Source organism: Microcaecilia unicolor, chromosome 6 (assembly GCF_901765095.1).
Source record: "Microcaecilia unicolor chromosome 6, aMicUni1.1, whole genome shotgun sequence".
NCBI lineage: Eukaryota > Metazoa > Chordata > Amphibia > Gymnophiona > Siphonopidae > Microcaecilia > Microcaecilia unicolor.
Window position 1 is genome coordinate 112,583,731 of NC_044036.1, and position 72,089 is coordinate 112,655,819.

At 42.9% G+C, this 72,089-nt stretch overlaps 2 protein-coding genes across 2 annotated transcripts in view; both read right to left on the minus strand.

The window, feature by feature from the left end:
* Positions 1 to 4,755: 4,755 nt before the first annotated feature.
* Positions 4,756 to 55,628, minus strand: UHMK1 (U2AF homology motif kinase 1). Its single transcript, XM_030207445.1, has 8 exons — positions 54,807 to 55,628; positions 51,113 to 51,405; positions 45,151 to 45,342; positions 43,436 to 43,530; positions 22,871 to 22,947; positions 19,131 to 19,229; positions 15,404 to 15,492; positions 4,756 to 5,687 (listed from the first exon to the last, which is right to left on the minus strand). Exons 1-8 carry the CDS (start codon positions 55,153 to 55,155, stop codon positions 5,541 to 5,543), a joined length of 1,341 nt encoding a protein of 446 aa, XP_030063305.1. The 5' UTR covers positions 55,156 to 55,628; the 3' UTR covers positions 4,756 to 5,540.
* A 14,662-nt stretch (positions 55,629 to 70,290) lies between these two features.
* The window catches only part of C6H1orf226 (chromosome 6 C1orf226 homolog), a 15,419-nt gene continuing 13,620 nt past the window's right edge, over positions 70,291 to 72,089 (minus strand). Inside the window, exon 3 of the mRNA XM_030206750.1 lies at positions 70,291 to 70,795. Within this exon, the coding sequence (XP_030062610.1) occupies positions 70,291 to 70,795 (505 nt within the window). The remainder of the gene's footprint in view (positions 70,796 to 72,089) is intronic.

Below are 72,089 nucleotides of genomic sequence, written 5' to 3' on the forward strand. Positions count from 1 at the left end.
TTTTGCTATGATACTGAACCTTACTTAACTGGTAGAATTTCCATGCACAGCACTGTTATACTTCCTAAGTCTTCATAAATACAATGTCTTGTAGATGTCTTCATACCCTTGTACATTTTACATATTCTGCTACAAAAAAATACAATTCGGAATGTATTAAAGCAGAAGTTTGTTAACTGATCTATACAACATACTCTAAAACTTTCAACATGAAAGAACAATTATAGACATGGTCAGTTAAGTCAAAGAAGACACCAAAAAACCTTGATCACACAAGATGTTACACTGACTCAGTACTTGGTAGAAGCCCCTTTTGCAGTGTTAACAGTCATTTAGGATGAGCGTCACCAATTTTGCACAGCAGGCTGGTGTAGTTTTTGTCCGTGTACCTTGGCAGAAACTCATTGCTAGGGAAAGTCTGTGGGACAACAGGTCTTGCCACACATTTTCTGCTGGATTCGGGTCTGGGCTTTGAATGGGCCACTAAGGACATTCACTTTCTTGTTGCTTTTGTTTTGTGCTTAGATCATTATCCTGCTGAAAGGTGAATCTTTTTTCAACAATGACAGACTGAGCCAGGTTTTCCTGCAGGATCCCACCATAATTTGCACTATCCATTTTCCCCTTCATCTTCACAAGTCTCTCTGCCCTTATTGCTGTAGAACATCCCCACAACAGAATGCTGCAACCACCATGCTTTACTACAGGGTGATACACCAGGGCCCTTTCACCAAACAGCACTAAAATGTGGCCTTACAGGTCATTCCCACATGCTAAGACCATTTTTACTGCTAGGGTAAAATGGTTGATTTTTTTCCCCATTAATGACCATGTGCTAATTTTCCAATAACGCGCGAGCCCCCTACTGCCACCTATTTTGTAGGCGGTAGGGACTAGCACGCTAAACCTACGCTAATTGTTAGTGTGCAGCAATGCCCACGTGCTAATCAATTAGCGCAGAACACCCTCAGACCCGCTCCCAGTGCTAAAAAATACATTTTATTTAATTTAAGGGGGGGGGGGGGGTAGTGCAAACACATCCCCAAATTACCATGGGATGCCTCAATGCGCCCCGAGATAAGGCATATTTTGCTTCAGTAAGCATGCGTTAATGTTTGCCACAGCTCTGTAAAAGGACCCCATTATCACTTAGCACCAAACAGTTTCTCCAGACCACAAAACCTTCTTTCACATACATGCAGTGCCTCCAAGTGTTCAAGCACTATGGGGATAATTTTATAAAGGATTTTTTGCACTTAAATGATGTTTTATACATGTTAAAGGCCTCATAAAATTACAAGGGATTTATCTGTAAGAAGTACAAGCTATGACAAGAAGGTACACCCTTACATGCAAGCCACATGTAGGCATGTTCAGGGGAGGGTTCTGAGCACAGCATGGATGGGGTCACAAAGCACATGTGTAGCTTCTTAAAGCATGTAAGCATTTACATTTATACCAACTCCCAAGCAATGCTAGAGGGCTGACCAAATATATCAGTAGTAAATTTTGTTTTGTTGGGTATTTCCTTCAATATTTTGTTTTTGACCCTGATATGCACCAATTGTTAAATTCCAAATGTTGATTACATTTTACATTACTTTTATTCAGCAGTGCTTGCTTTTTTTTTTTTTCCGGCTATCCTCCCATGTAGGCCATGATTGTGGAAAAATGTGGAAATGATTGAATAGTCAACATTTTCCTCAGCGAGACACCTTTATAGTTCTTTTAAAATAGTCTTAGGCCTCTTTACAAGTTTAATTAACCTATGGCTAGACTTTGAAGGATTGGCCAGATCAATGCAGTGGCTTAGTGGCTGCCAAACTGTTTCTAGTGATGGACCTCACAGTGCCTCAAGGGATATTCAAACTACATTTTAATTTTCTTACAATCTTCCCCCAATCTTTGCCTTTCAGTAACTTTATCCCAGAGTTCTTTTGGCTGTTCCTTGACAAGTTTAGACTTTTGCTTCAAATTCTCTTCACACAGCACAAACAGCTTGTTCCTCCTCTAGGAATACTCAAGTTGGTCCAATTACTGGACTGGCAGATGGGCTCCTGCTATAGCACCTGCTAAGGTAGGTTTTGGAAATAGAGCTAATCTGGATTTGATATGGTAACAACCATGCAGACTAAAGCATCAAGATTTTTGGCTTCTTATTCTCAATAACATTTTGGTTTATAGTTGTTCTCTCTCATCCAAAGTGTACAATATGTTCTACCAGGTGATTAGTGAAACAAACTTTTACTGTAATGCATTTTGAATTGTATTTGTAAAAAAAAACAAATGTATGTGTACAAGGCATGTAAAATATTATTTGGAGCAGGCAGTGGGCAGAAAGATCAGTCTAGAGGAAACGTCAAGCACTGAACCCAGGATAATCTGTTAAAACTTACTGTCCTTACTAGTAACAAAAAAATATTTTCACTCTGGATTTAAAAGCTCTTCTGAAGCCAATTTTCAGACCAGGCTGAGAATTTAATCTAGGCAGCCAATTCTGCCTACCTAGAATTAGGATGCTAAATTTTGGCTTGAAAATGACAAGTATTGCAGTACAAGAGGGAATTTAATGAAACTTTAACCACATAGCCAACGTCTCGCTTCTTTCCAGAGCCTGATATGTTATTTAGATTTAGTTCACACCTTTTCAATAGTAAATCAATGCAAGTTACAATCAGGTACAGTAACATACTAAGTGAAATCTTGGTTATTCTATAAATATCTTGCAGAATTAAAATCCATTAAATGATTAGTTACATGTTAATTTTATTTTGTACTGTTTACAGTATCAATCCATTTTAGAAGATTTATGGTGTTTTTATTTGTGATTTATTGCTGTATTATCTTGATGCTCGTATGTATTTTCATATTGTTTTTGTTCTCTGTTTCAAACTGCTGGTTAAACAGAATATAAATATAAAGATTAAATTAAATTTACCTGTCCCCAGAGGGTTTAGAATCTAAATTTGTATCTGACACAGTAGTGAAGTGATTTGTTCAAGGCCACAAGATGCATCATTAGGCATCTACTGGTTTTTTCCATTCTCAGCCTGCTCCTGTAACCATTAGGTTGTTACTCCACCTTAAAACAATCCACTCTACCCCATACCCTGGGTAAAATGATTCTCTGGCAGCCCTCCCCCTTCACCAAAACTAAGTGCAGGTTCTAGTAGGACAGATTTTATTTTTCCTGCCTGTGAAGATCCTCGGGAATTGTCAGGTTAGATTAGAGAGAGATCAGGAACCTATGTTGACGCTGCATAAACACCAGGTATCTAAATTTTCTCCCTGTGTCGAACTCTCCCTAGCTGCCCTCCCACTTATATAGGCTCTTAAAAATTTAGGAATTCAGTTGGGGAGGTGGGAAATTTTACTTAGGCAGATCTAAGCACCTTACCTATCAAAACGCGCTAACATGCTCACATTAACACATTGTCATGCATATTAAAGGCCCCACTAAGATTTATGAGGCCTGCTTGCTAACGTGTTCTTACATTTTGGCAAACAGGTGCCACAGTGTGTCAAGTGATGTAATTTCTTCTGTTAATAGAACTCTTCCACCATGCTGTTATAGTTAACTTTTCAATTGTTACATTACAAAACTTTTTCATTACAGAGAAGATCCCTCAAGCTGCCATGCAGCATAAGTTAATGGGTTTAATTGAAAATCAAAGCATAGCAGAAATCAGGATTGCTCTGAGAACAAATTTAAAAAGTCATTTGCCATTTACCTGGGTAAATAGCAATTTTTGATTGTAAATTGTTTTAAAATTTCTCTCCTTGCTGCCTCTGAATATGGCACTGTTCCACATTGGGTGTGCTTCCAGCTGCATTTTGGGCATGAACTGAAAATAAGTATAGATTGTATTCAAGGCTTATGTATATTACTTTCCTTGAAAAATGTACCTCCACAAAGGCAAGTGCAAATGTTTGTGGGCACTTGTACCTCCAGCAAGTTTCAAAGAGAAAAGTGTGTGTATTATTTTCTCTGAAATCTGGTGTAAAGTCAACATGCAAAAAGTGCCTGTGGATTCCCCCCCCCCCCCCCCCAAATGTGGACAGTTTGAAAGCTTATTATTTTATCTAACTCTGTGCCCAATCCCACATCAAATACCAAAACTCTTAAGTACCATCACACTTATTGCAGAGCAATATTAATACAGTGTCATGCTGCATCTGCAGACTTCAGGCATTGCACTGTTTTGCTAATGCTTAGCTACAAGTAACTAATAAATCACATTACTTCTACAAGCAGCACAGAACAAGGCGTGTTCCAGTGTGTGGATGAAGGACATCCTTGCATGTACTTTCTTTCTAAAGCTGATGAGACCTTATGCAGGTAAATATATAACTGGGGGGAAAAAAACCCTAGAGAGTATCAGACAATGCCAAGAAGCTGCCTTTTCCAAAGGCACAGCTGCACCTCTTGATCTGTACCAAGGACAGCTCTCCAGCTACCATATGCAGAACCCGGAGATCAACCCACAGGGAGCTCAGAATGGATAACTGCCTTAGAGATAGCTACATTCCAGATTCAGTAGCTGAAGAACAAGGCCAGTGCTGGGCAGATTTCTATGGTCTGTGCCCTGATCATGGCTGAACAGATTTGGATGGGCTGGAGTGGGGCTTCGATGACAACTTCAGTAGTTGGAGAATAAGGCTAGGGCTGGGCAGACGTTTACGGTCTATGCCCTGAAATTCGCAAGGACAAATCAAGATCAAGTGTACATATGTAGTATCACATCATACCTTATGCTATGAGTTTATCTTGGGTAGACTGGATGGACCATACAGAACTATCTGCTGTCATCTACTATGTTACAGTAACAAACTGTCTAAGTTCAAGAAAATAGATGAGAATCATCTATGCAAAGTAGTAAACTGCAACAGATGCTGTATCTGTAAGGTAAGTTTGCACTGTACTAATGAGAATTCAGACTGGGGAAGACAGATCCTTGTCACACATTTTTATCACCAACAAATTCCTGAGATATTAGATCAAGTTGCTATAAAAGGTCAAAAGCCAAGATACACCAACTCCATCGAGCAGGACTGAAGCATACTGCAAGGCAGAACCAAATCACTTCTGAAAACACTAGGCTATAAACCATGCTGGTGGGTAATGTTAGCTATGTAGTCCTTCCTTTAAAAATGTATCACTCTCATATTAAGTAAGGTGCTGCATATCACAAAGCTATCTGCTATGTGCAAGAGTCAAGACCCAATCATAAGTTTTATTCCAGCTCTAACTTACCCGTAAATACACTACACATTTCTGTGACAGATGTGCGCGTCTAACAATGAAAACTGTGTGCCTGTTGCAGGGAGCCAGGGCCCCCCAGAAATGCCATGCAAGTGCTATAAATGTGAGCACAGACTTCCGGGTAGACATCACAAACTGCTGCAATTCTTCAGCAGTGCAGTTTGCAAAGAGCATGTTTACTCCATGGTGATCATTGAAGCACCTTCTAGAGTCCTACAAAAGTCATGTTAGCCCACACAGTAAAAGCAGGAGGATATCACAGGATAGCAGTCACTGGCTAAAGCAAGGTTTGGTACAGATACCCCTTCTTGTAGGCACTCAGTGGGTAAAAAGTAGCTATCACCAATTTGCCAGCCAGCATCTTTCCAGTCAACATTTTCTGAGCAGCTTTGGCATCACCAGCATTTGCATATTCAATAAAGACCTGTAAAGACAAACAGGAGTTTCAGTGAGATACATTCAGACAAGTCATCCCAACATCCTGATTTACCACAATACTTCAACGGGAGAACATGGAGCAGAACTAACAAAAACGCCCCACAATGCATTCTGCTTTTCTACAATGACTTTGTAACATACTAAGTGAATGGGCATGTTTTGGGAATACCGTGTATATTCAACTATAAGTCAATCTCATGTATAAATCGAGAGCAGTTTTAGGACTAAATATAGCCAAAAATGTTGTGACCCATATATAAGTCGAGGTTGGGTTTCACGCCATTCCCTCTCTATCCCCCCCCACTTCCATCTCCATGTCCAACATTTCTCCCTCTCTCCCCTCCAGCATGTCCCCTGCCTTTTCCAACCCCCCCCCCCCCCCCCCTTCCTATAGCCCACAGCTTCACAGATTTCAACAGGGGTCAGAACAGATAGTTTTCTTTTGGCTTTAAGCTAAATCAGATTTCAGTATGTGAGGGTGACATATATTTACATCCCTCACTGCTAAGTTTTCGATTCAATTTTATTCACCACTCTCTCTCTTTAAACTTTGGCAAGTTCACTAAAGCAAAATGTTCTAGGAAAATATTTTCACAAATCAGACACCCTTCCTATCCAAGGAGAATGCTTTATTCAGGAATCCATATTTCTCAGCACTTACACTCCTGTTTGCTTTTTGGTTGGTTGATTTTTAGTAAAAGAAAATCAGAATTCACTTATCAACTCTATGCACACCAACAACTCAACTTCTTCTTTAAGCCTACTGCTTGAGGCATCAGCCAATCAAATAGCTTTTAGCTGTCTCCAGGACTCCAGGTAATTGTCATGCAAATTTTTTGTAGACGTCTCCTTCTCTCAATGAACATGCTGAGAACAAACTTTTAATCAGCTAGAACCTTTACAGATTTTAAGCAATCACTACTATTTATTTTTATCAGTTCCCACTTCCTCCAAACCTTTTCTCTTTAAATTTTAAGCACTGTATAAACTCACCCTGAATTAAGAGTTCTTCCCACACCAAGGATATATATACATACACACACAGAGCACTAATGTAACTTCAGCACAGCAAGCTAACAATAGCAAGAGTGCTATAGCACTGATAAGTCAATGAGCCATTGATAAGACCATGGGATTTTTATAGACAAGTATATATAGTAGTCCTTTTGGTCCACATCTCAAAAAATTAAGCTTCTGGCTTCTAAGATTTAAAATGTAAACTATGTATAGTTTCATAAATATGGGTCTTGCAGTAACATACATTTTTGCAAGTACAGATTAAGAAAATAATCAAAAGTGTTTAAATGACAAAATACATTTACTCATGTAAATACACAAGTTTTATTATAGATATCGTTGCTACTATTTGGGTTTCTGCTAGGTATTTGTGACCTGGATTGGCCACTGTTGGAAACAGGATACTGGTCTAGATGGACCATTGGTCTGACCCAGTATGGCTTTCTTATGTTCTTAAGTAGTAGATATGAGGTATTTCTGAATTATTTTTTCCTCCTTTCACTTTATGTCTATTTTTTGTGTAATAAGTAAACCTTCACATCTGGAAGGGCCACAATACTGGTGAGACCACACTTGGAATAATGTGTTCAGATTGGAGGTTGTATCTTGCCAAAGACATAAAAAGACTTGAAACAGTTCAGAGAAAAGTGGCCAAAATGGTATGGGATCTCCGCCAAAAGGCATATACCTGGAGGAGAGGAAGGAGAGGGGAGATGCGATACAGATGTTTAAATACTTGAAAGATATAAATGAACAAGCAAACCTTTTCCAAAATCAGAGAGAATACAGAACTAGAGGTCATGAAATCAAGCTGCAAATGGGGCCACTGAAGGAAATACTTTTTCATGGAACATGATAGATGCCTGGAATATTCTTCTTTGGGAAGTAGCGAGGATGAAAATGGTGACAGCAATCAAAAAAGTGTGGGAAATAGAGAAGATACTTACCTGTAGCAGGTATTCTCAGAGGCCAGCAGGCTGATTATTTTCACAAGTGGGTCGGCAATCTGCGCCGGCCCGGGAACCGGCATTCCATATAGCAAAAACTTTGCTTCAGCCTTCTGAGTGCGACGCACATCCATGTGAGTGCCTTCACGGTCGCCGCGTTACCGCGCTCCTCAGTTCAGTGAAAAGCATAAGAAAGAAAGATAGAAAACAACTCCAAGGGGAGTGATTATTGTGAGATTAATCAGTCTGCTGTCCTCAGAGAATACCTGCTACAGGTAAGTATCTTTGCTTTCTCTGAGGACAAGCAGCTGTATCTTACAAGTGGGGTATCCCTAGCATCCAGGCTCACCCAAAACAATAAACCTTGGTCAACTGGGTCTTGCAACGGCGAGGACATAACTGAGATTAACCTGAAACTATATACAAACTAGCTGAGAGTGCAGCCTGGAAAAGAATAAAACGGGCCTAGGAGGGTGGAGTTGGATTCTAAACCCCAAACAGATTCTGCAACACTGACTGCCAAAACCCACTATCGTGTCAGGTATCCTGCTCAAGGCAGTAATGAGATGTGAATGTGTGGACTGAAGACGTCGCAGTTTTGTAAATCTCTTCAATGAAGGCTGACTTTAAGTAAGCCACCGACGCAGCCATGGTTCTGACATTATGAGCCATGAGATGACCCTCCAGAGTCAGCCCAGCATAGGCATAAACAAAGGAAATGCAATCTGCTAGCCAATTGGAAATGGTGCATTTACCGATGGTGACTCCCCTCCTGTTGGGATCGAAAGAAACAAACAATTGGGCGGACTGTCTGAAGGGCTTTGTCCGCTCCATGTAAAAGGCCAACTCTCTCTTGCACTCCAAGGTGTGCAAGCTGCTTTCGCCAGGGTGGGCATGAGGACGGGGAAAAAAACGTTGGCACGACAAATCGACTGGTTCAGATGGAACTCAGACACCACCTTCAACAGCAACTTAGGGTGCGTGCGGAGGACTACTCTGTTGTGATGAAACTTAATATAAGGTGCATCCGTTACTAAGGCCTGAAGCTCACTGACCCTACGAGCTGAAGTAACAGCCGTGGCAGGAATTCAGTGGCTCAAAAGGAGCTTTAATCAGCTGGATGAAAACGACGTTGAGACCCCATGACACTGGTGGAGGTTTGACAGGGGGCTTTGACAAAAGCAAACCTCTCGTGACGCAAACAACTAAAGGCTGTCCAGAGATAGGCTTACCTTCTACACGCTGATATGCACTAATTGCACTGAGGTGAACCCTTACGGAGTTGGTCTTAAGACCAGACTCTGATAAGTGTAGAAGGTATTCAAGCAGGTTCTGTGTAGGACAAGAAAGGGGATATTCGGCCTTGTTGTCACACCAGATGGCAAACCGCCTCCATTCGAAAGAGTAACACCTCTTTATTGGAATCTTTTCTGGAAGCCAGCAAGACCTGGGAGACACCCTCCGAAAGATCCAAGGAAGCGAATTCTAGGCTTTCAACATCCAGGCCATGAGAGCCAGAGACTGGATGTTGGGATGTAGAAGCGACCCCTCATTCTGAGTGATAAGGGTCGGAAATCTCTCCAACCTCCACGGTTCTTCGGAGGACAGTTCCAGAAGAGGGAACCATATATGACGTGGCCAGCAGGGCGCAATCAGAATCATGGTTCCATGGTCTTGCTTGAGTTTCAACAAAGTCTTCCCCATTAGAGGTATGGGAGGATACGAATACAGAAGACCTGTTTTCCAATGCAGGAGAAAGGCATCTGATGCTAGTCTGTCATGGGCCTGAAGTCTGGAACAAAACTAAGGGACTTTGTGGTTGTAATGAGTGACAGAAAGATCCACCGAGGGTGTGCCCCATGCTCAGAAGATCTTGTGGGCTATGCCCACATTCAGGGACCACTTGTCAGGTTGCATTATCCTGCTCTGTCTGTCAGCCAGACTGTTGTTTACGCCCGCCAGATAAGTGGCCTGAAGAAACATGGCATGACGGGGTGCCAAGAGCCACATCTGGATGACATCCTGACACAGAGGGCGAGATCCAGTGGCCCCCTGCTTGTTGGTGTAATACATTGCAATCTGGTTGTCTGTTTGAATTAGGATAACTTGGTTGGACAGCCGATATCTAAAAGCCTTTAGCGCGTTCCAGATCGCTCGAGGTTGATCTGAAGATTTGTTTCCTGGAGGGACCAAGCTCCTGGAATGTAAAGTCCATCTATATGAGCTCCCCAGCTCAGGAGTGATGCATCTGTCGTCAGCACTTTTCACAGCTGAGGAATTTGGAATGGATGACCCATGGTCAAATTGGACCGAATTGTCCACTAGTAAAGAGAGTGTACAAGGTCGGTGGACATCTGGATGACATCCTCTAGAGTCCCAGTGACTTGACACCACTGAGAAGGCAGGATCCATTGAGCAGATCTGATGTGAAGACATGCCATGGGTGTAACGAACTGTGGAGGTCATGTGGCACAAGAGTCTCAACATCTGCCGAGCTGTGATTTGCTGTCGAACCTTGGATACTAGAGACAGAAGGTCGTCTGCCCGTGTCTCAGGAAAATAGGCTTGAACAGTTCTCGCGTCGAGCAAAGTCCCTATGAACTCCAATTGTTGAACAGGGTTGAGATGGGACTTGGGGTAATTTATTAGGACCCCTAGTAGCTCCAGCACCTGAATAGTCCTCCGCATGGAGTCCCAAGCCCCGTCCTCCGAGGTGCTCTTCACCAGCCAATCATCGAGATAAGGGAACACATGCACTCCCAGACTGCGTAGCAACGCTGCAACTACCGCTAGGCATTTTGTAAATAATCTGGGAGCTGACACTAGGCCAAAGGGCAGTACACGCTACTGAAAATGCTGTGTTCCCAGCCGAAATCGAAGATACTTCCTGTGAGCTGGAAGTATCGGGATGTGAGTGTAAGCGTCCTTCAAGTTCAGAGAGCAATAGCCAATCGTTTTCCTGAATCATGGGAGAAGGGTACCTAGGGAAATCATCCTGAACTTTTCTTGGACCAGGAATTTGTTCAGGGCCTTCAGGTCTAGGATGGGACGCATCCGCCCTGTTTTCTTCTGCACAAGGAACTATAAGGAATAGAATCCCAGCCCTTCTTCCCCTGGTTGAACGGGTTCAACCACATGGGCCTTTAAAAGGGTGGAGAGTTCCTCTGCAAGTACCTGCTTGTGCTGAAAGCTGAAGGAATGAGCTCTTGATGGGCAATCTGGAGGTTTGGATTCCAGACTGAGGGTGTATCCTAAACGGACTATTTGATGAACCCACCAGTCGGAGGTTATGAGAGGCCACCTTTGGGGAAAACCATCAGCCTCCCCCCAACCGGCAAGTCATCCAGCACAGACACTTTTATGGTGGCTATGCTCTGCTGGAGCTAGTCAAAAACTCGTACCTTGCATTTGCTGGGGAGCAGCAGGGACCTTGGGTGCACGTTGTTGACGAGAACGAGCGTGCTGGCGCTGAGCCTGAGTAGGCTGGCGAGACACTGGAGTGTACCCTATGCTTAGAACAAGAATAGGGAGCACTCTGGAGACCACTAAAAAACCTCCTGGATGAGGAGGTGGAAGCAGAAGGCGCCCAGTGGGAGAGAGAGGTCATAGCATCTGTATGCTTTCTGATCTGGTCAACTAGATCTTCCACCTTCTCTCCAAAAAGATTATCCCCCCAGCAAGGAACATCCGCAATCCTCTTTTGGACCGAATGGTCCAGGTCAGAAACACGCAGCCATGAGAGTCTGTGCATCGTTATACTTAAAGCCAAGATCCAGGATGCTACATCAAAAGTGTTGTAAGTGCCCCTGGCCAAAAATTTACGATATGCCTTCTGCTATTTGACCAGCTATTGAAAGGGTTCAGCATGCTCCAGAGGGAGGGCATTGACTAGACACAGCTGCCGCACCGAGTTCCGCAAGTGCTCGTGAAGAGCATGTATGACTGTATACGGACAATGATCATGGCGGCCTGATACATTTTTCTCCTGAAAGAATCCAAGGTCCTAGCTTCTCTGCCCGGGGGCACCAAAGCATAGTCTCTAGAACTCTTGGCTCTCTTGAGGGCGGAATCCACCACCATGGGGTGAGACCTCATCAATCCAGGCTCCCCGTGGATCCTATACTGGGAATCTTTTTGGGAAGTATTGGGGCAGAGGGGATGCACAATTCCGCATAAGAACTTCCTTCAGTACCTAACATAGTAACATAGTAGATGACGGCAGAAAAAGACCTGCATGGTCCATCCAGTCTGCCCAAGACAAACTCATATGTGTATACCTTACCTTGAATTTGTACCTGTCCTTTTCAGGACACAGACCGTATAAGTCTGCCCAGCAGTATTTCCCGCCTCCCAACCACCAGTCCCGCCTCCCATCATCAGCTCTGGTACAGACCGTATAAGTCTGCCCTCCCCTATCCTAGCCTCCCAACCACCAACCCCTCTTCCCCCCACCTGCTCCGCCACCCAATTTCAGCTAAGCTTCTGAGGATCCATTCCTTATGCACAGGATTCCTTTATGCATATCCCACGCATGTTTGAACTCAGTTACCGTTTTCATCTCCACCACCTCCCGCGGGAGGGCATTCCAAGCGTCCACCACCCTCTCCGTGAAAAAATACTTCCTGACATCTTTCCTGAGTCTGCCCCCCTTCAATCTCATTTCATGTCCTCTCGTTCTACCGCCTTCCCATCTCCGGAAAAGATTCGTTTGCGGATTAATACCTTTCAAATATTTGAACGTCTGTATCATATCACCCCTGTTCCTCCTTTCCTCCAGGGTATACATGTTCAGGTCAGCAAGTCTCTCTTCATACGTCTTGGAACGCAAATCCCATACCATCCTCGTAGCTTTTCTTTGCACTGCTTCCATTTTTTAACATCCTTCGCAAGATACGGCCTCCAAAACTGAACACAATACTCCAGGTGGGGCCTCACCACCGTCTTATACAGGGGCATTAAAACCTCCTTACGCAAAGGAGCTGTCACTGCCTCTCTAGGTGGAGAAGTGTAGTTCAGGACCTCAAGCATCTCAGCCCTGGTCTCATCCTCCACTTCTACGGGGAATGGAATGGCCTGAGCCATTTCTCATACAAAAGATGAAAAGGAGAGGCTCTCAGGTGGGGACAGTCTCCTTTCAGGTGGAGGGGAAGTTCAGAAGGAATACCAAAAGGACTCATCTGAGGAAAAGTGCCTGGGATCTTCCTCTAACTCCCATGAGCGTTCCTCCTCAGTGTTGGAGAGCACTTCCCTCAGTGATTTCCGAGACTGAACCCGCCTCGATGCCGAAGACCCATGGTCTCGAGGGCGATGTCGAGGGGCCAACTCCCACATGGACTGCGGCAAAGGTTCCTCCATCACTGTTGATGGGGAACAGGCCTGGGTGGCAGCCGATACCGGAGCTGCAAGTGGCGCAGAAGTCGGAGACCTCACCATGGGTGGAGGGCCAGACATAGCTGCAGCAGATGGCACAGTAGGTGCAAACACCTCCGACGCCGATGCAGTGCGTTGCAGCAGTCCTTCCAGTAGCTCTGGAAGCAAGGCCTGGAGCCGCTCATCGAGAGCAGTCATCAGGAAAGGCTGAGGGGCTGGTGCGACAGCAGGTTGCAGAACTGGCAGGGGTTCGGGAGCAGTAACTGGACTGCTGGGAGAGAAGCACATCAACACCTCCTGAATGGAGGGGGAGAGCGGTCCTCCTGCTGTTGAATCCCTTGGCGCTCTGGGAGCTCCCATAACCCATGTGTCAATGGAGAATGGTGTCAGTGCTTCTTAGCCTTCGCTCAATGCACCTCACCGAGACTCCTCGGTGCTGACGAGGATGACATCAAATTCCCACGTCAAATAGCAGGAGGCCTTGAGGCAGGTGGAGACCCACTCAATGCCTCGCTGCTCCCAGTGTGTCCTGGTCTCTGCGCAGCCATCCCTACCACCACTTCAGACGTCGATGCATCCCTCGATGCCAACGCCGCTGACCTCAATGCAGATGTCAAAGGACCGGACCGAGCCCCAAAATGTTTCTCGTGTTGGGCTTCTCGAGCAAGTTGAGTCCTTTTCTTCATACAAAGACAAAGGACACAACGAGCTGGGCTATGGTCAGGCCCAAGGCACTGAATGCACCACGACTGGGTATCAGTGCCTGAGATGGTCCGGTTGCACCGAGTACAGTATTTGAAGCCACTGGGAGTCTTCGATGACATGGAAGGGAAGACAGCGCCAGCTAAATCAAAAGACGCAATTGTGCCAAACAAAAAAAGCCAGGAGTAGAGTGGAGGAGTAGCCTAGTGGTTAGGGTGGTGGACTTTGGTCCTGGGGAACTGAGTTCGATTCCCACTTCAGGCACAGGCAGCTCCTTGTGACTCTGGGCAAGTCACTTAACCCTCCATTGCCCCATGTAAGCCGCATTGAGCCTGCCATGAGTGGGAAAGCGCAGGGTACAAATGTAACCAAAAAAAAAAAAAAAAAAAGAAACCAACCGAGCAGGCCTAAAAACAGCCACAACGAAAAGGAAACGACGCGGGAAAAAGAACTAAAAGAAAAACTAAGGTTTCTTTCTTTCTTTTTTTTTAAACAAAATAAAGAGAAAAATAAGAAAAGCCACACGATGGTGGGCACTTGCTCTTGTATCTCCTCAACAATGGAATGTCATCCCCTTTGAGCTATACGAAAAAGAACTATTTGACATTTCATATGAAGAGTTAAAGCCTGACTTTTAGGACAGGCATTCTGGCAAAGTGTTAGAAATGTGCCATTTGTGATTTTGTTGGATTATGGGGTTTACTGTGCCTTTGGTTAGGCATGTTTTACTGGTCAGACACAGGTAGTTGTATATGTTCTCGAGCGGAGATGAGGTTTTATTGGATTTTTGGTGCGTTCAAGGGTAGGGTGGTGAGAATTTATTGTAAATTTATGGTTTGAATATTGTAACTCACATTGAACATGTTTATGACAAAGGCATGTCCTCAAATGAGATAAATATGGTCAAAGAAAACAAGGTGGCTGCACAAAACCACCAACACATGCTCAGAATTTTTTTGTTGTTGTTTCTGAGCTTTGAGAGAGCTGACCCATCTCAGACTCATACCAAAAAAAAGTACAATGGGCCTTCAAGATTAGGGCGTCAATTCAGATTTTTGATAATCAGACCCGCCAAATCCGTGTTTCGGTCAGGGTCTTAACAGTGCTCAAAAGGTTCAATAGTGTCAGACCATCAAAGGATAATGCTGATTCTTAAGTCACAACAATGACACCGACAAAAGGCTCGAGTGTGAGAGTAGAAAAACTTTCACGAAGTACTCTGCTCTGGTACCACATGAAAGTTTATTTCTACTTTCACACTTGTGTCATTGTTGTGACTTAAGAATCAGCATTATCCTTTGATGGTCTCACACTGTTGAATCTTTTGAGCACTGTAAGACCCCTGACAAAGGCGGGTTCACCAGAACATGGACCGTGTTTGGGTCTGCTTAATAAAATTCTGAACTGATGCCCTAACGTTGAAGGCCCATTGTACCTTTTTTGGTGTGCTTTGGATTCCCTCTATCATAGTTCCGTCTTAGACCCATGGCACACCACACCTCACCTCTTGTGTGACTGATTTGTTCTGTTGTCTGAAGGAAACAAATATCCAGAACAAATTGTAACTACTGATATGAATCCAACTCAAATGTTACTGGCATGATAATTTATATGGGCTTTCAAAGCAATAATAGTAATAACCACAGAGAGTCTAATAAAAACTTACTTGGCCTTTACTAGGATTCTCCTTTGGAACAAAGAGAGAGACAATTGGTCCATATTTCTGACATACCTCCCTCAAGTCTTCCACTGCATCTATTAGGCAAAAAACAAACAAACAACAGCTAGGGTTTAGGTGTGTTGGCAAGCAAGGTCAGGAAAACACATACAATACTCATCATACTATTGGTGGTTTGGGTTTTGTTTTTTTGCAAAATCATATACATTAAAATGCAAATTAGCAGCAAGAAACTGTGCTAGAAATGAATACAGTGAAGATCAACAGCTATATGTTCTCCTGAAGGCAATGTACACAATAACATAGGTATGCTGCATTAATATATCCCCCAAATTTTATATATGGTGCTGAAAGATTGGTGCTGAAATTTCAGCATGGATCCAATTTGCACACGTAACTAAATTAATGAGCTATCAACAACGCATTAATAAGTCTTATCAATAATTGAACTTAATTGATCCTCATGTAAGTTTAGAGGTTGAAGAACAGAGTATTATCACATCATATGTCAAACCAACAGGCGAGAAGGGAATTATTGCACATATTCTTTTCTATATTAAATTCCAGTAGGTGTACACATGGGAACATTCAAAGAGTAGATGCTTCAGGTGACCAACAGGTGCAGAACAAGACCAACATTTTGGAGGATATGTTGATCTGATTAGTTTAGATAACTTGAAAGGAGTCCAATAAGCTCTATGAAGAACAAAAAATGATGATTGTGTTATGTCAGCAAAGAAAGTGGGTCCATTGGATTTATACCAAAAGGTCAGCCAATCAATTTCACCATGAAGATAGCACAATTCCAAAACCCAGCTATGTTGGAGCTCAAGACAGGGGTTTGTGAAAGATAATTTGTACTTTAACTATGAAGAATCTGCAGCTTTTAAGAAGCATTGGGCTCCTTTTGATCATTACATCAAATCAAAACAACAGCAGCATCTACTAGAAATTAGATTTTTATATTTATGCTTAAATTGTCACATTTATCTGTATGTAATGCATTTGTTTTTTTCCATTTGTTCTTTGTTGTTGTACATTATATTGGTTTAAATTTTCTTGAAAACTCAATACAAATGATTTTTAAAAATAATAATTAATTTGAGCGACATCGTCTTGTACTCTATAATAACCCATGACTAAAACCTCTAGCATATAACCGAAAAGGGGTCATAGGCGATCCAAAAAGTTGTAAGCGGAAATACAGCATAGCACCATTTATGCACAGAAATGCACCGAGTTCTAGGCTGACATCTACACCAGGTTTCAGCTGTTGTAAATTCCAAAGCTCAACTTTTGACACAGGAATGAACTGTAAGCACTATTCTATAAACAGCGCTTCCCAAAGCTTGAACCCTGGACCTAAGGGCTAAGAAAGCCTTGTGCCTCACCTGTATATCTGTAGAAAGATCAGGAAAAACCCTTACTTTTGACCTAAAATACAAACAACATACCTAAGTATCTTAAAAAGAGTTTCAAAACTGTATTGTGGTCCAGCTGTAAAGCAAAAAGTAACCACCAGTGTAGATCTCTGCATGTAAGTGCTATAGTGCATATCTGCAAGGCAGAATACACATGGGTGAAGCATGGGCGGGACACGGATATGTCTTCAACTTATACACGCACCTTATAGTACATAAGCACCGCCATACTGGGAAAAGACCAAGGGTCCATCAAGCCCAGCATCCTGTCTCTGACAGCGGCCAATCCAGGCTTCGAGAACCCGGCAACCCCCCCCCCCCCTCCAAAAAAAAAAAAAAAAAAATTTTAATGTTCAATGGACTTTTCCCTCAGGAATCTGTCCAAATCCCCTTTAAATTCCGTAAGGCCAGCTGCTGTCACTACATTCTCCGGCAACGAGTTCCAGAGTCTAACTACACGCTGAGTAAAGAAAAACTTTTTCCTACTTGTTTTAAATCTACCATATTCTAGCTTCATCTTGTGTCCCCTGGTTTTGTTGTTGTTTGAAAGTGTAAATACTATAAGTTGCACTGCCTGCTGCATAGCACACTTAGCCGCACCAAATTATGACAGCCACAAAACAGGTATGAGTGTGCCTAAATGTAGGCACATTGATGCTCACTTATGTAGTAATCTGTGAGAGCAAAAGGCCCCTACAGGAAACATTATATATACACATGGTACAATTCAGCATCAGTAACCTGACCTTACATATAAAAACTCTGGCTAACTTCATGCTAAGGCCTGTTGCCTGGATAGGCCTCAAGCTTGTATGCAGGCAGAACAGTGGCGTTCCTAGGGTGGCTGACACCCGGGGCAGATCGCCGATGCGCCCCCCCCCCCCACCCCCCTGGCGAAAAGCCACCTCCCCCAAGGCGAAAGGCCACACCTCCCCCCCCCCCGGTGCATTTTTACCTGCTGTGGGGGGTGCCGCGTGCCTGTCTGCTTCGCTCGTTCCATGCTCCTTCTGCCCCAGAACAGGAAGTAACCTGTTCCGGGGCAGAGGGAGCACGGAACGAGCGGAGCAGACAGGCGCACGGCACCCCCCCCCCCCCCAGCGGTGTGCACCCAGGGCAGACCGCCCCCACCCCCCTTGGTACGCCACTGAGGCAGAAGGACACTGCTAAATATTGCCAAGGTTGGGTTGTGGGTGAACAACAACAACTTTTCTGTAAGAAGCACCTCATGGTCAGAATGACCCTGTCTCATCACGCATGTGGCAAAGCGTTAGGATCTCCACATCACAACATTTGGAATCAACAAATCTGTTTCAGTCTTTGAGGCTCCTTTTCAACCAAGGAATGCACACTGTTTAATGGAACATTAACTTCATGGTTAAGGTGCCCCTTCAGCATGCTACCAGTGGGGCAATATTGTGGCCCCTCAATTCACAACATCTGAGACAAAGTTGTTGTGCATCGATAACAAGGCCTGGAATCACATCACCAACCCAAATGCAGTCTGCAATTTCTGCATAAGAGACACTCATATCTGAGGCAAATGGGTGTTTGCTTTACATCTAATCTGAAGTGCAGCCCCTGCTCTGCCTGACTGACTGACCTGCCTGAGGAACACTCTGCCACCTGTTGGATGTCTTGTGCCATCTCCACCCAGGCTGTATAGTTGCCATGTAATTGCTGTGCAGTGCTATTGGGCTAGGATGTGGCTATACTAGAAGCCTACCTTAGGGTCTAACTGACATGCGTTTGCTCTGAGCTGTTTTCATAAGACCATCTGTCATTCTTGCCTATTCATTTTGCTCTTGCTACTATGTAAATAAGTAATCCATTTTTGCAATTCATTAGGGTGTTGTGTCAGTATATTTTGGGCATGAGGACTCAGATATATAAAGGGAACGTAATTACTTTCCAGACACTACACTAATACTAAAGTGTTTCTGTGTCACATTTTTCCACAAGTTATACTAAGAGTCGTGTTCCCCAATTACACCCAAAAAGGGTGTAATCTGTGTATGCCCCAAAATTCTATAAATGAATCTCAGCTCCAAGACACTGTTACAGAATTGGTGCTTAGCACACGGCATCAAGATGCCCAATTTAAGGTGCCAAGTTATAGAATTGCCCTGTTAGTTTGTGAACCCTCTAAGGACAGGGAAATACCAAGTGTAGCTAAACGCAACTCACCTTGAGCTACTTCTGAAAAGGTGAGAGCTAAATCCAAATAAACCACTAAATAAATTCAATAAATACTGTATTAAAAAAATAAAATTCCAACCTGCCAAGTGAACACAAACCTTCATAATCCTTCCCTCCCTCTAGGCAGTTTTCATCCAACACATTCAGCAATCTCAACACAGGGGTAGGAAGCATCATTAAATCTTCAACGTGAGGAGCTGTTATAGGGAAAGCAAATAAAGTTACTGAGTGGAAAACACTATCCAACAGCTAATATAAAAGTTAGAATGAATGCATGAGACATCTTTATCATATCAAATTAAACAGTGAGGAAACCAATAAAACTTGATAAATGTAACTGGAAAGAGTCAGCTGGGTTGATGTAAGTGTGAGGTTCATTACTATCATATAACCCATTTGGAAAAATTGCCTGCTGCCCCCCTCCCCTTTCCCATTGAGGGAAGCCATAAAATCCTAAGGTTCATGGATCAAAGATCAAGAATATGGGGAGTTGCAGAGGTTGGTCTACTGCTGGTTGTGTCAGGTCACTTGGAGAGCAAAAAGAATACAAAATGGGCCTTCAAGAGTGGAACAGTTTATGTTCAACAGTTTTTATTGATGACATTGCAAAACAAAATCCACATTCTAAACATTACCAATGCAATCCTAAATAAATACATAGGTAAAACAGTTTACTACTTATAGTCATCAAGCTTTTATCATGTAATTGCCCCCCTCCCGCCCCTCTCTCTGCTAACATTTTATATTTAAATCTATTATTAGCATTCAAGATATACGACAAGAACCAGCAGCAAAACAAATAAAATCAGGTATACATGAGGCAACATACATAACTGCAACATGAACCTACAAAGGGGACCTTGTTTCTGATAATCCCACACTAAAAAACTCATTGCCTCTACAGTGAGCAACTTTTCTCAACTGGGCAAAATAATATATATTTTGTATTGACCCCCTTAATGCTCTATTTCAGCAGTTTTATGATAGACACATCAGTGCCAATACTTTGCAAACTAAAATAGCTTCCTCAAATTTACCCAGACGACTAAAAGGAGATGTTGGCACCTGACGAACAGCAAAACAATTGTCTTATCATCAAAAGTTGTTACAGATTTTTATAAACCTCCCCTCCCACCCCCCATCCCAGAGACTCCACAATTACAAGTAACCATGCTGAATCCCAAAAACCACTACTAACATGACAAAAATCCTCCCCCCTCTCCCCATCCATTCCCTCTCCCCCACCTAAGGATATGTCCAGCCCCCCAACAATTAAGAGTGGAACAGTTTAAAATCCTTTAATAATAAAAAAAAAAAAAAACCGACACGGGCTGTTTCAGCGCCAACTGCGCCTGCCTCAGGGGTCAGATAAATACGTTGCGCAAAAGTAAATAAAATCCAAAAAGGACACAACAGCTCGTGATAGCTGGCTGTAGAACAAAATGAACGGGTTCTTCAGTGTCCCAAATTTCCAACAATCCGCCAGGAAAACCATCACCCAATTCCATTTAAAGAATCTATCAAAATTCTGGGTATTATCTTTGACACTAAGCTTACTTTTAAACCTCAAATAGACTATTATCCACTCTTCATTCTTTGCACTCCACTGCATCCGTTCTGTATGACTCTTACTCCCTGCCACACTCCTTCGTCCACTTCTCTTAGCCCTTGTTATATCACATCTTAACTACTGTAACTCTCTTTATGCTAGCATCCCTTTATACTCTTAAATGACTTCAACTGATCCAATCCACCACAGTCAAATTAATCCACAATGCCCACCACTTTGACCACATTACTCTTCTCCTTTCTTCATAACACTGGCTCCTCATCATTACACGTGTCGAATATAAACAACTTCTCCTTGTCTACAAGAGCCATTTCCTATCTCACCAATCTCATCTCTTGCACTCCCCTACATTGCCTCTGCTCAGCTGATAAAAACCTGTTAACCACACCCTCATTCTCCACTCTTCATCTCAACATCTCATGCCTTTACATACCTGGGTGGAACAGCCTTCCCCTCCATATTAGAAACCAGCCCAAAATCACAGCTTTTAAGAAACTACTCAAGACCCATCTCTTTCTGAATCTCTTCCCCGTTACGACTATCCCTACACCCCTCTGTTTTAAAAACTCTTATCTTTTAAATTCTCCTTTATTTTAGTTTTCCTGTAAACTGCTTAGATGCCTCAGTTTGTTAGACTAGTGTATTTGGGCTTGCTATACCGCTTTTGCCAACTTAGCAGATCAAAGCGGTTTACATAGTATCAAAAATTCAGAAGAACAGAGAGGAACTACAATATTCAAATAGGAAAGATAACCATCCGTACAGGCTAAAATCAGGGGGAGAGGCTGGACCAGGGAGAAGAGGGAGGGGGGAGAGAAAGAGTGGTAGGGTAAGGTACTTCTAGAAATGAAAAAAAAAGAAAAAAAAGTCAAGGGCAAAGGAAAAAAAAACTCAAAAAAAGGGGTATTAAAAGCCAACGTAAAAAGACAAGTCTTCAGGCCAACTTTTTCATACGATAACTCACTCCTAATTTCTTTGGAAGAGTTCCAAAAAAAAGAAGAGGCACAGCGGCATGGCCTCCAAGCTGGCCTTTTTCGGCCCAGGAAGAACCAAGCGTCCACTGTAGTATATCAAATGCCATGAATGAATGAATAAATAAAAATCACACATGCCCTTCTCATATCACATACTGATTATGGAAATATGGTATACTCAGTTATATAATCATCAAATATGAGAAGAATATAGACTTTACAAAATGCTACCATACAGCTTTTGGCCAGTGCTCAGATTGTGTTACTCCATCATTCATACATTATCATTGGCTCTTCATTCATTATAGGGCTGAATTTAAACTGTTAGTATTGGCTCAAAGCCTATTATGAGAATATTCCTTCATATCGTGCTTCTATTGCTAAACCTTACATACCAGCCTTTGATATCTTTAACTGATCGGATGGATATGCCCTTTCTTTCCAAAGCCCACTGGGAAATTATCCTCCAATACATTGTTTTGGTTATTCCACAAGCTGGGAATGGACTTACTGATACAATTTGAAAAAGTTTAAGGTTTTGTTAAAGACACATTTTTCATTTAGTCATTTGGTACAGTTCCCAGGGGTGGCAGGGCTCAATGAAGTTTATGTGTAAGGCTTCATGCTTTTATGCCACTTTTTATCTCTGGGAAACAGCTGTACTGTGGGAGGGGAAGGGAGAGAAGATGCTGGACTGGACTGGGCCCTGTATTCAGGTCCACCTTTATTTATAGGCCCTGGGCAGCTGCACCCTTTGCCGATTTGTAAAAGTGGCCCTGGGGAGGGGAACTGAACACCACCTCTTCAGATTTTCAAGGAATAATGTAGCTTTCCAAGTTTAATATTAGTAGTAGTAGTAATGCAAACGGCATTATTAATGTTTCATAACAGTGAGTCACTTCACAGCACATTATTTAATGTACATTGTGGTTAAAAAGAATTCTCTGTTAAGCTATATTACTGGCAAACAATACACATCATTACAAGTTAATGTGTCTTATAGCCCCACAGCTTAGTAAATAGGACCTTTGTATGTACCTGAGGCAGCAGCGGGATTAAGTGTCATGGCCAAGGTCACAAGGATCACCAGAGGGAGAAATGAGATTTGAATCCCAGCTTTCCTGGTTTGCAGCTCACTACAGCTAAGCTCTTCGACCCACAGTATGGCCTTACTCAAACTCTTCTATTCCACCCTTCTCCTACCTTCATCGCCACCACAAAGTCAGAAGCAAGCTCAAACTGGCAGGCCAAATGGCAGAAAGTGTCATCGAGATGACAAAACAAATCAGTTTACCAAAAGGAATGCTGAAAAAGGGACTGCACAAAGCTGCTCCAGCAGTAATCCTTTTCCCTGGGTGATCATGAAGCATGCTGGAAAGAAAAAATAACAACACACGTCAGGCTAAATGTCTGCTTAGAATGTGACTGTTTTAAGCACGCAAATAATGGTTTGAGTACATTATTCAAAGAACAATTTAAAACCTATGATCTCCTTCAACAAGCAGGATTGAATCAGGGATACATTTGGGTGATGCCATCTAATGGCTCTGGAAAAGAACATCTCTCCTGTATCTCAAGCAGTAATGTGAAGATCTGAGTGTGCAAGGCCTTTTCTGTGTGCAGAGCCAGAACAGCAGCCAATTTTATAAATCTTTCATATCTAAGAGTATATGCGGTGCAATTAGGTACACACATGTATACAATTTGAGAAAGCAGTAGTCATGGGAGGAGTCTAGGGACAGTGTGAGGAGTCGCCGCACTTTACACGCTAACATTTATGCCCGCTTCTGGAGTTGGTCCCTTCTGTACATGTATCCTCCCCATACCCTTTCTGCTCAAAACTCTACAAAAATCTCAAAAGAAGACAGTGTGAAAAGATTCTCAAAGTACTACTCTGGACTGGTCCCAACAAAAATGTTTTCCCATCCTTGAACGTCTGCCTATTCAACACCAAGTTCAGTTCTGAGATTTTCCAAATTTTTTTAAACACAAAATCAGGTAAATCTCATCCCAATCCCCAGTCTCTGGTGGTAACAGTTTGGAAACTGACCATTTCCAAGTGGCTCCTTTGAGTCTACAGTCCCCAAGTCAGGGCATTCTCCTTAAAGAAAAAAAAATGTAAGAAAGTTCTATGCTTTCAATAGGAAAGATTTTCCATTTGGTGTTCTGTGCAACACCAAGATCTGTTCCAATAGCCACCTAATGTCATACTTCAATACCCAAGCCATTTCTTTCAGTGAGGACCTTTAGATATCCGCCATCACAATGAACTTCGGTTCCCTATCCACGTATCGTATTAGTGAAATATAGTGGCTCAGTTCCTGAACTGCCCTGTTTGGATGAACATTTACTTCCAGCCAGCAGTTGACTAGATTAAGGGGCCCTTTTGCAGTAGTGTGGACGCATGTTTTGGGCGCGTGCAGAATCATTTATCAGCGTACCTGTAAAAAATGTTTTTAAATTCTTGTCGAAAATGGACGTGCGGCAAAATGAAAATTGCTGCGCATCCATTTTGGGTCCGAGTTCTTACCGCCAGCCATTGACCTAGCGGTAAAGACTAACACAGTAACTGGGCGGTAATAACCTATGCGCATCAAATGCCACTTGGCGTGTGCCCAATACATACATCCGATAATAAAAATTATTTTTCAGATGCATGTATCGGACGCACGCCAAAAATAAAACTGCCGCAAGAGGCATGCGGTAACTCCATTTTGGCGCACGTTGAGCGCGCTTAGACGCTTACACGGCTTAATAAAAGGGTACCTAAGGCAGCCACTCAACCCTTGCCACTTGCTTTCAGAGGACATTTTCTTCCTGCCCAAATCTGTATAAGAAACTAGTCCTAGTTGGGCCTCTTTGCTAGAGCTTGCAATTCTGCACTTTGGTTGCCTTGCTACAAACTGGAGTCCAAGTCTCCTAAGGCCCTGCTCCTGTTTTTATTCAGCTTTCTGGAGTTCCAGTACTACATCTCAGGTTTTAGATTCAGGCAGCTACTGGTATTGAAGGACTCAACCTGAAGTGAAGGTGGTCACTGCAGGCAAAAGACCCTGCTCTATCTTCTCCTAGAAACAGGGTTTGCATCCTGTGTAAAGCCCATCTGTGGACCTCACCTACTCACCGATCCTGGGTCCTCCTTACTGACAAGTACAGTCACAATGTTCTGCAAAACTGGTCACCAACTTCCCAGCATCCACTTGTCTAAAACTTCATGAGAGGCCAGTACAGAAGCCTCCAGTTCCACAAGACCTTAACAAGGAATAGGTTCTAGTACTAGGTTTAGTAGCAGACTGCTACAATAAAAAGAGGAGTCCGCCACAGCCACGATGCCCAGGAGGGCCTGCAACTCCGAAGAGGAGACAGCTACAGCCGCAAAGCCCAGGAGGCACCTGGAACTCCGAAGACGAGAATGCCACAGCTGCGAAGCTCAGGAGGCATCTACCACTCCAAAGAAGAGAGTGCCAAAGCCTTGAAACCCAGGAGGCGCCTGCACCTCCGAAGAGGCGACTGTCACGGCTGTGAAGCCCAGCAGGCATCTACAACTCTGCAAAGAGGAGACTGCCGAGGCTGAGAAGCCCAGGAGGCATCTACAACCCTGAAGAAAGGAGACCGACATAGCTAGGAAAGCGAATAGAATGTTGGGTGTTATTAAGAAGGGTATGGAGTCCAGGTGTGCGGATGTTATAATGCCGTTGTATCGCTCCATGGTGCGACCGCACCTGGAGTATTGTGTTCAGTACTGGTCTCCGTATCTCAAAAAAGATATAGTAGAATTGGAAAAGGTACAGCGAAGGGCGACGAAAATGATAGTGGGGATGGGACGACTTTCCTATGAAGAGAGGCTGAGAAGGCTAGGGCTTTTCAGCTTGGAGAAGAGACGGCTGAGGGGAGATATGATAGAAGTGTATAAAATAATGAGTGGAATGGATCGGGTGGATGTGAAGCGACTGTTCACGCTATCCAAAAATACTAGGACTAGAGGGCATGAGTTGAAGCTACAGTGTGGTAAATTTAAAACGAATCGGAGAAAATTTTTCTTCACCCAACGTGTAATTAGACTCTGGAATTCATTGCCGGAGAACGTGGTACGGGCGGTTAGCTTGACGGAGTTTAAAAAGGGGTTAGATAGATTCCTAAAGGACAAGTCCATAGACCGCTATTAAATGGACTTGGAAAAATTCCTCATTTTTAGGTATAACTTGTCTGGAATGTTTTTACGTTTGGGGAGCGTGCCAGGTGCCCTTGACCTGGATTGGCCACTGTCGGTGACCGGATGCTGGGCTAGATGGACCTTTGGTCTTTCCCAGTATGGCACTACTTATGTACTTATGTACTTATGTACAAGGAAATTAGAAGACATCAACCACTCCGAAAAGAGGAGACCCACGTGGTCTCAAAGCCCAGGAGGTACCTGACCTTCCGAAGATGAGAGAGTGCCTTGCCCGAGAAGTTCAGAAAGCAGCAACACCTGAGACAGGTAAAGATGTGAAGATCAGGGTATGTCTGCAACTCCCAAGAGACTGCCGCAGGCTTGTCAACAAGATGCCTGCCATGCCACAATTAAACAGCTGAATCTACCGAGACCCTGGGGTGCAAACCACCCCAGTGGTGTTAACAGGAAAATCCGCCATGCAGAATAAAAGTGGCTGCTGCTGCTCAGACACACAGGAAAAGGATAACTTCAGAAAGGAGGCAACTGCTGCCCCACCGAAGAGAATGAGAGGACTGCAAGCCAAATGACAAGAAACCACTGCAGCCTGACGTAAAAAGACTGCCGGCGGTCAGAGACCCCAGCAACAGAGAAGAAAGGCCTCAAACTCCACACACACACACACTTGAGAAATGCCATAGACAAGGAGAAGACCGCAGCGGGGACAAAACCCCAAGAAGCCGGAGCCCCAGGAAAACCACCACAACCCTAAGAGAGTGGCTGTAGAGAAAGAACCCGAAAAGGCGCCGACCCCTGCAGCAGGCCAAAAAGGCAAGCATGGGGCTTACTTAAGAGCCAGAGGGCTCCCACCGCCTGACCCACCAAACACACAGACAACAAGTGCCAGGAAGAGCCAATTGGTGCAGCTCTCACGACTGTCTTGTGCGCATTGGCTTATTTTCTCTTTTTTTTTTGTACTAGAAGCCAGTGGAATGCTGGCCCTTCAAAGCTCACCAAGGCTCTACAGCCGGCCCAGACCAAAATAAGGTAGGCAAGTAGGACAGGTAACCGGCACCGCTGGGACTGACCCCAGCACTAACCACACTCCACCAAATTGCAGCTGCCGACAGAGAAGCAGCAGCCACTCAACTGCAACCCAGGAATCCCCAAGGCCAGGAGCAAACGGCAAAGTACTAGGGGGAGGCCACACTCTGCCTCCGATAACCTTGCCCACCCGCAGAAATCCCCCACTGACCATCAGCACCCGCGCTATTGCCTTTTTTTTTTTTTTACACTCAGCAAAGAGAAGCTTGAAATGGCGGATAAGCTGTGCCACCGCACGCCAAACCAGCGGGAATACGCTGACCCTCACATCACCCGCCAAGCAAGCATAAGTACATAAGTATTGCCATACTAGGACAGACCAAATGTCTATCAAGCCCAGCATCCTTTTTCCAACAGTGGCCAATCCAGGTTACACGTACTTGGCAAGATCCCAAAACAGTACAATACATTTTATGCTGCTTATCCTAGAAATAAGAAGTGGATTTTCCCCAAGTCCATTTTAATAATGGCTTATGGACTTTTCTTTTAGGAAGCTATCCAAACCTTTTTAATCCCTAAGCTAAGCTGCTTTTACAATATTTTCTGGTAACAAATTCCAGAGTTTAATTACACGTTAAGTGAATAAATATTTTGTCCGATTCATTGTAAATTTACTACTTTGTAGCTTCATCAAGTGCCCCCAGTCCTAGTATTTTTGGAAAGGGAAATGGGACTTGATATACAGCCTTTCTGAGGTTTTTGCAACTACATTCAAAGCGGTTTACATATATTCAGGTACTTATTTTGTACCAGGGGCAATGGAGGGTTAAGTGACTTGCCCAGAGTCACAAGGAGCTGCAGTGGGAATCAAGCTCAGTTCTCCAGGATCAAAGTCCACTGCACTAACCACTAGATTCACATCTACCTGTTCCACTCCACTCAGTATTTTATAGACCTCTATCGTATCTCCCCTCAGCAGTCTTTTCACAAAGCTAAGAGCTCTAGCCACTTTAGCCTTTATTCATAGGGAAGTCGTCCCATCCCCTTTATCATTTTCGTTGCTCTTCTCTGCACCTTTAATTCCACTATATCTTTTTTGAGATGCGGTGATCAGAATTGCACACAATATTTGAGTTGCGGTTGCACCATGGAGCGATACAAAGGCATTATAACGTCCTCATTTTTGTTTTAGATTCCTTTCCTAAAAAAATCTTAAAATTCTATTTGCTTTCTTAGCCGCTGCCGCACACTGGAGCAGAGGGTTTCAACGTATCACCAACAATGACACCTAGATCCCATTCCTGGTCAGTGACTCCTAATGTGGAACCTTGCATTATAAAGCTATAATTCGGATTCCTCTTTCCAACATGCATCTCTTTGCACTTGCTCACATTAAACATCATCTGCCATTTAGATGCCTAGTCTCCCAGTCTCGTAAGGTACTCTTGTAATTTTTCACAATCCTGTTGCGATTTAACAACTTTGAATAACTTTATGTCATCAGCAACTTTAATTACCTCACTAGTTACTCCCATCTCTAGATCATTTATAAATGTTAAAAAGCAGTGGTCCCAGTATAGACCCCTGGGGAACCCCACTATCTATCCTTCTCCATCAAGAATGCTGACCATTTAACCCTAATCTCTGTTTTCTATCTTTTAACCAGTTTTTAATCCACAATAGAACACTACCTCCTATCCCATGACTCTCCAATTTCCACTGTAGACTTTCATGAGGTACTATGTCAAATGCCTTTTGAAAATCCAGATACACAGTATCAACTGGCTCACCTTTATCCACATGTTTGTTCACCCCTTCAAAGAAATGTAACAGATTGGTGAGACAAGATTTCCCTTCACTAAATCCATGTTGGCTTTGTCTCATTAATCCATGCTTTTGAATATGCTCTGTAATTTTCTTCTTTATAATAGTCTCTACCATTTTGCCCGGCACCGTCAGGCTCACATCATCTCTGGAACCTTTTTTAAAAAACAGCATTGCAGTGGCCATCCTCCAAACTTCAAGTACCATGCTTGATTTTAAAGATAAATTACATATTACTAAAAATAATTCTGCAAGTTCATTTTTCATTCAATTTTATCAGTACTCTGGGATGAATATCATCTGGTCCAGGCGATTTGCTACTCTTCAATTTGTCAAATTGTGTTGTTGCATCCACCAGGCTTATAGAGATTTCCTTCAGTTTCTCTGACATGTCAGCTTTGCATACCCACTTCACTGGCTCCCTATCCGTTTTCACATCCTGTTCAAAATTCTTCTACTAACCTATAAATGTACTCACTCTGCTGCTCCCCAGTATCTCTCCACACTCGTCCTTCCCTACACCCCTTCCCGTGCACTCCGCTCCATGGATAAATCCTTCTTATCTGTTCCCTTCTCCACTACTGCCAACTCCAGACTTCGCGCCTTCTGTCTCGCTGCACCCTATGCCTGGAATAAACTTCCTGAGCCCATACGTCTTGCCCCATCCTTGGCCACCTTTAAAACTAGACTGAAAGCCCACCTCTTTAACATTGCTTTTGACTCGTAACCACTCACCTCCACCTACCCTCCTCTCCTCCTTCCTGTACATATTAATTGATTTGATTACTTTATTTTTTGTCTATTAGATTGTAAGCTCTTTCAGCAGGGACTGTCTTTCTTCTATGTTTGTGCAGCACTGCGTATGCCTTGTAGCGCTATAGAAATGCTAAATAGTAGTAGTAGTAAAAAGCCACCAAGTGGATGCCCAGCCATGAGCGCTCCTGAATCATGGTTCCAAGGCAGGATACCCCCCCCCCCCCCACACACACACACACTCTCTCATCTCTGAGGCACCTCTCACCTCACAGCCCCGGTCATGTAGCTGCACTCGAGCACAATCCTGCACTGCTTGCTCCGTATACCAGGAGCTGTGCAATGGAGAGAGAGACCATAAACAGCCCTCTCTTAGCTTTAGCCAGTTTTTTTTTTAAGTAGTTTTCAGGTAGCACTAGAGAGCAGAGAGGATGGCAGAAAGTGCAGGGTTTTGGCACCACCAGATATGACCCCCACTAGACAGTCACCCACTAAGCTCAACTGGGAGACGAGTTGACCAACTGGACCAGGAGCAGGGCCTAAGAACCAGGAGCAAAGCACGTCCATCCACCTGCTGGAGATACAAAATACTGGAGAACTGGGCTGGCTGACTTAGTATATATGGGACAGCTCAGTTCTAAGTATTCTGTCTCCACCTGCTGGTCGACGGAGTTAATTACCCACGTCCTGGAACAGTGGGAAGTAACGTAATGGAATAGTTTCTTTGATCTGGATTTAAATATGCTAGGCACTGGTGTCTATGCAAGGCTTCGTGCAGGATTAGCTCATGTGCAAAACCCTTTTTTACATCTGTGCACCCACAAAATTGTGTTCTAAAACTGTGCAAAGTCTTGCATACTTTAAGACATCTGCCTGTGGGCTGCTGTGAGTTTTCTGGCTGCTTTCGAAGGCTGTATTTTACTTCTGGCTGACAAGGCAGTTCCCACTGCAGCACTTTAGTCAAGGCAATAAACACTTTGGATATGTACCTAAATGCTTTGAGTAAAACTTGTATTTGCAACTGATAGGGTTACTTGAAAGACATTTGCTGAAGTTTAGTAGCTATCTCTAAGGATAAAGGATAAAAATGAAACTCTGAAGTTGACAGAAACATGGCAAGAAAACCCCAAGTGCAAAAGACTTACAAAGATGTTGTGACAAAAAAGAAAGGGCTATTTCTGTGACCGACAGATATAGAAATTTTCTGACTGCTCTGCTGCACTGACTTGGAATATATGCCCTATACCTCTGGTTTCCAGTGCGCTCTGATTCCACCAAAACATGCTGGTTTTCTTACAGATATATAACTGCTCTGTTTAGACTCGGCGTGAATTGCTGTAAATTACTGCAGTCTTTAGTATTTCCAAAGTATTCCATATTAAAGCCACACGATCTCTTTAGTAATGGCTTTTCCATATTTGCTGACCTATGATTTCTGAAGTGAGATGATTACTACAGGTGATTTTGAACCTTAAGAGGATTATTATACTGTCCTCCTTGCATTGGTTTCATATTATACTTCATTCTTAACTAAATTCAGCTGGTCCACCAGAGAACAAGAAGCAAAAAGTGTAATGGCTGTACATTCAGGAGGAGATACCCCCGATAAGGCAAAACATTTATCTGATTTACCTGTGAGAAGATCCAACTTCTGGATCTGGTTAATGTAAACAAGAGGAAAAATAAAGGAAGGACTAATCCAGTGACTACAGGCATAGAAATAAAACTCAGCAGGTAACAAGATAAACTTGCCACTTAGTCAACAGAGAGAAGTAGAGAAAGAAAAGGCACACATGCACAATGAATTATAAGGGTAATAAATAAGATGTACTTTTCTGCATTTGTGCTACTAAAATAAGCTATCTTCTGTTACATGCATAATCAAGAAAGCCCCCTCCTGGTCCCCAAAGCAATGATCACTTTGGTCCTGGCATTCCTTGGCAAGTCTTAGGCAAAGCTTGCATTTCTGGGTGTGAGGCTCTAATTATGGATTAGTTGTATATTAACAGGTGTTCATGTCTCTAGTGTGATTTCAGTCTCATGTCATTCTGGAAGGTCTTAACTAAAGGTAACTCTGAATTGTTACCTGATCTTTTCTGCAAATCATTCTCCACCTACAGTTAACCAAATTATATTCTTCAAAAATATGAGTGATCTTAAGTCTGAAATGAAGGCTTTGGAAGGTAAAAGTGATACAAAATGAAATAAAAGTCAATAAATGACTGTGGATCACACACTGAAAATCCTTGAAACACTGGCCTCAATTCAATAAAAGGTGCTAAGGTTAGGTGCCATATTACTGGGCACTAAGCTAATATTCTATAATGGCACATCTGTGTGCCAAATCCATTATAGAATACCAGCCCAACTTTAGGCACGATCACTTATTTCATGTCTATGGTGGCGCCTAAATGCAGTAGTTGTGTGAGTAAAAGCAAATATTCTATTAAGAACGCGCAAGATTAGTTGGAACTCCACTGATGTGCCCATTCCCTTCACACATTAATGCCCCTTTGTAGAAGCATGAGAGAAAAGTTAGGCACTCACTTTACAGAATAGGGGCATAAGTCCATTACGCACACAACAGACAATGAGTGCCTGTTAATGCCAATTATTGGTACTTATCTCCAACTAAAGAACAATTTAGGTCTAATTAGCTAATTGTTATGTGCATAACTGAACCTATTCTATAACAAGGTGCACAATTGCACACCTAACTTTAGATGCCATCTATAAAATTTGGAGGACTGAGTAAAGAAGCCCGAGATAAGTTGATTTAGAGAATCAAAGATGTTGCAATATCAGAATCTTGGGAATCTCTAAATCAGATAAAGGAGAGCTCCCTCAGACTTAAGGATTTCCACGACTTTTGTGTACCAGAAACAGGAAAATAGACTGGAACGAGCTCACAGGGTTTACCAATGTTCAGACTGTAGCCTGTTTTCATTATTTTGAAGAAAAACAGATCTTAAAGAATAAAGTTCAGATCACGTGATGCAGTGAGAGGAGACAGACGTGTTTTGCCTCCTGCTCGAGGGTCCTAATCCTCATCCTTTGACATCGTAATTGAAAACCCCCACTTAACCTGCAGTTTGGCTCGGTAGAGCTGTGGTGGGTCTTATGGACAAATACCTTACTTCAAATAACAGGATGGCCGCAAAATCAGCAAAAAAAAGGGTCAGAACGCTCCAGGACTGCCGAAGACAAAATGGCGGAACAAGGGCAGGCCCCGCAGCTTACTTGCACGGAAGCTGCGATCACGGAACTTACCAAAGCGGTAGTGCTCGCCTTGGAACCGCGACTGCAACAGCTATCGGAGCAGTTGGCGGGGATCTCGCAAATAACGGCGGAATTAACCCGGAGAACCGGCGAATTGGAGTGCCGTGTGTCCGACCTAGAAGATGGCGCCCAGGGGAATGGTGTAGAACTGACGCGCTTGCGGGAACTGGTGGTGGAACAACAAACCAAGTTAGAGGATCTTGAAAACAGGTCCCGCCGGGATAACCTTCGAATACTGGGCATTCCCGAAGCAGTGCCCGAAAGATCTCTGCGTCGGGTCTTGGAACGCTGGATGAGCCCGATGGTAGTGCGGGACGAGGAGCCAGACCCGGTGAAACTTGAGCGTGCACATCGCTTAGGAGCCGCTCGAACCGGTGAAGGACGCCCTAGAATAGTGATTGTCAAGTTCCTCAACTCAGCCCAGAAAGATGTATTTCTCCAACATTACCGGCAACACAAGGAAGAGGTTACCTATGAGGGAGTACAAGTGCGGGTATATCAAGATTATTCTGCAGCGTTGGCGGCAAAGCGCCGTCAGTACTCTGAAGTCTGTTCTCGTCTGATCGAGAGGAAATATAAATTTCAAGTCCGCTATCCCGCAGTGTTGAAAGTGTGGCATAATGGTCAGTGGCGCACCCATGACACACCAGGGAGTGCGATGGCCTGGCTAAATGGAGTCCCTGTGCAGCACGCGGCAGATGACCAAGCTGGGTGAGGCCGAAACAGAGGCGGGAGACCGCGGAGGAACAAGTTACCCTGCAGAGTTGGTGGTAAAGGGGTTAGATGCTTGGCTAGATGAGACTGACACCATGCCAGTTCAGGTGGTTTTTGTTCATGTTGTTACACTATGGTTTACAAGACTGGATTGTTTGGGGTGTGGGAGCGGGCGGGGACTTGGGGTAATGGACAGTAAGCAAGGGCAAGAGTCAGTTTAAGCCCTTTGGGTCCTTGCCCTCTCACCCTCGCCCTTCCTCAGTTGATATTAAACTTCTGGGGGAGAAGAGCAGGTTTTCCCCTTATTAAACATTCATCCCTTTGTTGTTTAAGGTTTTTGGAAATGTTTAAATAGGAATTTGTGAATTAAAGCATGTACCTGCAAATGTTTGGTTGCGTAATACGGTTCTAGAAATGTGGTGGGCGGTTTATGGAGGGGTGTTAATCAGTGGGGACGAAGAGCTCTAGTATGGAAGATGGAGGGATGAGCGGTGGGATAGTGGCTGGGACTGGTTACGGTGAGAGTAGGTAATAAGAGGAGGGAGTGTTAGGTGAGGAATGTGTGTGGGGTAGAATTATAAGAGAGGATGGGACTTCTCTAGGTGTCATTACGTGATCACAGTCAGGCTTCTCTATGGGGGCATGGAGAAGAATGGAACTGGGAGTTGGTGGGGGAAGGGAGGGAGGGTGGGGGGCGGAGAGGGGGGGAGGGAGGTTAGGTATAGGGAGTTCCATGGTGTCCAATGGGGAATGGTCTGCTGATGAGTGTGTTGCTGGGGGGGGGAGCGGTCTTCTGGGAGTGTTCTGGGGTTGCGGACTTCTGGGCGAGGGCTGGGCGCCTGGGAGTTTCTAACTCTATAAAGGAATGGACCTTGATAAAAGCAATAAGTAGGGATTCTGGATAAGTTACCGGTGCCACGATTAATTTCATGGAATGTGTGTGGTATCACCTCCCCTATTAAACGCACAAAAATATTAGCTACCCTCCAGCGTCACAATGTCTCCCTGGCTTGCTTACAAGAGACCAAACTCTCTGATGCAGAGCATCTAAAGTTAAAACAGCGTTGGGTGGGGGACTGCCTCTTTGCATCAGCTAAGGGTAAAAAGGGGGGGGGTGGCTGTGTTGATACATAAGAGCTTACAATGCCACGCTCAAGTAGTGGAAAGTGATAGGAATGGGCGTTACATTTTGTTGCGAATGAATGTTATGGGGCAAGATTTTTATCTCTTAAATGTTTATGGCCCTAATGTGTACGATCATTCGTTCTTCCAACACCTAGTGCGCCTAGGAATACAGCACGCGGAGGTGCCTTGGGTGGTAGTGGGAGACTTCAACCAGGTGCTGGATGTGCAACAGGATCGTTCAGGCCCAAATGTGGGGACGGTAATGGGAGCAGGGAAGGGTTTGCCTTATTTATGTCAAGCCTTGAACTTGGTGGACCCGTGGCGGTTGTGCAATCCCAACGCGCGTGATTACACGCATTTGTCACGGGCGCACGGCACGTGGTCCAGACTGGATATCTTGGTGTCTGCCCCTATTTTCTCGCAGGTAGTACAGTCGGAGATTGGCCCGATGGAGATTTCGGACCACACACTCATTTGGGTAGACATGGATCTTGGAGAGGCGCGGTTGCGACGACGGTTGTGGCGATTCCCCTCCTATTTGGTGGAGGATGAGAATTTTAAGGACTATCTACAGAAAAAATGGTCATTGTTTGCGGACGCGAATGCCTGCCATACTTCTGACGCGAGATTATACTGGGAAACGGCTAAGGCTGTGTTACGCGGGGACATTATAGCATATATGTGTGCGCGATCCAGGCGTCTCTCGCAGGGACTGGTCCGGTTGGAAAGGGTATATCAGGAGGCCAAACGGATTCATATGGCAACTCCTTCGGCGCAGACTAGAGAGCAGATGCTATCGGCCTTGGTGGCTTTAAATGCCCTAATCCATGAACGTACTAAAAAACATCTGTTCTACCGTTCTTTTAGATTCCATCGGTTTGGGAATAAATCGGGTAGACTGTTAGCGCGGCTTGTCAAAACCTGGGGGGGTAGTCGCTTTGTGTCATCCCTAATGGGCCCTAATGGACGGAGGGAAACTCAGACCTCAAAGATAGCGCAGCTGTTTCATGATTATTACGCGGATTTGTATGCGTCGCCGTGCCCTCAGGAGGGGCCTTCCATGAGTGATTATCTTGAGAATTCGGGAATTCCCCGTCTCTCGGCCTCGGCGATTGCCCAATTGAATGCGCCTTTAAGGGGAAATGAGATTCAGCGAGTGGTAAAGACGTTAAGGCGCCGGGGCCAGACGGATACTCGGTCGAGTTCTTTCAGTGTATGTTTCCACAAGTTGCTGTTCCGCTAATCGACTTTTTTGAAGCTTCGCTGCAACAGGGTTCATTCCCGGGGTTTTCAAACGACGCTCTGATCTCTCTGATTCCTAAGCCAGGCAAACCGGCGGATTTGCCTGGCTCCTACAGGCCGATCTCCCTGATAAACGTTGACCTAAAGATCCTGGCCAGAGTCTTAGCAGATAGGTTAGCGTTACATATGCCTTCGCTGATTGGGGAGGGGCAGGTGGGGTTTGTCAGGGGACGTCATTCTTCTGTGAATGTGAGGAAGGTGTGCCTGGCTATTGCGCGGAGCCATGTTGTTAACGAGCCTTTGCTTTTGGTCAGTTTAGATGCCGAAAAGGCATTCGACAAAGTGCGGTGGAACTACATGTTTGCGGTGCTTGACCATATTGGGATTACTGGATGGTTTCGGAAGGCAGTGGAGGCGCTTTATGAAAAGCCAAGAGGGTCTTTGGTGGTAAATGGAACATGTACAGCCCCTTTTGAAGTGTCTTGTGGTACTAGGCAGGGATGCCCTCTATCCCCTTTATTGTTTCTTTTATACCTGGAGCCTTTATTGCGATATATCCAGAGCAACGTGGACGTTGCAGGGGTGAATTTTTCAACATTCCCACTGAAAACACTAGCGTTTGCAGATGATATTTTGGTGACCCTGACACAGCCCAGGCAGTCGATCCCGGCCCTTCTCGGTGAAATTGAAGAGTTTAGTTATTTTTCTGGCTTTACTCTTAATCTACAAAAATCAGCAGCATTCCCGGTACAGGAACATATACGGACCGGGTGGGAGGGGGAGTTTCCATTGTCTTGGACGTCGGGCCCATTAAAATACTTGGGGGTGTGGATACCAAGAGACCTGACTCAGCTCTATGAGCTGAACGTCGAGCCTTTGCGTGTCACTACGAGGACCTCTCTTGGGGTGTGGCAATCGCTGCCGTTGTCGAGCCTGGGTAGAGTGGCACTGTATAATATGGTGTTAGTGCCCAAGTGGACTTATATCTTGCAAACGGTGCCTATATTGCTCAGTAGGAAGGATGAAAGACTAGTGACCCGATTGGTGGAGCGCTGTATCTGGCAGGGGAAGCGGTCACGGATGGCGGCAGCGCAGCTTTATCGACCTAGGGGCCAGGGGGGCTGGGGATTGTTAAATGTTAAGTTGCTGTCTGTTGCCGGGAATATGAGGCACATATCTGACTGGCTCAGAGGCATGAGTCATTTTACCCTTTCGGGGGAAGAACAGCGATTATTACAACCGATACACTTTAGTGCGTGGTTACATGCCCGGCCGTGTGAATACAAGGTACCTGAGCCTTATGCAGTTTTGTTATTACCATTGCGACGGGCCTGGAGGTGGGTGTGTCGCCTTTTTGGGCTCTCGTCGAAGTTCTCACCCTTGTTACCGTTACAGGGCAATCCTGATTTCCCACCGGGTTCGAGTTCAGCTCAATTTGTGGCTTGGAGAGCTAGAGGGGCACATTATTTGCATCAGTTGTACTCAGAAGATGGCGAAAAGAAGACGTTGGGAGCCTGGCGATTGGAATTCGGAAGGGGGGTGGGAGATTTCTTCGCCTGGCATCAGCTCTGCCATTATGTCCGGTCAATCCCCCCCGACTCCTTGAAATTAGAGGTGTGGGCAAAGTTCTTGGAGGTGTTTGCCCTAGATGCACAATCGGCAGTCCCCCTAAAGTATTATCATGCGCGATTGAGAGAGCAACTGGGTGAGGTAGATTATGAAAAATTAGCAACCCATTGGAATAATGAGTTAACCCTGAAACTTCGGGGGGAACAATTAAAGACTTATGTGTTGAATATTCCCAGGGTGACAGAGAATGTGACGCTGAGAGAAACTCTCTACAAATTTGTAATGGGCATTTTTTCTCCCCGCATAGGGCGATGAAGGCGGCAATGCGGATAGATGACACTTGTGCGAAGTGTGCCCACTCCCCGGCAGGCCTTGGGCACATGTTTTGGCGGTGCCCGTGTGTCCTGGATTTTTGGAGGCGGGTGGCTAGGCATGTGTCGGTTATTTGGGGAGTGAATTGGAAGCCCCATGCCTCTCAGTTATTTGACCTCTTCAAGTTGCTGACGCCTGGAGCAGTGGGGCTTAAACCCTTTTTGAAGAGAGCGACCCTTATGGGCAAGAAAGTTATACTGCATCAATGGATAGTAGCAGAGCCCCCAACTTTCCAGCAGTGGAGGTCTAGGATGATTTCTTTGTGTGCGCTGGAGCGTAGGGGGGTGGGGGACCTAGCCTCGCCTAGAGGTGATGCCTTTTGTAGACGGTGGGCACCTTTCTGGGACTCTCTGACCCCAGTGGCACGCAGCAGGATTTTGAATTGCTGATTGATACATCATGGTGACTCCCTAGGGAGGGGGGGGAGATAGAGGGGTTGGGGGGAGGGTATAGGGAGGGATTAAAGGGGAGAGGGTTAGGCTTGGGTTTTAGAAATTGGAGGGGTTAGGAGGTTTACATTTGTGTTTAGAGGGTGCGGAACACTCTGTCACTGAAAATTGTTTACTGTTGCACGACTATGAGGTACTGTTATAAATTGGCTGCAACTGCTCTGTCACTGACAGCTATGACTGAGTCCAATTGGCGCAATGCCAAAATTGAAAATGACAAAGATGACCCCTGTTAGAGGAAGCAGCATGGAACAAGGGGCCATAAGAGTCCAGGCCCTTTGCGGTGGGTTAGGTGAAGGGGTCTATCTCTTTAGTTACTGCAACACTGTGCACGACTCTCCAATTTGATTGTGGGGGAGTGTTGGATGAGAGAGGGGAAGGGGCGGGAGGTGGAGGAGATAAAATGTAAAACTATTAGAAGACATTGTTAGCGCACTTAAAATGTTGTGTGTTCTGTTTGTTTCTATTTGAATAGCTGTACAAGTGATGTTATCACCAATAAAAAATGATTTAAAATAAAAAAGAATAAAGTTCAGAAGCGACATCTACTTTAAGGGAGATGAAGAAAATCTTTGCAGATCATTCCTCACACTGCAAAAAGGAAACTTTCCTTTAATGCAATCTCTTTTTTTTTTTAAAGAAAAAAACATGAGATTAAGGGTAGATGGTGATTCCAAAAATATTGGAAGCAGAGGGGTTAATTTAGAAATGCAAGAAAAATAGAGGAATCAGAATTTTCCTCTTCTCACCAAAGAAGTTTGTGTATCTACTCAAGGACAGAGCATGAGAAGGGAGGAACTGTCCATGTAGCAAAAAGAGTTTTATTTGCTGCCTTAGCTTGAAAGGAAGAAGGTGGAAGTTTTCTGTAATTATCTGAAGCTCATAAAAGTCTTATCAGAAATCCTATAAAGATGAACTGTTTCTTTGTCTAATCAGACAACTGCAAAGACTATGTGCTCCGTATTTTTTCTCTCACTTGCCAATATTGTAATAAAAGAAACTTACACTGACAAATATTTGTTTTATATTTTAGAATGACTTTCCCTTTTGTTTCAATGGTAGTTAATCAACTTGAGACTGAATGGGTGGATAAGTTATAAAACAAGGCAGCTTCTCCAAAAGCAACTCACCATATGAGAGAGAGAGAGAGAGAGAGAGAGAGAGAGAGAGAGAGAGAGAGAGAGAGAGAGAGAAGCCTAAACACTCCTAAAAATGGTACAAAGTTTCAAGTAGCAGAAAAAGGTCATCTTTCTTCATTTGAAGGCCACAAATCCAGAAATGAAACTATCAGCATGGCACCAATGACATTTTTGGTTCTACTTTTATTTTTTTAGCTTGTCAATCTTTATGTTTCAACTTTTTTATTGTATTATCATAATGGCAGACCGTTATACATACACCAAAATTAGTACATAAACATCATAGTCAACTAAGTATAACATCAACAATATTTTGTAATCATTTCCCCCCCCCCTTTTCCCCTCCCCCTCCCTTCCCCATCCCTCCCCTCCGATAAGCTGACATACTATTGTAAGTTTGTTGACAAAAGAAAAAAAAAACATCATTTACACAATAAAGTAAAATAATATCATCCTCCATTGCCTTATGTTTTTCATTTGTTACCCATTTGGTCTCAGCTGTATGATATAACCAATATCACAACTCGGTCAAAAGACCCCCCTCCCCCCCTATTAACCTATAGATGAGTCTTCTGTTACCACAATTGATACCCAAAAATATTACAGAGTATTAAGGATTCGACTTCTCCCTCTGTGAGTCATCCCGTCCAAATAACACCCCCAAATTTTTAGAAAGCGCACTTTTCGCTTGTATGTTACTTTTGCCTCTCTCACTTCCCAAGTAAGCAATTGGTGTACCTGGTTCCGCCAATGCCAGAAGGTCGGAGGGTGTGCAGAGGTCCAGTGCTGCATTATGCATTTTTTGGCAATGAGACATACTTTGCGACACAGCATTATTTTGTCTTTGTTTAATCTGGGAAAGGTGTCATGTTTATCTAATACTAAACATATGGGATTCAATGCTATATCACAATTCACAATTGTAGACAAAAATACAGCTATTTGTCTCCAGTATCGTTTTATTAAAGGGCACACCCATATCGCATGATATAGCGTACTATCTGCCCTCTGACATTTCAGGCAGGTAGCGGTATGAATGCCCCGACTTGTATAGTTGTGTCTGGGTAAAATAAGCCCTATGCAGTATACGAAACGCACATTCCCGAAGGCCTGCCCCTTCTACTATTCTAGGTATATCCTGTATTTGTTTTACAATATTCCATTCTGTCACTATCCTGCCTATATCTGTTTCCCATTTCTGACGAAGTTGGCTAAACTCTCTCCCAGGCATTAGTCCCCACAATTTCAGAAGTATGCTGGAGATCGACGGGACCTCTTCAGCTATTTCTTCAAAGAATTTTCTAACTTTCTCACCTAATTGCTTCTTAATCTCTTCTGTATTTAGTGTGCGCACATAATGCGTAAGTTGGCGATGCGCAAAATGATCCCTCCATTGTGCAGTAATTTGCATTTGTGTTACCGCTTTGATATGCCCATCAGCCCCCAGTATATCTTGCATGGTTACTATGCCATTTCTTTCCCATGTGACAAAGGTTTGATTCTCTATCCCCGGCAAAAACATCGGGTTGCCCTGGATAGTTAGTAACTCGGTGATAGATGGGTCTCCCCCCAGGAGTTTCCCTATATATCTCCACGCTTCCCTGATGGGCTGGAGCAAAACACTATGTTTAAATCTATGGGGGAGTATTTTATTCTGAGTGTGTAATAACGCTATATAATTATATGGGGCAAAGTACACTGTCTCATACTCAAGTGGTGTATGAGCCGATGTATTCAATAGCCAATCTCTAACCTGTCGTAGCAAGCAAGCCATATTGTAGTATTTAATGTTTGGAATCCCCATTCCCCCTTGTTTCCACCCTCCTAGTAGGAATTTCTGTTGAAGTTTGGCCCTTTTCCCAGCCCAACAGAATTTCATCAGGATTTTATAAAAGTATTTTATGTCAGTTTGCTTGAGTTTTAGTGGTAAAACCTGTAAAACATACAGCCACCTCGGCATTATCACCATCCTTGCTAAACATATCCTCCCTGCCAAAGATATCGTAAGGTTATGCCAGGAGTCTAACTGGTGCATGGTCTGCTCTTTTGAGTTTGCTAACATTTAAATCATATAGGTCTCTTGTATTTACCGGTAGTAAAATGCCTAAATATTTAAAAGATTTAGTTGCCCACTTTAATGGGAAATCTATGGGCCATAAACTATGGGCGTCTGCATTTAAAGCTAGGGCCTCCGATTTGTCAAGATTTAGTGTGAATCCCGAGTAATCTCCGAACTCACTAAAAATTTCTAATACATTACCCAGCGCTTCTCTTGGGTTCTTTAAAATGATTAGCAAGTCATCAGCAAATGCTGCCAATTTGAACATCTGATGTTGTATGTCCACTCCAGGCACCGCTGGGCAGTCTTGAATATCCCTAATTAGAGGGTCCAAATATAATGCGAAAAGTAAGGACGATAGCGGGCAACCTTGTCTCGTTCCCCTGCCTATATGAATTGCCTCAGATAGATTCCCATTGACCATTACTTGCGCTAGAGGGGCTGCGTACAAAGCTCTAATCGCCTGTACAAACTCGCCTTGTATACCATACCTCTCCATCACCTCATATAAGAAAGACCATTCCACTCTATCAAACGCCTTTTCAGCGTCGAAGCTAATCATTAACGCTTGTTCATTAGTGTGCCCTAAGTATTCCAATGATGTCAAGATTCGTCTGATGTTCTTGGCAACCGATCTGCCCTGCACAAAGCCAACTTGAGCTTCATGGATTATTTTTGGTAGAACACAGCCTAGTCTATTTGCTAAAATTTTTGCGAATAGTTTTGCTTCATGGTTAATAAGCGATATAGGTCAATACGACATTACTAGTTGCGCATCTCGATTAGGCTTTGGAAACACGATTATGCGCGCTACATTTAAGTGCTCAGGTAGTGTACCATTTGTTATCCATTCATTGAACACTTTAGTTAATGTAGGTATAATCGACTCTCCCAATAATTTATAGAATTCTGCTTTGTATCCATCGGGGCCTGGCGCTTTGCCCATCTTACTGTGTCCTATAGCCCATGTGATCTCATCCTCACTAATCTCCGCATTCAAAAGATTGCGGTCATGCTCATTTATCTGTGGGATCGTAAGGTTTTGGAGATATTGCTTGCCTGATAGTCCTTCCTGCTCTGTGGAGCTATATAAGTGTTGATAGTATGTTTTGACTGCTTGTCTGATTTCCTTATTAGAATATATCAAACTCCCCTCTTGTGTTTTTAAACTAATGATATTTCTGGAAGCGTATCTAGGGGCAATAATTCTTGCCAGAAATTTCCCTCCTTTATTCCCAAATTTATATAATTGAAATCGATAATATGTTTGGGATGTCACTTCCCTGTCATGAAGTAAGGAGTTGAGAGCCGCCTGCATCTCCAGTACCTCCTGTCTAATTCGAGGGCAAGGATTTGAGCCATAGTGCCTATTCACTTCTCGCAATTGTTTCTCAAGTCGCAAGATTTCCCTCTCTTGCACGTTTGTATTGGGTAGTGAAACTGATAATTTCTCCCCGCAAGACCACCTTTGCGGCTTCCCAAAAATTAGTTGAAGTTGGTACTGTTTCCTCATTAAAATGTTTGTACTCGGCCCATTTCGTTTGTAGATGTTCTCGAAATCTCACATTATTTACTAGATATGTTGGGAACGTCCACCCCCGAAACTTCTCTTCTTCCAACCCCCCCATCCAATTCATATGTACCGTCGCATGATCCGAGATAACGCACGATCCTATGTCTGCGTCTCTAACTGTGGGAAATAGTGTGCTTGTTTCCACATTGGATTTTGCGGTTCGTCTGCCTTTCTATAATAAGTCCTTTTGAAGGGAATAAGCTTCTCTCTCAGATTCATTTCAGATACAGGAGCTTTTAAGAAGCAAACTCTTTTAAGACTTATTTGTGAAAGCATTTGGCTCAGTAGCTTAAGCAGGCAACTATGTTTAGTTTAGGGACTTTCTTATAAGCGATAGAACAAGCTGGGCGATTAAGATAGGGTTGAGCAGGTTGCTAGGGCTTGGATGTATAATATGAGGGAGCAGTTGATTTTTGTGTAACAATATCTAATGTGTATATTTTAATTATTTATGTTTTATTTCTGTAAGTCACTTTGGTATAACTTTACAAAAAGTGTTGACCATTTTGTTGTGGTACATTTCCATACAGAACTAATAGTTTTCAAATCGCATGCCAAAATACATACCTTTTAATAAGGTCTCGAAGGTGATAGGCAGGGATTGCAGAATTTACCATACCTTTACTGGCAAAAATGTGATCAATGATGGCAGAACGGTTTACCTATAAAATAAAAACTTTATTTTTAAAAATGTGATCATAATTTATCACTCAAATGATTCATAACATCAGGAAGAATACCAAAAATATTTCAAAGTAAGTTACTATGTAATACTACTGAAATAGAGAAGCAATGGTATCCTCAGACTGAGTATTCCTGAAATCATACAGCAGTGGAGCTAGAGAACACAGTAACACATGAAAAGCTTAAGGTCTCTGTCCTTCATATCTGATATAAAAATCGTCAAAAATAGGTGAGAAAAAAATCTTAAGGAAAAGTATAATTAATGTCTGCATCCAAGTACTCCACACCAATCCTTAACACTTAGACACTTGCAAGGGTGGGGGAGGGGTGACAATCAGTAAGGTGAGGTGATGTGGTGGGCATCTGTGTACAAACAACTTGAGCCATTAAGACAATGAGACCAGATCTTAAAACACAAGAATATGTTTGTGCTGCCATGTCAGAAAAGAACAAGGAACTGAAAACACAAGTAGGGAAAAATACACATATGCATAGATTCTGGAATGATTTCCTAATTGGTGCTGCACGTCAACCAAAAAGTTTTAATCGCGATTAATTGCACAATTAAAGGGATTTTATTTATTTCATACTGCAGCTCGTGACTTTCGGGCAAGTCACTTAATTCTCTATTGCCTCAGGTACAAAATAAATACCTGTATATAATATGTAAACTGCTTTGACTAACCACAGAAAGGCAGTATATCACATTCCATCCTCCTACCCTTCCCTAAAGGACTAATAGTTTCCCTCCATCCCACCCCCAGATCCAATATCTCTGCCTTTCTCAACCTGCCCTCCTTCCCCAGGTCCGTCCTCTCTCTCTGCCTACCCTCCACCCCCATGAGGAGCGACGCAAACTTGGTGGTGAGAGGCACCAAGCTCTCCCCATAGCTTCTGGAGAACACTGCCTCGCATAGCTTCCATCGGTGACCTCTCCAGTTCTGCTTGCAGGTCTGTAGCTTACACTTCTCCCCTCATCCAGGGTTCAGCATCTGCCTCCCACCCAGTACCCCCACTGGTCTACCTTAAAAGTGGTCTTCTGCTGATCCTGGGAATGGCAGTGTTGCCCATATTCTCCCTGTGGTCTATTCCGAAGCTTTCCCTTTGGCCCGTCCCGCTTCCTCTGACATCACTTCCTGTTTCTGCCTGGGTAGGAGATGTCAGAGGGAAAGTTTCAGACCAGGCAGCAGATAAGCAATGCTGCCACTGACAAGGATGAACAGAAGACCTCCTGTAAGGAAGATTGGCGGGGGGGGGGGATGTTAGACAACCAAGAACAGGGGTTGGAATTGGAAGAGAGCAGAAGAGATGTTTGGAGGAGAAAGGAGACACTGTAATGTGATTAATGCATTAAATCGTTAATTGCAATTAAAGTACAGCCCTATTTCCAATAGATTTCTAGAAAGAGGTGGTGTTTGTAGTGCAGATGCATTTAGGGAGAACGAAGGTGCTGGATGTGTGAAGTGGGGCATGTATGTGGGTATGTGTATGTACATGGTATGTTTAGGTGTGTGTGTGTGTGTGTGTGTGTGTGTGTGTGTGTGTGTGAGAGAGAGAGAGAACAAAATATGGGTTAATTTCTCTTCAAAGCAGCTCACCTTCCATTCCTGAGTTCTGACTGTATGCTTCAGTTTGGTTCCTGAAAACATTTCCAGCAAAACAATCCCAAGACTCCACAGGTCTACAGCAGAGGTACAATCTATTTCACTCTGCAGTCCAGCCTGGCCCAACAAATTCTGCAGCTCAGCCTCTGGAGCCCGATACCCATCTGTCTGGATGTATTTCACGTCCTTAGAGAAAAGCCGATACAAAATAACTACAATTAGCAATGAAAGCTCCAGAGGGGTGACCAAATTAATCTGTAGTAGCAAGACTGACAAAGGTTGGTGGCACCTTACAGAAAAAAACAATTTTATGAGGCACAAGCTTTCAAGGACAAGAATCTATTTTGACAGGAATACCATATTTTAATCAGACTTTACAGGAGGGCAAAAAGTGGTTCTCACTTAAGGGTAATATATGAGGGAGAATACTCTGAGCCCTAGCAGGTATTCTATATGAATACCCAGCATTACCATTGAATAATAAGAACTGGAGCAACAGAAAGAGCGACTGCAGCTTATGTGGCCAAAAATGGTGGGACCCAGCCTGGGTGGAGAAAGATGAGTTTGGAAGTAAGCTCAGGACTAAGAAGCAAGGGAGGGAGCAAAAAGGAAACAGAAGAGAGGTTGAGTCTTAACAGAGGAGAGGGGAAAGAGTGAGTGAGGGGAGCTGAGAATGGAGAAGAGGGGAAATGAGCTGAGTGGCCAGCAAGAGTGGGTCTGAGGCTGGGGTGTGGGACAAGGATGATGTAGAGGGGCATAATCGAACGTCGCTGGCAATCTATTTTGGCGGCGGCGCAACAGCTGGCTGAAACCGTATTATCGAACAAAAAATGCCAGCCATCTTTTATTTCGATAATACGGTTTAGCCCTGCCAAATGCCAGAGTTCGCCGGGTTTGAGATCGCCGGTTTTGTTTTTCAGCGATAATGGAAAAAAATGCCGGCCATCTCAAACCCGGTGAAATCCAAGGCATTTGGTCGTGGGAGGAGCCAGCATTTAAAGTGCACTGGTCCCCCTGACATGCCAGGACACCAACCGGGCACTTCTAAAAATAAAAAAATATATATACAAATAGCTCCCAGGTGCATAAGCTCCCTTACCTTGGGTGCTGAGCCCCCCAAAACCCACTCCCCACAACTCTACACCATTACCATAGCCCTTATGGGTGAAGGGGGGCTCAACACTTAGCACCACAAGTGTAACAGGTGGGGGGGGGGGGGGGGGTGGACCTGGTCTGCCTGCCTGGAGTGCACTGCACCCATTAAAAACTGCTCCAGGGACCTGCATACTGCTGTCAGGGAGCTGGGTATGACATTTCAGGCTGGCATACAGGCTGGCAAAAAAGTGTTTTATTTTTATTTTTTTACTGTGGGAGGGGGTTGGTGACTACCTTTTTGAGGCTTGGTCATGAAAATTAAAGGACCAAGTAAACCCGGCGAAATATTGATTAACGCCGCTTTTGTTTTTTCCATTATCCGCAAAAGCCGGCCATCTGGTAGCCACGCTCATGCCCGCCCATGTCCCACCTTCGCTTCACCGCCGACACGCCCCCTTGAACTTTCACCGGCGCGGCGACAAGAAAGCGGCGATGGTGTCAAAAACGCCGCTTTCGATTATATCGATTTCACCGCTTTTGCAAAATCGCCGTCCATCTCCCGATTTATGTTGGAAGATGGCCACTTTCGAAAATAAGCCTGCTAGTGATCTAGAGGGGTTTCAAGAGCAACTGTAGAGAAGAGAATGGAGCTGTGGCATCAAGCCCTGTGTTGGGAGGTGGGGGGGGAGAAGATACAATAGCAAGGTGGTGGATCAAGTGTGAGGTGGAGTCATACCTAGAAGGGCCTTGTGTACTTCAAAAATACTGAAGCATGTTCTACACAAAAGAAAATTATTCAGAGATAGAGAATTTAACTGTTTCCTTTATTGCATTTTAAGGTCTCTATTATTCCAAGACAGCGATTGTATTGTGTTATTTTGACAAATAAAATATGCATAATTTTGAAATACTGTGCACAGAATTCTTCCAGGAGTAAATTTCTTATTGAAAAGTATCAAGTAGCTTACCTATAAAAAGGTGTTATTCAAGGATACCAGGTTTCAGTTGGGTGATGTCATCAGTGAAGCCCTATACCACATCCTCTAACAAAAGCCTTCTTTCATGCTCCCTTGAGAATATGCAAATCATCCCATGCCATCTGTATAACATGGGGTCCCCTTCAGTTCTATATATTAGGGCTTTAGGAAGCAGCAATTCTTAGGAGAAACAGGCGAGTATGCATTGACTGAAACCCTGCTATTCTCTATAAGCAACTTTACTATCTCGGAGACAAGCAGAATATTCAATTACCACTAAATAAAAAAAGGGGGGGGGAGAAGATGAATAGAATGCCAACCCATATCTTTTTTTTAGAGAGAAAGACAGTTTAAAATAAACATGTCTGCTTAGCCACATTAAGCCTGCAAATAGGTGGGAAAATGTGGGATACCAAATGCAACAAATGAATAAATAAATAAACAAACAAACATAAGGCCTAAAGGTTCTACTCACAAAGAGAGACCTTGCAGGATAAACTCGCCAAATCTACTGTGACATCAGGAGTCTGTACCCAAACAATGAAATGCAAATGTGTTAACTCCGCATCGCAGTTGTACAGATCTCCACAAAGGTTGACTTCAGGTGGGCCACTAACAAAGTCACAATTCTCGAATAATGAGCCTCCACATGCCTTCCTAGAATTAAGCCCACTCCAGGTAAAAGGCTAAGGCTCTTTTATAGTCTAGAGTAAGCCGAACTTGTTTACCCTTGTGGACATATGGTCTGGGAAGAACAACTGATTGCTCAAGTTAGAAGAATTCTGTCCTATTATCCACTTTATGAGATACTTCATCTTTGAATTACTAGGGCTTAAAGCTCACTGGTTCTGAGAGAAAGTGGCTACCACAAAAAATAAACAAGAGACTGATGCACTGAAGTACTTGCCTCAAAGGAGATACACGAAGTTTGGAAACTCAAAAATGTTTGATCAACTGTGCAAGTACCACACATTAAGATCAAATGCCAGTGCAGAAGGTTTGGTAGGAAGCTTCAGACAAAACAAGCCCTGCAGGAACCTGACAACCTGAATGCTGAACAGAGATGGATTTGCATTCCACACGGCGAGGAGCTCCAAATACATCAAGGTGAACCCTAAACGAGCTTCTAGTCCATGAGAGCTGCAAACGGGTCAGGTTTTCACCAAAATCCCTAACAAGTATCTGTGGGATAGTTATGCATACGGCCATCAGTGCATGCTATTTATCTAGTTTTTTGATGTGTGTCAACAACAATTTGTCAACGGTCTATTGTATCTTTTTTTAACCATGATTGTCATTGCAGTCAGAAAAAGTTGCAGGTCCTTACGCTCACAGTAAAGGCAAGGAACAGGAATGAAATTCTACCTAATGCTATTGCAGAAGGACATGCTAACCATGTTACTCCTCCTCAGACCTTGCATTAAAGCCCTGGTGTTATGTCCACCCTTCTTCTCTTCTATACACTTCTTTGCATCTGCGCAGAATAGCAGTATTGAAAGTCTACTACTACTACTATTTAGCATTTCTATAGCGCTACAAGGCATACGCAGCGCTGCACAAACATAGAAGAAAGACAGTCTACCTGAGGCTTTGTGTAGTTAACTCTTGTGCAAAAATTTCTCTCTGCATAGGAAACACAAAATTGGGCGCAAAAGCCAAGCTAACTTGTGCACAAAGTCTAGCACACTTTGGAGTTCATTTTCAGAGCGCTAAGACCAGAGCCTTTTTTTGAGGGGGTACTGAGTACCGGCACCTTTACTATTGTCTGCTAAAATTGACCCATGGTCCCCCAAGTTTTAATGGAAGAGCTCAGGCCCTACACAAAAATTCTGCCTTGTCATAGATTCTGTGACTGGATGCAGGGGGCCTGGCTATTGTGGGGTGGGTCCCTCAATGACCACCCCACCCCTGAAGGGTGGCCTGGCATTTGAGTACCGGCACCTTTTTTGCTAGAAAAAAATGCACTGGCTAAGACACACAAAGTACCATAGGTTACAATGGTACTTTGTATGTCTAAGTGCTTTGAAAATGAACCTCTTTGTTATGCTGGCCCTTAGTCTTTGCTCGCTTCACTGGTTAACAATTCAATTTTGGACACTAAGCTCTTTTTATTGGGTCACTTCTATTCAATTTAAATGAGCAGTGACATAATACTGTCCCTCTAAAGGTGCACTCTTCACAGTAACCTTTATTGATGGTTCTTTCATTCAAGCATTTACCTGTTACATAGGGGAACATTTTGTCCATTGCTGAATCTCAGGCTTGAATTTGTTTCCCTGCTATTTGCATGTTGAATCTGACCTTGCAAGTTTTAAACCTGTTGGTGATTATCTTGAGATGTCTGTGTATTGTTCAGCACTTTGGGTCCTTCCAGACCTGTCCATAAAAGTGAATTTATGCTCCTCTATCAGCTTTATCTTACGATAAATTCAGAACATACTTCCCAAATAGTAATGTTTTAATATTATGACTGAATTCGGTATAAGAATAAGACCTTATTATAGTTGAAATATCTTTTCCTAACTTCACTGCTTGAAAAGACAACACACACAAATTTTCAGCTTTTTAATACCTCTAGGAGATGGAAAAAGAGGAAAAATATTGTCACACCCTACCCTGGGATCCCTAGTACTTATTGCCAACTTGAAGTGATCATAAAAATAAGACAGAATCAATCCATATAAAACCTTATAAAGAAAACACAACAACTTGAAAAGAATTCTCACACTGACCAGCAACTAGTGCAAATTAATACAGTAGAGATAAAACTGTAAAATATTTTAAAGAGAAAACTGAACAGCGTGCCGTGTTCTGGATTGTCTAACTGATTTGATATGCCAACCTATACAGAGTCCTGTGCAGCCCTCTAGCATCCAGTATTTCTGTAGCCAAACAACCAAAAAACCCAACTATCCCAGGATAAGAGGGCCTTGGACGCTGATTAACTAAGTCCCCCTCTACAACAAGAGATCCTAACAAACTGAACACTTACGGAATACAACCTATATAAGACTCATGCTGAGAAGGACCAAGTCCTGTAGATAAATCAACCAAAACAACAAACAGCAAGCTCGCAAGAGTGGGTCCTCGACTTGTCTAGAAGGACTCAAGAAGATAAAATTAGAATGTAAAACCGAATTTCTCCTTCCTTATTGTCCCTCCAGATCAGTCCAGACGTGTGGTAAACATGCAAGCTCTACCTTACATAGGGTGGGGCCCTACTAAGACTGCCGTTAACTGATGGATGCTTATGGGCTGCACAGGACCCCATATAGTTTTCAGTTCCTCATGGAAACAGCATGACTGCTACCAGTTCAGTTCTCTGGTTAACAACTGCAGAGCCTGGGGTCAACTCGTAAGACAGCTGTCTCATCTCTTTCTCTAAACCAAGGGAGCTCAACCCAGTCAGGTTTTTAGGATATGCACACAATGGAAGCAGTGTATGTAAATCAATCATGCATATTCATCATGGCTATCCAAAAATCCTGACTGGCTGCGTAAGGTCTACTAGGTTGAGAACCACCCTCTAAACACACGTAATGTAACCGATGAAAAGTTGTGATGTTTGGTTGCATAGCTTTGTTATTTTTCTACTTTGTATACAACTTGCATGCTAGGTTAAGAGGAAGCATTTTTAAACTTGTCATTCCTCTGATGAAAAAACACTGCCACGCAATATAAAATACATGGAGGATTTTTCAAGAGAGGAACTGAACCCAGTAAGTACAGTGAATCAATCAATGTGTTAGAGGAAAAAAACAACCTAAATGATCACTCTGTAAATGCAAGACACTTCAATAATTCTTATATGTGCAAATAAAAATACATTTTCAGTTATCATGAATGCCTGGTTGATTTTATGTATTTAGGGCAATTTGTCTAACCTGATTGCCTTCCCTAAAGCTGAGCCCAAAATCGATTACTTTAAAGCACTCCTCTTCTGCACTCCAGAGGATGTTGCGTGGCTTCAGGTCCGCGTGGACGTGGCCCTGGTGATGGATGAATGCCAGGGCTCCCAGCATGTCACGGGCACAATGTTGGATCAGCCAGAGTGAGCAGCCTTGCTGGCAAGAACGTAAAAGCAGCTCCGACACACTGATATCCAGTAGCTCCAGTAACAGGCACCGAGTTGGGCCCTTCACAGAGAGATTATTTGTAAACACTCCAAACAGCGTCACTGGAATCAGAAAAACACAAATTTCAAACATCAACGAATCACTGCAAAGTCAAGTATGAGAAATCTAAATATATTTAACTGCACACACATATGATTTCTTTTCTTTGGAAGCAGTCATGTACATCAAGCACCAACACTGGTAACCAGGCTTATCCTGCAGTAGTGCCTGCAGAACAAGGTCAGAAGCGTCAAACTGCTTACAATCCAATGCAATCTCTGTGCAGCCTGAACAGCGGTGCCCTTGAGTTATCTAGCACATATTTCACATTAGGCTGACTGGTTTAGTACTGTCCACTCCCCCTTCTGTGCACATTACCAATTTTACTGAATGGCAATGAGTTCTGCACACCGTTCTTCATTGGTTCACACTATTAGTGCACTATTAGGGAATGACCCTATAATTTGGGAGCAGAGCTGGCGCTAAACGGCAAAGGGTAAGCAAGAGGGGATGTCTATAACGGTGGGGTGGTATGAGAAGTTAACTCTATATCTCTGTCACCATACCGTTGAAGCTAATCTGTACATATTTTTCGTAGGGGGCAGTCCTTGAAACAGCCCTGATAAGGGCAAAACATGCATGTCGGACAGTAACATCAACCCCTGGGTCCGATACATCTATATAAGATGAGTATTTGATTAGAAAAATTAAACGATAATAATAATTACAAAAATTAATGCACTAATAGTGTGAACCAATGAAGAAAGGTGTGCAGAACTCATTGCCATTCAGTAAAATTGGTAATGTGCATAGCTGAGGTCACCAAGATAAATATACTATCTAAATGAATGTCTGAACTGAATTGACAGAAGGTGGAGATAGTGGGAGCTGATTTATAATATAAGTGGATATTATAATATAAGTGGATACTATCTGAGGCCCCACTGTCAATATACAGTTAAGGGAGCCAGTGTGACTGGTTTAATACTGTGGCACACCAATTTCCATCATTCCTACTAAAGCAGCAGCAAGGAGTTAGCAGGGATTAACAAACTTCCAAGCCCCCGAGTTTATAACAAGGAGTACCTCAGAGATCTTTCAGAAAGTTCATCTGCGAACCAGGATTAACCTGTTACATTAATGTGTATGATACGATATTCATGTTATTGTACCTTTTAACGGATCTTGCATTTAGATACGTAAGGTGCCTGGAAATTGTCTACTGGTGGCAAGGATGGACGTGGATAAATAACTTTAAAATAAAACTAAGATAGCCTTCTATGGCTAGGCGATGACACTTTCCCATGTCACTTTTTTTTTGCACATTCTTGGCCGATTAAACCACTGCACTCAGGTTCAACCTGCTTTAAGAATGATCATGCAGGCAGCAGTGACTGTCCCATCTTAATTACCCAAACACCAGCTTCTTTTAAAGAGATATATTTTGTGAAAACACCCCAGTTATAGAATTGTATCTTACCAGATGTTAGACTAGAAGTTAAAACCTGGTTGCTTAATCATTTGTTAAAAAAACATCATACTTCAGGCAATGGACTCAAGTGTGTCACTGAATACTTGAGAAAACTTGTAAACTATGAAATTATGTACCAATAAGATGATGTGGTTGCTGTATGTAGTTTACTCCTGTCAGAATTCTGCACAACTGTGGAGTGCAGAATTCAACATTTTTCTGCAGAATGTGCTCCGAGTGGAGCTGGCTGGTTCCCCTGCTGCCCCCGAGCCTTGGTGGGCCCTCCCCGGAGCCTACCTGAGCACGATCTGCTGGTCTAGTTGCCTCTTCGGGGGCAGGAAAGAACCCCACTCTTTCCTGCCCGCTACTGCTTCTTCACAATGGCCATCGAGACTTCAAAAGGTAATCTCATAAGACTACTGCAAGACATCTCGGTGGCCATTTGGAAAATACGGCGGCACTGACCCAGAGCAGTGGCAGCAGGCAGGAAAGAGTAGGGTTTTTTTCCTGCCCAAAAGAGGTACTCCCAAATGCAGATCCTCCTTCTACCTCACAGGTGACGGCAGGGCCAGCTGAAAAAAGAAATATGGATGGCATGTGGGTGCAGGGAGGGAAGGGGCTGTAAAAAAGGAAAAAAGAGGAGGAAGGGAGCTGTAAAAAAATGTGGACGCTATGGGTGCCGGGAGGGGGGCTGGGAAATATACAAATGGTATCTGTGTATAGGGAGGAGAAACTGTAATACTGGTTAACGTTTGACAAATAAACTTGCAGAATTTGCAAATTTGTACACAGAATTTTGAAATTTTAGGGGCAGAATTCCAGTAGGAGTAAGTTTTAAATATGGATCCAAGAACACAACAGAACTGAAGGGGAGGGGGCCATAAACTGCTATCCTGCCCTGATGTCATGTTTTTATAATCAAAGCAGGCAGAAGTAGCAAAAATTCACTGTAGGGTCTGTGAGCTAAAAAGGACTTACCTTTGCCTTGATCCTAGGTAACAGAAAATCTGTGTGGGATGTAAGGATGGGGATGGGACCTTACCTTCTGCCACTTGCAGACCCCAGCTCATTTCTGTTTGCTGCTGCAGTCTGAAGACTGATGCATCTTGATTAGTCTAGTAAGTTGGGAAGAAGGAAATGGAGATGCTGGCAAGGGATGGGAAGGAAATAGGGCAGGAAAACCTTGTAGGGCCTTCAAGGCAGAGAGATAAGAAATATATGCAGGACAGAAGGCAAGCGAGCATCCATGGAAGAGGGGGAACTGGTTTTCTTATCCCTTCATATTAAAACTGTGCCTTTGCTTAAATCAGATTCTGATGCAACTGATCAATATTATTTTAATGGACTTGTGAGACTGCATAACTGTTATGTATATGTTTGTGCAGTGCTGCGTACGCTTTGTAGCGCTATAGAAATGCTAAACAGTAGAAGATCATTTTATGCTGCAATCAACCGATTAGTTACATACCCAGAAAGGCAGAATATGTTTGTTCATATTTAAAAGCAAAGCTCTTTAACACCTCATGCAGAGAACTTGGAAGAAAAGTGGTCCACTGCAATACCGTCTTTGCAGTTGATTATTAGTCCTCAGCAACTGCTCTTGACTACACTATACACATCTCTCTTTTATTCAAACATCTTTGGTGCTTAGCACATATAAACAAACACATTCTGTCTCCATATATACGACATATGTGGAAGAACATTTATAAGGGCAAATTAAAATGGACTAACATCTCACACCAATTAATTTTCAAAGTAAAGCGCAATGCAGTGGATGAAGAGACAACCATTTTTAAAAGCAATTAATTCCATTCAGTTCTGATTCATTCTGTTAAAAAGAACATTTGCCTTCTAAACAGTTTACATATTTATCAGAGTGCCAAACTAACATTTACATACCGGGGGGGGGGGGGGGGGGGGGGTATGGAAATACTTCTGTCTGGGTTTGAAGAATAAACACCAATTTAAAGGAATTAAGAATGTCCATACCTATATTCTTATGTCCCTGCAGCTCTTCCAGCGTAGCCCTTTCTTTACAAAACCCATATTCTCCATTCTGCAGATCCCTCATAAACTCTTTAACAGCAGCTGTACTAGACATTGAACTTTCACTAGGCCCAACCTGGTACACAGTTGCTGAAGAACCAACCCCAAGTTGGGCCTGAATCTCCCAGAGTTGCCCAAAGGCCTCAAACACGAAAGGCAGAGGAGGTAATACTGTCTCAGCAAAGGGTTCCGGTGGGTTTCTAAAAGGTAGTAACCCACATCCGCTGAGAAAAGGTGCGACATTGGGCTGCATCAAGGCTTTCTCCCAGCCACCTTCACAATACTCAGCCATGACATAACGGAGAAAGCATCACCAAAATGATAATCCAGAAAAAAAATATGCAGATTAGTGTGTGTGTGCAAACAAATTTCTAAAAGAATCACTTTCTCTCTTTTCCAGAGCGTTCCCCTAAAATAGATTCCATTTTCTAATGAAATGTTGTCTTTCGAGAAATCAAAATCTTGAGGCTCTTTTCAAGAGAACCAGTTTCTTTCATTGTAGAGCTGGTGGCTCAGTTATCATTTCCCCACCTGCAGAGATACCGTCACATGCATTAAACCTGTGACACACACATTTGACTGCCCTCACACTCTCTCACGCCCAAGATCCCTCTTCCTACGCATTCGGGAACCGGGCTTTCGTCCACTCTCCTCCCCGCGGTCTACCATCGCTTCTCCTCCTCTCCCCGGTCCAGCGTGTAGGCCCCTCTCTCTCTCCTCCGGCGTCCGCGATCCAACACGTCACGCTCAAACTCCTCCCCCTAAACTCACACATGAAAGAACCCCGCCCCAAAGAGGTTGAAGAACAGGAGACGGCATGACGGGTCACCTAACAGCCGCCATATTCGTAAACCCAAAACAAAGCTAGGGTACAGCTGCTGTATCCACGTTGTAGTAGTTCACTGTTATTTTATCTCAGTTATCTTTAGAAACGTGCCGGCTTGTGCAAGGATGTACACAGAGAAACTATCACAACGGAATAACCTTTCATCAGAGTAGTAATTTGTCCTAAATCGTAATCACTGTGTCATTTGGAGGGGCTGATTATAGGAAAGCACTCTTGCAGGTGCCGAGATTTTTTCACCTATTAAAGGACCATCAAACAAACATCGTGTTACGAGAATTAGGTGTTCAACATTCAGAGTTTATATTTTTAAGTACAGAGGTTTTTTTTAACACATTAGGTTGAAACCTGGGAACACATAAAATCTTTTTTTTTTCCTGTGCATCGATCAAAAGAGAAACTAAGATGATGTGAGAGAACTTGCTTCTTTTGTTTTGTGGAATGCAGTGGTATATTATAAAAATACACTAGTTGAAAGATATTGAATGAGGGAAGAGCTTCATGCAGAAGTTCTGTTTGAATGTAAATGCATGTTTGTTTGTTTGTTTTTAATCTTTGTCTTCTGGCTGTGTGTTACTATATATATATATATATGTGTGTGTGTAAATGTGATAATCTTGAATAACCGACTATACTTATAGCTATGATTTCTGAACATGCAGCATCATTAAAGAACAGACTTTTAAATGTCGAGTTGAGTATATCTCAGCTTTGTTAAAAGTTTCTGACATATCCATCGACTTGCTCCCATGATGTTAATGAATTCTATTATTCTGTCTCACTGTATTTTCTTATTTTTTTATTTTATTTTTATTCATTTATACTTTATACAACTCCAGACATTTAGAAAATAACAACTTAAATCATTTATCCGTATTATCAATTAAGTGTAAATGAATATTTTACTTTTGACCATTATTCTTAAGCAATTTTGATCCAAGAGAAGGAAAAAAAATCAAATAATAATTTAAAGAAATTAGTAAATAGTTACTGCTACCCATCAAGCCTCCTCAAGTGTGCTATCTGTTAGTTAACAGTTACATTAACATCCTCTTTCGCTAACAAAAATTCCTCTAACTGTTTAGGATCAAAAAATTGAAATTGCTTAGATTGAAACAAGATTCAACAAATACAGGGAAATTTTAGTACAAAATTAGCCCCAAGGGCTAAAGTCCTCGGGCGCATGGCCAAAAAAGCCCTGCACCTTTTCTGGGTTTCTCTAGAGAGATCAGGATAAATTCTTATTTTAGATCCTAAAAACATGGAGTCCAAGTGTCTAAAGGAAAGTTTCAGGACAGCATCTCGGTCCATCTCCAGGGCAAAAGAGACCACCACAGTAGTTCTCTGAGTGATAACTTCCAATGAGGATTCTAAGAATGATGTTAGATTCATACCGTCTCCTATTTGTGGTTGAAAAGTTCCACCATCCAATTTTGTATTACTTTGTAAATATTGTGCCCGAACTATAGGAGGCAGTGAATCACTTGACATCCCTAATATTTCAACCAAATATTTCTTTACCATATCAATTGGTGATATTAGGGGAGATCTAGGAAAATTAGTTAGTCTCAAATTAAGTTTTCTATATTGATTCTCCAGGTATTCTAAACGACGTAAGGTAAAATTTCTATCCCTAATTGAGACTTGTCCTAAAGTTTCCAATGTTTGTACTTTTTCCCCTAATTGTTTTACCTCAGAGGTTTGTTGGGCAGTTGTCTGTGCCTGCAAAAGGACTGCTTCAGACAATACCTTAATTTCAGCAGTATTTTTAACTTATTTGCTGCAAGGAGGAATGCAATGTAAAAGTCAAATCCCAGAGTGACTCCATTGTCACTACGGCAGGTTTAACCAAAGACCCCAAATAAGAAGCAGGAGGGGGAGCGCTTAGAATCTGGTTCAGCGTACTCTCAATCTGTGAAGGCATAGTTTGTGAGATGATTTGTTCTTCCTCCAAACTAGTCCTCAGCGTTTCTGTCGGAGTAGGCAGGTTCCCTCTCTGCATGTTCGTATCCCCGTCTGGAGTCTGAATTGCTGGGCCCGCCTCTGCTTCTACCCCTCTTGGCTGTGTGGGAAACCACACGTTGGACAGGGCTCAAAGAAACCCCGTTTTCACTGCTGGACAACTCAGGAGCATTGGCACCGATAGCAGGGGAGGAGGCATGCCTGGGACCAGTCGTCATCCCAAACTGCTCCAATATCAGTTGCTGCTTATATAGGTCACAGTGGGGGGTAGAGGGAGTAACCCACACTTTGCCTCTCCTTTTCCCCATATCGCAGGGGCTTCGGAGCTCCTTCACAGCGTTTGTTTGGAGAAAGTCTGGGCGTGTCTGAAGCAGTGACTCACTATGCAGCCATCTTGGATCCCCTGTCTCACTGTATTTTCAAATGTAAGCCACATTAAACCCAAGTTTGCTTGGGATAATGTGGGATATAAATATCAAATGTGGAATATAAATGTCAAACAAAACTTTAGCCTCCACTTTATAAGGCACTGCCTAGCCAACTGGATGGTTGGTGATGGCACAAGGAAAGCAAGTTTGGTCCAGCGAAAACTAACTCAAAATACCCTATTCCTTTGCTGGGCTCCAGTATTACTGTATTGAAAATGTGACCATACCATGCCTTTGCGGTTATGTTCCACTAATAGATTAAAGGATTAACTGGCTTTCTTGAAAGGATTATATAACCTTTGGATGCATGATTAGTAACAAAAACACACTTATTTATTCACTATCACAATTCCTCATGTAGAGCCATGCAACAGCTTTTAGGGTAGTGGATAATGTTGACAATGAGTTCCTTATATTACTGACCAGATGGAAGAGATAAGTGTTTTCAGTTTCGGCACAGTATAAGTCATCACAAAAACAAAATATTATTATTATTATTTGTTACATTTGTATCCTATATTTTCCCACCTTTTGCAGGCTCAATGTGACTTACATATAACCGTTAACGGTGTTAGCCGATTATGGTTTGAACAAATATATAGTAAGAATGAATACAAAATGATATTGTGGAATAATGAGGTATATGTATGGTAGGAAACAGTTGGGGGGAACTTAGAGAGGGAAAGGGGGAAGAAAAGTCAGATAATGTCCGTTGCAGTCTTTGGTTATGTTGTGTCGCAAGTGACCGGTATTTTTATGTTGGGTCAGTGGGGTATGCTCTTCTGAACAGGTCTGTCTTTAGTGCTTTCCAAAAATTTAGGTGGTCAAGCGTAGTTTTTACTGCTTTTGGCAATGTGTTCCATAGTTGTACACTTAGGTAGGAAAAGCTGGTTGCATAGGTGGATTTGTATTTGAGTCCTTTGCTGCTTGGGTAGTGGAGGTTTAGATATGATCGTGCAGATTTTGTGGTGTTTCTGGTTGTCAGGTTGATGAGGTCTGTCATGTATCCTGGTGCCTCGCCGTAAATAATTTTGTGAACAGTCATGCAGATTTTGAAAGTGATGTGTTCTTTGATTGGTAGCCAGTGCAATTTTTCTCTGAGTGGTTTGGCACTGTCAAAACGTGTTTATCCAAATATAAGCCTGGCTGCTGTATTTTGGGCAGTCTGAAGTTTCTTTATGATTTGATCCTTGCATCCCGCATAAATTCCATTGCAGTAATCTGAGTGGCTTAATACCATGGACTGTACCAGGTTATGAAACATTTCCCTCGGGAAGAATGGTTTTACGCGTTTGAGTTTCCACATTGAGAAAAACATTTTCTGTATGGTGGATTTCGCTTGGGTCTCTAGTGATAGGTTATGGTCAATTGTTACTCCGAGAATTTTCAGGTTGTCTGAGACAGGGAGGGTGTATCCTGGGGTGTTAATGTTTGTGGGTTTGTATGTATTGTATTGGGATGAGATGATGAGACAGTGTGTTTTTTCTGTATTGAGTTTTAGTTGGAATGCATTTGCCCATGAGTTCATGATGTTTAAGCTTAGTTTGATTTTGTTGGTGATTTCCGCCAGATCATGTTTGTATGGGATGTATAATGTAACATCATCAGCGTAGATAAATGGGTTGAGGCCTTGGGTGGTTAGTGTCTTGGCTAGTGGAGTCATCATGAGGTTGAAGAGGATCGGTGATAGTGGTGATCCTTGCGGTACTCCACAGACCGGTTTCCACATTGACGATATGATATGTTCTTGTGGTTAGAAACCCCTATAAAATAAAGATATACATTTTATTATAGCCTGTTTAAAAAGATTAACCCATCCAAAAACTGACCCAAACAGACCCTGTTTAACTTCCTAAACAAAGCCAAAAAGCTTCTAATTGACCCATACTATATTTTATAAATGTGTTAGCCTGAGTATTCTAAGAGTATAAAGGTACAGTTGCAGATTTAAGAAAATAAATAAAATAATATGCTCCCTTCATCCCTCACCTCCCTAAAAAAAAACAAGGCTCACATTCATCCCCCTTTATCCTTCCCCCTCCACCAAGAACAATAAAGTCATATTTGTGGAATCCTGAGAAGTCCTCCAAATAGCCTGAGTCTCGGCTTTAATTAAGAAAAAAACAAACCAAAAATGTGGCATAAAGGGGAAAAAATGAAAAGCCACTCAAAACAATAAAATATATTTATTATATCCCCAAAACAGACCCCCAGCAGACCTTGTTTGGCTTCTTAAGAAAAGCACAAAAACTTTTCTTCACCTAAACTACTTGTGGAAGCAATTTTGCCTTGGTAACATAAGATTCCTATTCAGGACTTGCATATTCAACCCCCCCCCCCCCCTTAAACAAAAAAACACAAATCAAAAAAATCTAAGATAGTCCCTTTTCTTCCCCTGCCCCCCCCCCCCCCCCCATTTCAATCTCCCTGGTCCACCCAACAAATCCCACTATTCTGCACATAGTCAAACCCACCCCTGCCATACCACTCACTAGCCAGCTTCTCTGCCAGATCCAGCTCTTAATCCCTTTCATGGGATGGATTCTGTGGAATGCAGCTCTAATTTACATCAGAAAACGATTAATTGGAAGACAATTGTTGTTCCCACTAGACAGGCTGGATTCATTAGATGAACCCAAAGAGACAACCAGGACTTCTGGGGGTATTTGGACTTGGATCTAGCAGAACCCAGCCCTTCTGGTGGTAATTAATGCTGGATCTAGGAGGATCCAGCTCTTCTGCAGCCCAATTAGTCCTAGATTTAGCAAGATCTTGCCCTTCTGATGAGAATGAGTGCTGGACTGGAGTACATCTAACCCTTCTGGTAAGAATTAGTGCTAGATTCAGGTTGATCCAGCTTTTCTAGTAAGATTTAGAACTGGATATGTGTGTATCTAGCCCTTCTAGTAGGGGTGCACGCTGGATCTGGGATGATCCAGCCCTTCTGGTGAGAATTATCACTGGATCCAGGTGGATCCAGACCTTTTGGTGGGATTAGGTGCTGGATTAGAGTTGACTCAGCTTTTCTATTGGGATTTAGAACTGGATCCAGGCCTTCTGGTGGGAATTGGTGCTGGATCCGGGTGGACTCCAGCCCTTCTGTTTTGGAAAAAGGGACTCTGGGCCAGAGGTGAGTGAGCCACCACTGAGAAATAAGGGTATGGATGCCCGGCCAAGGTTCTACTGTGTACGGAGCTCCCCAGCCCTTTGGCTTTTTTCCCCTTTTCTTTGAAATCCCAACATTTGTGACCAGCTGAACTACTTTTTATTTAGGGGGAGCAATCACCTCACAAACCACACTCCCAGCTCTAACCCCAAACTGAGCATCTCTCCCTCTTTCACTATCATTCCATTGTTCAGTATCATCCCCTATGTCCCCCACCCCATGGCATCCAGCATCGCTCTTGTTCCCTACCTATCAACATCAACTTTTGTTGCCCAGCATTTCTATTCTTCCCTTCCTGAGATGCCCAGCATTTCTCACTCTCAACTCCCTCACTCAGGATTCCGGCATCACTGTCTGACCTTCTCCCCCCCTCATGATTTTCAACCTCTCTCCTTCACCCCACTCCCCACCATAATTTCCAGCATGCCTCTCCATCATAGTGGAAACTATTATAAAGAATAAAATTACAGAATACGCAGACGAACATGGCTTAATGGGACAGAATCAGCATGGATTCAGCCAAGGGAAGTCCTGCCTCACCAATTTGCTTCATTTCTTTGAAGGTGCGAATATACATGCTGATAAAGGTGAGATAGCTGCTGTAATGTATCTAGAGTTTCAGAAAGCTTTTGACAAAGTACCTCATGAGTGACTCCTGAGAAAATTAAGGAGTCATGGATAGGAGGCAAAGTCCTTCTGTGGATTAAGAATTGGTTATTGGACAGAAAACAGAGGGTAAGGTTAAATGGCCATTTTTCTCAGTGGAGGAGGGTGAATAATGGAGTGCTGCAAGGATCTGTACTGGGATCGGTGCTATTTAACATATTTGTAAATGATCTGGACATCGGAACAAGTGAGGTGATTAAATTTGCAGATGACACAAAACTATTCAAAGTTGTCAAAACACATGTGGATTGTGAAAAATTGCAGGAAGACCTTAGGAAACGGGAAGACTGGGCATCCAAATGGCAGGTGAAATTTAATGTAGACAAATGCAAAGTGATGCACATTGGGAAGAATAATCCGAATCATAGTTGTCTGATGCTAGGAGTCAGAACTCAAGAAAAAGACCTAGATGCCACTGTAGACAATTCTGCCCAGTGAGCGGCGGCAGCCAAAAAAGCAAACAGGATGCTAGGAATTATTAGGAGAGGGATGCAAACTAAGACCAAAAATATTATAATGCCTCTGTATTGTTCCAAGGTGCAACCTCACCTTGAGTATTGCATTCAATTCTGGTTGCTAAAAAGGTTAGGGCTGGTCAGCTTGGAAAGGAGAAGACTGAAGGGGGATATGATTGTGGTCTATAGAACCCTGAGTGGTGTGGAGCAGGTGGAGGTGAATCGATTTTTCACTCATTCAAAAATTACAAAGAGGACACTCTATGAAATTGCATGGAAATACTATAGTTTAAAAAAAACATTTGAACAAGTTCCTTGAGGAAAAGTCCATAGTCCTTGAGGAAAAGTCCATAGTCTGTTATTGGGATGGACATGGGGGAAGTCACTGCTTGCCCTGGGATTGGTAGCATGAAATGGTGCTACTAATTGGGTTTCTGCCAGGTACTTGTGACCTGGATTGGCCACTGTTGGAAGCAGGATACTGGGCTAGATGGACCGCTGGTCTGACCCAGTATGATTATTCTTTGTATCTGCTCAAAATTGCCCCCCTGAAAAAAACAAAACAAAAAAAACCAACCCAAAAAAGCCCCTGACATAACAGCGTCTGACAAAACTGCCCACCTACATAATGACCCCCGACACATTAGCTCCTGCCAGGATGGCCCACTTACCCATCTCTCCTTTCCATTGCATTTTATTTTTCACAGGGATGTGTGCATGAGAGGCTGCAACGCAGGTAGGTGCATGCAGTTAGCAAGTAGTGCCACCCACCCTGTTCTCGCTTTGGCCAGTTTCTCACCATGGGGGCCTCCTGCTAGTGTTTCCTGTCTCCCACTTGGACTTTCGGAACTGTTCTCGAGAGGCCAAGCCAGGGCTCTGTCAGTTCCGGAGCTTTCTTGGCTGGTGAGGGGAGTCTGTCAGTGGCAGCGTGAGATCAGCTGCTGAGGAGCGAACACGAGAAATGCTAAAGTGCCCTAAATGACAGAATAGTCCAGAATAGCGATATAAGCTGAAGGATTTCTAGTAGCAACTCTCATGAAGCCACAAATATAAATCCTTCAGCTTATATCGCTATTTAGTATTACTGGCTGACCTGCAGCTTGCAATTCTGGTTTCAACTATAGTTATCAGGATCGGAGTCAGCAGTGTCAGTGAAAGATATTTTCAGCATGTAGCCTCCATACCCATTCTTCTACAAATCTTTAGTTCATATGAAGTGTCATTCAATGCATATTTTAATATACTTATTATGTTTTTGGAATTGTATTTTGCTTACGTCTTTCAAGTAGCACCTCGTCATAATAGCCCTGACAAAATAGCCTTGCAACAAAATAGCCCTTGACAAATCAGCCCCTAACAAAATAGCCCTGGACAAAATGGCCCTTCCCACAAAATAACCCTTGACAAAATAGCCCCATTTGACAAAAATAGCCCATCACAAAAATAAAAACTATACTAATAAGAATTATACTAAATACTTTATTGAAAGGCTTAAGCAAAATACAATTCCAAAAACATATTAAAATATGCATCGAATGACATTTCATATATACTTTCTGAGTTGCGTATTAGCAGGGTTTGTATTGCTTCACAGTATCAGTAGACGGATTTTGTGTTACTATTACTGAGCTGACACCAGAATTTGAATATATATTTGTTTTGTATGACAAGCAATAAATCTGGGATTGATGTGTTACATACAATTTTTTAAATATGGGACTGAATGGTAGGCAAATTCACACCAAGTTTACTGTCAACAATGCAATATTGAGTTTTTTAATTCAGTTGTGAATTTTACTGTTAATTTTGTCACGCATATGAATAGTGTCTGTCAGGTGGGTCACAACAGAGAAAGGTTTAGAACCACTGCGTTAGACCAATCTGCACCAACAGGTCACATCCCTTCCTGACCAGCAGATGAAGGTAGAGAATCTGAACATTTCTAGTGACATAGCCAGTATGAGGGCTGGTGCTTATTGGAATCCTTTAGTATTTCTCTACCTCCAGCAGATGGTAAGGTTGGGTTGGTGCTGTAGGTATGTGACTAGGCCTGATCCCTTGGGAGGCAAAGCCTATGTTTCTGGGGATGGGCCAGTACTCCATTTACTTCATGGTTCCAGGACTGTTCCTGCCCTGTTCTAGGGAGTCAATGTGGCCCTACAAGTCTGTTATGGAAACCCTACAGTCTGTCATCATGGCAGTTAAGCAAGCCAAATTCCTTACTTCTTTGGATCTTGCGGAGACTTGCCTGCATATCCCCATTCCAGAATCGCATAAGCTTTTCCTCTGGTTCTGCATGTTGGACAACCGCTTTTAATTCAGAGCAATGCCCTTTGGGCTGGCCTTGGCACTTCAGACTAGAGGCCTACCAAAATTGTCTAAACACTTTCAGCTGCTACCAAAACTGTCTAACACTTTCAGCGGAAACCAAAACTGCAGCTGAAACTTAGTGCCTGGTTTCAGCAAAAACTAAAGTATGATTGTGTGAATCTGAATCAATGGGGTCCACAGGGGACTGTCAGAGCTTGCAGACAGTTGAGGTATCCTTGTAAATGTATAGTTTGTTTAGATAACCACACCTATATATCTTATGAAGCATTTCAACTAAAGATTTTATTAGAGGGCAAAGGAGCAGCTGTTAGTGGAGTCTGATTTATCTCCTTTTTTTGAGAACTGTAATAATTAATGGAAGTTCACCCTGTTGATTTATTATTATTTGTTGCTTTTCTAATTTCTGCTTCCCCAGAATAATTGGGATTCTTGTCCCCCTCTCTTAATGACTATATTGAGCTGTAATTTAGTTTTCTTCTTTTTCAAGTTTATTTCTTTTATTTAAACTTTCTTTAAATTAGTCGCATTACTCTCTAACTCTTACCTATCTATATGTTACATCTTTGCTTATACCCTTTACTGTCGATTAAAATGTTGTTATGTATTGTGTTGACATTGTAATAGTATACTATCAGGCTCACAAGAGCCCAAATGACCAGATGACCACTGGAGGGAGTCAGGGATCACCTCCCCTTACTTCCCCAGTGGTCACTATCTCCCTCCCACCACCCAAAAATGTGATTAAAAATATTACTTGCCAGCCTCAGATGTTATACTCAGGTCAGTTAGAATAGCATGCAGGTCCCTGGACTAGTCTAGTAGTGGTGCGGTGCAATGCACTGCAGACAGGTGGACCCAGGCTTCTACCTCCCCCTACCTGTTACACTTGTGGAGGAAACTGTGAGCCCTCCAAAACCCACCAGAAACCCACTGTACCCACGTATTGGTGCTCCTTTCACATGTAAGGGCTATGGTAGTGATGTACAGTTGGGGGTAGTGGGTTTTGGGGGGCTCAGCAAACAAGATAAGGGAGCAATGGTGAGATGTATACCTGGGAGCATTTTATAAAGTTCACTGCAGTGCCCCCAAGGATGCCCTATTGCTTTCCAGGGCTGTCACTTTTCCACTATTCTACCTGATGCCAAGCTTTCTATTCTTTTTTTTTTATAACATCTGAGCCTTGTGTCTATGGTTTATCATTAGATTTGGGCTTTGAATTCAGATCTCATTACATATATCTACATACCAGAGTGCTATTTTTCCATACTTCATAGCAAGAGTGTACATTCCCTAATTACCTGTCCCAATGCAACTGAAGCTTTTACCTCCTCAGTGCATGTAAATGGTTTCATCCCTGTGTGGATTCTCTGATGCCATGTGAGGTTTTCTTTCCAACCAAAGCTTTTACCACACTCAGGACATGTAAATGGTTTCACTCCTGTGTGTATTCTCTGGTGCATTGTGAAGGTTACCTTCTGACTAAAGCTTTTTACCAGACTCTATACATGCAAATGATTTCTCTCCTGTGTGGACTTTCTGATGCACTTTGAGATTTACATTACAACCAAAGATTTACCACACTTAGAACATGTGAATGGTTTCACTTTATTGTGGATTTTCTTGTGTATTTTGTACGTTTTGCATTTGGATGTATTTGTTTGAAAATGGACCAAAAAATAAAACATTCAAATCACAAAACATTCCAAACAGCATTTTCAAAAGGAAAAGAGAGACTTTTTTTTTTTTGTAGAAAATGACCTTTCCTGTTCTGATTTTGGACGTTTTACAACAACCATCCAAATTTAGACTTAGATGTCATATCCAAAAATGCCCCTTGTGCATTTGACTTGCCCAAAGTCAGAAGGAGCAGTAGTGGGAATTGAACCCATGTTGCCAGGATCAAAGCCTGCTACACTAATCATTAAGCTACTCCTCTGTTTTGGACATCTTGCATTTGGACGTCTTTTGTTCGAATATGGACCAAAAAAAAAAAGGACATCCAAATCCCAAACCATAGGAGCCAACTTTTCAAAATTATTGGGGGTGCTAAGCCCAATGGAAATAACCCCTCCTTGGACACATACAAGGAATTTTCTCAATATTGGGGGTGCTCAAGCACCTACAGAGTCGGCTCCTATGCACAGGACGTCCATAGTATTTTCGAACACAAAAGATAGACGTCCATCTTTTTCGAAAATGACCTTCTTTCCTGTTTGGAATTTGGACGTCTTTGTAAAACGTCCAAATTCTGATTTAGATGTTTCTTTTGAAAATGCCCCTCCACGTCATACTTTGTATTATTATGTGAATATTTTTACTGCTGTAATTGCCTATTGCTCATGTTTGATTTATTCTTACTGTACACCACCGCCTTGAGTGAATTCCTTCAAAAAGGTGGTAAATCCTATTAAATAAACAAATAAGTAAATTTCATGTATATATCTTATATGGCTCATTATCCTAATTCAATGTTGTTTTGATGTTAAATAGAAAATGCAATAAAAAAAAAGGACTGGCCATAACATAAGTACATAAGTATTGCCATACTGGGACAGACCAAAGGTCTATCAAACCCAGCATCCTGTTTCCAACAGTGGCCAATCCAGGTCACAAATACCTGGCAAGATCCCCCAAAAGTACAAAACATTTTATATTGCTTATCCCAGAAGTAATGGATTTTCCTCATGTCCAATTTAATAATGGTCTATGGACTTTTCCTTTAGGAAGCTGTCCAAACCTTTTTAAAACTGTAATCCCTCCAGTGGTCAGCTGTTCATTTAGGGCACTTTAATTTATTTATTAGGATTTATTTTCTGCCTTTTTGAAGGACTGAAACAAGTCTAGATCAAAACAACTAACTTTCAGCTCGACATTCTGCTTTGTTCCATTATGGCAGAAAAACGTCAAAGTGTTTGGATCGCCCAAATCCCACTCCCAACATGCCCCCGTGTGATTTGGACACACTGCATACGAACTGCATAGAAAAACATCTTAAAAATGGGTTTTGAAAATAGCAATTTGGACGTACCGGCAAAAAAAAAAAATGTCCATCTGCCATTTTGTCCTGCTTTTTGGACATTTTTCTGTTTCAAAAATGAGCCTCTTAATTATCTTAAACTATGTTGATGTTACTGACATGTTAGAGTTACTACCTAGCGATTTTTGCACATTAAAACTGTCAGGCTAAAACACAGTAAAATAGTGTTATCCAAATGATACAGTTAAGATGTCAGAATTCCCCCCCCCCCCCCCCCCCCCCCCCCCGCTTTAACACAGGTCTTCAGTAGCACTGGAAAGTTCTTAACATCTTTGTTGATCGGTCTTTGTGGCAGGCTGTCCCAGATCATCTGACAACACCTTGCCCATGATTGCCATGCTGATCTGAAATGCTTTTAAAAGAAATTTTATCTGTAAATTATCATATTATCAAATACAAATTATTCAAATGATTGTTTACAAAGGTTTATGTCACCGTGACATCATTAACAGTAAGCTGGTGCTCCTTTTTTTTTTTTTTCCAAATAATGGTAGTTTTACAGTGCAAACATTTTTGAATGCACGAAAATTGCCGAGGGGTCATGCTAAAAAGTTTGTAACTTTGCTGTGTTTAAAGATAATCTCATTGCACTTGGCTCATAAACATAGTTAGTAACAACAAATAGAGCTGTAAAATTTACTATTGAAATTTCAAGCAGTTGCTGAGAAAACAGAAAACAGAAAAATAACTCTAGGGGTTTACTTTTGTTTTGCCTCTCCCGGTGGTCTATGCATGCTTGTACACTTCAAGTACTTAATTATCAACATCTACCACTCTGGCAAACAAGGAATGGCAAATTTTCTATTACTAGTCTTCATGAATGGAATAAGCTTCCCTTGGAACTAAGGGGCCCTTTTACTAAGCTGCGTAAGCGTCTATGCGTGCCCAATGCGTGCCAAAATGGAGTTACCACCCGGCTATCGCATGGCTTTTGCGATAATTTAATTTTTGGTGTGCATCCAATACACGCAGTAAAAATAATTTTCATTTTCAGACGCACGTATTGGACGTGCACCAAGTGGCATTGGATAAGCATAAGTCATTAGCGCCCAGTTACGTGAGATTTTACCACTAGGTCAATGGCTGGTGGTAAGGTCACAGACCCAAAATGGACGCACAGCAATTTTGATTTTGCCGCACGTCCATTTTCAGCAAAAATAAAAAGAGGTCTTTTTTACAGGCGCGCTGAAAAATGGATCAGCGCACTCCCAAATCCCGCACCTACGCTACCACAAGCCATTTTTCAGTGCACCTTAGTAAAAGGACCCCTGCGACAGCACTGGAATGTATCCTTTTTTATACTGATGCAGAAGCACTATCTACTTCGTCAAACCTATGACTTTTAGACTTTTTTATTTTTGGACTGATGCTGCAGCTTGCTGTTGTTTTTGAAGTGTATGTTTTAATTTTGCATGTTGTCATGTTCCCCGTCTTGATCAAGACGGGTTATAAATAAATAAACAAAGTTATCTGCATAACATTAGGTTATATTCAGTGGTCTGACTTGTCTGGTTGCGTTAGTGATCCAGTTGACTATCTGCTTGCCAATCCACTGAATACTCTAGGGATATCTGTTTCCTCTTTTAACTTGCCTGATATCTTTCCTTCTCTACACTCCTTTTTTCCTGTGATTGCATATGACATTTGCATTCTACAAACGCTGAACTTTTCCAGTGGTGCTGCAGCCTTTTATCGTATCCATTGCACAGTTGCCTTCTTTCTCATGCTTGATGACAGTACTTTGTTCTGAACAGAATGGATCTGTTTCCTCTAGAGCAGAGGTTCTCAACCTAGTCCTTGGAATACACCCAGCCAATCAGGTTTTCAAGATACCCACAATGAATATGAATGAGAGAGGTTTGCGTACAACAGAGGCAGTGTATGCAAATTTATCTCATGTATATTCATTATGGATATTTTGAAAACCAGACTGGCTTGATGCGTCCACAGAACAGGGTTGGGAACTCCTACCCTAGAGGAAGCAAAGGTGAGTAACACATAGCAGGAGCCCATGAAGTGTGACAGACATACCCTGTGGTCTGTGGTTTAGCAGCTGTGATGTGTCCTTAGCTGTGTGGGTAGAACAGCTATAGGAATTCAAAGGTAGGCTGTCTTTTCACTATATAACAGTGGATAAATGGTCACACTATATAAGGAAGGGCCTCTAGACAGACATGCATTGATAATGATTTTATAAGACCAGTTTCCCTGTAGGAAACTAGGTAAAAATGTTCAATGTAAATCAGTATATTTCATAGATTTCGAGAATATAAACATTTAAATTAATATGTCCGTAGCAAAGCACTATTTTTCTTTCTTTTTTCTTTTTTTTACAGAACACAAGTGCTGGCAGCCTTGAGCAGCCACCCTGCAGATAAGCAACACTGACTGGGCAGGGTCTCCCCCAGGATGTGCAATAGAAACACACCCTCTCAATCAACTGCTACAGTTTAGAGGATAATAATCTCTTGAATATGGGCTAATTGTATTCTGAAATGCCTTCTTCTGATTGAAAGTATAGCCCTCCCGTCAGGCGATCTACTCAAAGGACAGGAGATCTGGATGAGGCCTCTCATTGTCTAGGCTTAAGTTGCCAGGCAGGCCATTACCAGAATCTAGCATCTCCTGGCTGATTTTAAGGTTGGGTATGTCAGAGTACGGGCAGGAGGCTATTCTTGTCTCTGCAGATTTCTTTATTTTACATTCCAGGTTCTCCTTGTTGAGCAGGTCAGGCACAAAGAGAGCTGCTTCAGAGAGGTCTGCCCTACTTTCCAGCAGCTCATAGCCAATACCACAGGGTTGAGTCTCTGTGCTCTCCTTCAGCAGCTCATAGTTGGTTCCATCTGGCAGTGGTATTGTCTCCTCTGTTTCATCCTGAGACTGTTCTGCTTTCTCAGGTGAAGTCTCTGTAGAGTCCAGGCTGCTCACTACAGGGTTTGAAGAGATCATCATGTCCTGAGTGGTCTTCAAAGCCCGAGGGGTTCGTTTTTTGGCTATAGGTGGAGGTGGATCAAGTCGAGGGAACACCTCCTGGTACTTAGACCTGTGGGATTAAATTTGAAATGGCAGATTACTATCTATGCTGTGGTTATTTCAGACAAAATAATACTAAGAATAGAAAGCACAGGGTACGGATTTAATTCTGCATGCACTTTAAGTATGTGAAGAGGCTGTAAATCATGCATGGAAACTCCACATGGAATAGGCAATCATTATTCAGGGTACCAGGGGCAGCCCAAGGCAATCTTGCACCTGAGGCAGGGATGAGATGCCATTGCCCCCTCTTCCCTGCATTTACATTATTTTTTTCTTTTTCAAAAGGCAGCAGCAATTCCCATAGGCTGCCCTGCCATGGTGGTGCAAACACTGGCCTCTTCGCTTTACTGTGTCCCGCCTCTGAGGAAACAGGAAGTTACGTCAAGAGGCGGGCCGCAGTAGGGCGAACAGGCCGGTCCTAGTGGCAGGGCAGCCTATGGGAATCGCTGCCACCTTTTAGAAAAAAAAAAAAAAGGTAAACAAGGGAAAGAGGGCTGAGGAGGGAAGGGAAGAGTGCTGCTTGAGACCCCCACCTCAGCTGGCCTAATGGTAGGGTTGCCACTGCAAGGTACTGACCTGCATCATTGTTGCAGGATGTTGAAATCTAGCATTGATACCTACTGCCTTGGTGGAAGATGTTTGCAGCTTTTAGATATATTTCTTTTCTTTTAACTTTGTGTGTGTGTGTGTGTGTGTGTGTGTGTGTGTGTATATATATATATACATATATTTGTTTTAACTTTAGTTTTTCAAACATTTTTTATATAAATACAGACATTCCAAAATGGTGAGCTAATACATTACACTCTTCACTCCTACTTCCCAAGCCTTCCTTCCTCTCTCATTAACGTGCACATACATGCAAGCTAACCAGCTAACATTAAGGTATATGCACTGCTACTAATGCTGTCCTTCCTGTCTTCTGTTCATAACACACTTGCATGATAAATTTCTCAAACCAACATTAAATGAAATTTTACTGACGTAGTTCAGCTGTCATAGTGCCTTTGTCAATAGCCAGTATAAAAGTGGTTCTTTGGAATCTGTCTTATCCTGCAATCAGAACTGATATATACCCATTATCTATCCCTTATTTAACTTTTCCTGAAAGTTTGTTTAATGGCTGCTGATATGTATTTACCTGATTCTAAAAGAACTAAAAAAGTATCCTACATGTAGTACTACAGGGCCAGTAATTCCCTAATCCCTTATTTGTCCTGTTTGTCTGTTTTGATTAGACTGTAAGCTCTGTCGAGCAGGGACTGTCTCATTCGAGTTTAGTGTACAGCACTGTGTACGTC

Coding starts and splice junctions, on each gene's coding strand:
- UHMK1 (XM_030207445.1), bottom strand. CDS start 55,155: ATGGCTGAGTATTGTGAAGGTGGCTGGGAGAAAGCCTTGATGCAGCCC. Junction 51,406..54,806: donor GCAGGGACATAAGAATATAG/GTATGGACATTC, acceptor TTCTGATTCCAG/TGACGCTGTTTGGAGTGTTT. Junction 22,948..43,435: donor CTTCGAGACCTTATTAAAAG/GTATGTATTTTG, acceptor TTTTCTTTCCAG/CATGCTTCATGATCACCCAG.